Source organism: Microtus oregoni, unplaced genomic scaffold, assembly GCF_018167655.1.
Source record: "Microtus oregoni isolate MIOR12 unplaced genomic scaffold, Mior012 000002F_ref0000024, whole genome shotgun sequence".
Taxonomy (NCBI): domain Eukaryota; kingdom Metazoa; phylum Chordata; class Mammalia; order Rodentia; family Cricetidae; genus Microtus; species Microtus oregoni.
The window spans coordinates 66569063-66625611 of NW_024543061.1; the positions used below are offsets into that span (position 1 = coordinate 66569063).

Sequence of the window (56549 nt, forward strand, 5' to 3'; positions counted from 1 at the left end):
AGAGGCCTGCCATTCCATACCTGGCATGGTAGCTGTTAAATTAGGAAACAATTATAAGGACAATACTCCTACTTTTTTTAAACAAAAATTCATACTGATTTATGGCATACCATGTGCTTCTCTGACTAAGGTTGAGAGTGCACTAATTTATAGGTGTAACATAAGTATTTAGAAGAGTTTGACATGAGCATTTAGCACAACAACAGTAGTAGGCTCCCCACTGCAGCCTCTGAGCTATCTATGGACTTTTGGCCAGGTTTAGCCATATTAGTATAATGGTATCGGTCACAAGTCCTGTGTTGTGTGAGAGGGCCTGCTTTTCGTCCCAGCCGCCCTGCTAGCTTAACCCCTGAAATAATCACACAGAAACTGTATTTATTTAAACACTGCCTGGCCCATTATCTTTAACCTCTTCTTGGCTAACTCTCACATCCTGATTTAACCCATTTCCACCAATCTGTGTATCACCACAGGTCGTGGCTTACCGGGAAAGATTCTAACCAGTGTCAGTCTCAGACAGGAGCTTCATGGTGTCTCTCTCTCTGCCCTTCTTCCCAGCATTCAGTTCTGTCTACTCCACCTACCTAAGTGCTGCCCTATCAAAAGGCCAAGGCAGTTTCTTTATTCAACCAATGAAAGCAACACACAGACAGAAGAACCCTCTACACCAGTCCTGTCCTGCAGAGTCAGCCTCAAATCCAATTAGAAACCAGTTGGTTACCACCATTAACAGCCATGCCATTATTGCACCAGCAGGTGGATCTTTTCTGGCAGGCTCTTATTGTAGCACAGAGTTCAGCATTGGCGAAAGATCTTTGATGTCTTTCCTCCCCCCACCAGCCAGCACTACAAACGCTAACCCATAGGGAGGAAGGTTCCCTGTCAGTTAAAGATGGACTTCTTTATTCCTGCAACCAAAGTGTGTGGTGTCTTCAGCAATAAGATCTTACCATCAAGTTATGGTGGGCAACCAAGCTCAGCATTTCAAATGCATTATCTCATTTAGCTCCTCATCACAACCCCACAATGAAGTTATTGCCCCATTTTACAGAGAAGAACAATAAGACTGCTAGACTTGCCCAACTTTTACAGAAAGGCAATACTAAATTTTCCATATTAAAATTTAGCATATATAAAATAATGGACTGCATAGTGAAATTTTCATATACAACCTTGTATCTTACTCATTTTTGTCCCCCACCTCCTCCATCCCTGCTGGTCTTCTTCCCTGCCCAATTGCAGTGGCTCATATTTATAATTTTAGCACTTAAGAGACTGTGGCAGGAACGCTGCAGCAAGTTCAAGATGAGCCTGGACTACACAGTGAATTCCAGTCCATCCTGAACCAGAGTGAGACTGGACAAGAGAAGGAAAAGGATCTGGTGATATGGTATAGCAGGTAAAGGTACTTGTTGCTAAGCCAGGTGACCTGAGTTTGATCCGAGACCCAAGTGATGGGAGAAGAAAGCCGATTTCTGCAAGTTGTCCTCTGATCTCTACATGCGTGCTGACATACATACACCATGACATGTGTGTACATACACAAACTTAAAACTAGACTCGACTAGAAATAATGTTATGTGTTTATTCCACCTATTCTCTCTTATTCTCTGCCCTCCCTCCCTCCCTCCCTCTCTCCAGCAATCCCATCCTACTCTCAAGTCCTTCCTCCATACCCTTATGTATAAGTCTAGCGTCCATGTGAAGGGAAATGTGATACGGTCTTCCTGAGTCTGCCTTTTACCTAACATAACGATCTCCAGTTTTTTCCTACAAATCACATAACTTCATTATTCTTTATGGCCAAAAGAGAAAAAACAAAAACAAAACCCCTCGATTGTATCGTATTTCCTTTATCCACGTGTCTGTCAACAGGCATCTAGAAGATTGCACAACTTGATGATTGTGAACAGTGCTGTTGTACACACAGATGTGCAGGTATCTCTATGGCATGCTGACGTAGGGTCCTCACTTGTATACACTACAGTGGCACACATCGGACATAGAGTAACTCTATTTTTAGTTTTTTGAAACTCCTTCGGGCCTCTGTTTCCATAGCAGCTGCTCTGATTAACATTCCCACCAAGAGTTTCTCTTAGAATTCATATTTGAACACAATCTCTATAGAGATCACCTTCAAGACAAAGGCTAAACGCTCATACCCGCCCTGCCCCAGAACATAGTCTCCTCTTGAGAATTCCTTCATAGTCACACCACAGGCATCTGTGCATACTGTTCTCTTCAGAGAATGGATGAGTGACTGGCATTCAAATCACATACACACACACCAACACCCCATGCACATGTAAACACACAACACACTTGCACGCCCCCCCCCCCCCCACATTTCCTGAGTAGACCCAAGACTCGACTTAAAAACTTCATATTTTTTTGTTTTTCGAGACTGGGTTTCTCTGTAGCTTTGGAGCTAAAAATTCATTTTCTATAGATTCTTTCCTGATCTGTCCAGAGATAGCCTCTTCCTTATATCCTCTGAGCTCTTTGGGGCATGACAGAACTTGTTTGCTAGTAGGACACAGTATGGGGGATAGCAAGGTTGAAGGACACCTGAGACGGCTCTGAATGAGGACTTCAGAGTCACCACAGGGGTAGAATGGTGAATCGCACAGGTTGCACGACAGTATCAATGATTAATGAAACCGAAGTGGTAATGGGAACTGAGAGTCCTGCAGGCTCAAGTCAGCTCTGAGGGTCAGGTAATGAGTAACTTGAAGTCAGAGACGATAAGCTCTGTAAGCTCACCTCCATGAAGGCACACTTGAAGTCCCCACAGGAAGAATCCCTATCTACAGAGACTCCAGTCCCTTCCCCACAAAAAGAATCTACCTAAGTATGTGTCTCAGATCTTAAGCCATTCACACAGGTCCTGGATGTGTAATCTACACTCAAGAGAGAACCCCAGTGAGCTTGGGATGGTAAAACTGTTTCCTTAATTGATGTGGTTTGAAAAGTGTGCATCCCACTAACGTTCATACAAAAGCTTAGTCCCAGTGCAGCAGAACCCCGGGACTTGGTGACTAGATTTGAAGAGCTCTGACATCATGAGTGATCACTACTGTCACAAAGAGGTTGAGGGAAAAGGGTGTGGCTCAGTGACTGGGCATTGCATTAAAAAAAAAAAAAAAAAAAAGGCTGAACTCCCCGCTCAATCTGAGAATAACAGCCCAACAAATTTACATCAGTTTCAAGTGTATATGTGCTCATTTATACCAAATACTTCTACATAACCATGTATTCCCCGAGATCATAACAATATTTTGACTTGAAGATAGGGCCTTGGTCTAAGAATTCCAGCCCTCCAACATTCCAGAGAATAGTCGTATGTGTTAATATTATACATAGTTATTTGAAGAAAACTAGGCTCAGTCCTGAATGGCTGAGAGTTCTCCTCTGAGTAATCAAGAAGGAAACGTGAAGCAGACTGAACCCTCAGATATTTAATAGAGCGACCTCATTTACTATGTAATGGGTTCTAAGGAACACAGGTGGCCTGGACGAACTAATAGTCGACTGTCTTGGCAGGCTTTGTCTCCTCCATCTCGGAAGACAGCCAGCGGTAAGTGCGATGCCGCCGCAGCACCTCAATGGCCTTGAGTTCCAGTGGGGTAGCCTGAATGCCAAGATCTTCCAGGCCAGGCAGGTCAGGTGTTAACACATCTGAGATATGTATCTGTGAAGAGAGGACCACAGAGCATGTTGAAAACATCACCCCTAAATACTACCCCTAAAACATCGACACCCTCCAGCTGTCCTGAGGCTCGTCAATGGGGAGATACCTTTAGAGAACACATAGTAACCCTCGATTCTGGAACTCACTGAAGCAGAACAAATAGTGAAGATCATCAAAGACCAGAGGCAGGTCTCCCGCATCACTCAGGAACATAGGACAGTGATCCTGGACCAGCAGATCTATGGGCATGTGCACACAGATCTGAACCTAGTATAGCGAGGCAGGAGCTGTCTCTCCACCCAGGGATTCAGATAAGAGCTAAAATAGAAAGAACCCACCCCTATTTTCTTATGCTGGGTCTCTGGGTTCTGGCTCTCTACTTAAGTTTTAACTTATTATTCTGGTTTGGTTTCAGAATTTTTTGACAGCATTTTGGTGTGGGATATTTGTATAGTAAATGAAGATGTACTGCTATGATTAATGTAATAAAAACTTGAATGGCAGGGGAGTACAGCTGGGACTTCTAGACACAGAGAGAGCTCTGGGAAGAAGGAAAGCAGAGTCACCAGCCAGAAGCAGGGGAAGCAAGATGGGCAGCTCGGAGATGAGGTGATGAGCTTCTAAGAATGCAGATTAAAAACATGAGTTAATTTAAGTTATAAGAACTAGTTAGGAACAAGCCTAGGCTAAGGTCAAGCTTTTATAATTAATAATAAGCCTCCGTCTCATTATCTGTGGGCTGGTGGTCCCAATAAGAAAGTACTACTATATTTGGTGCCTCATGTGGGGTACCAGTTATTGTGGCTTCTTTTATTGTTTATCAAAAATAATGTTTGAGAATTAAATATTAGGAAATAACCTGATAGATCCACCTTCTTCTTCACCTTCCCAGACCCAAAAAGCCCATGCATCTCTTCAAGCTCCTCCCTATTCTATCTATGTGTCCCTCTATCTTCCCCTGAGTCCACCAGAAAACTCTATGGTACACTCCAGCCAGCTGAATGTGGACTCTGCCCTTCAAACCAAGGTCCCACTCAATTGATGGTCTCAGAACAACAACACAAATAAATTTCCTGCAACAGTGTCTCGCACTGTAACCCCTAGGAACCTTTTATGTAACCCAAGCTAACCTCAAATTTGTGATGCTTGCCTCAGCCTCCCAAATGTTGGGACTGTAGGTTCTAACACCATGCCTGGGCCCATTAGACTTTTGTCTTTTTTAACTCCAAATATACTCGTTCTGGGTTAAGAAACACTACAAAGTCAGAAGCCAAACTCATCCTGTTTAGGGAAGAATGACCATCAAAAAGCACCAAAGCAGAGCCTTCTGTGCACGGAACCACACCAGGTCCCATCCTGTGACCCCCAATAAACAACACAGAAAGGACCATAGTGTGTTTACTTAATTCTCTAGGGCTGTCTACAAACCAAACCCACTATACTCATACTTTCTCAGGCACCACGGTAAGAGCAAGTATCAGACAACGGGCACAAGCACAGGAAGGCACCATGGAAAGGTCTCTGCTTTCTAGTCAGCCTGTCAGAGGGAGACTAACAGCCACCGGTCTCTGTTCCCTGGCACTATTCTCAACTCTATGCTGTGCTTTAGCTCTTAGGGGACAGTTTGGCTGTGTCCTGTCAATAGAAAGAAAACCCACAGTACTCAGGCTGAGACACTGTCATCTTTCTATTTTATTTGGTATCTTCCCAGCAAGATTTGGGCACGCAGGGAGCAAATAATCAATGAATCAGACAAGCATGGTAGACATGAGAAGGAGCCAGGGCTTTGGAGCACAGTAGACTGCAGGCAGACAAGAGGGGCTGTTGCCTGGGTTACAGTGGGTAGAGGAGAGACAGTTATGCACTCTGCCCTCAGGACATGGCAAACCTCCAGTATTAGAAACAAGTTTAATGAAACGCTAAATGAACAAGCAGGTGTTGGGGTGGCCCGACCTGGCATCTACTGGGGGTTGCTGAGGTTCTAGCCCTTTACCATCTAACACAGAAGCCACTGGTCAAATGTGACTCAAATTTCAGTTTCAATGAACTAAAAAAAAATAGAGTTGAAATCTGGTATCTGCAGCCATGGTAGACATGTATCAAGTGCTCCACATCACACACTGCTGCTGGCAACGTGACAGTACAGACGGGCCACTCTGAGCACTGAGGGAAGTCCCGTGGGGCAAGGCTCATTTAGGTCTAGAAGAGGAATCTAAACTGCACAGGATTCCGAGACGTTTTATATGAACAATATACAAAGGGCCATCACTGAGATGAGAGCCCGAGGACAGAATACAAATTTGCAGCAGCAGGGTATGGTGGAGGCACATGTCTGCCTGGCACTTGGGAGGCTGAGAAAAGATGATCAGCATGAGTTCAAAGTCAGCTTGAGCTGCACCGTGAGCACCAGGCCAGCGAAGGGCACACAGTAAGACCCCGTCTCAAAACAACAAAAACACCTGATAACAGTAAAAAACAAACAAACAACAAAAACCAAAAAAAAAAACCCAGGCCGCAGTTCTAGTTACAATGTATGTCTGCACAGTGTAACAGCAGACTCCAGGACAGGAGAAAAACTGTAGCACGGCCTTTATCAGCAGCAGCTAGCAACTGGGAGGAGCGTAATTTACAAACAGAAATGAGAGCAGGTGAGGCTGTGACCCCGGCAGAACAGACAGCAGTCAGGACGGAGGGAGGCAGGAACGGAGCCTTCAGCACAGCCCACTGAGAGAAGGAGAGCCAGAGAACGCAGCTGCAAAGACATCATCTCAAATAGAAGAAATGAGGTCCTTTAGCAAATGCTGCTCACAGTGGGAGTGAGATGAGGTCTGCAAACTGAGAGGTGGCAGTGTGGTGCTGTGGGTAGCCTGGGAAAGGGCAGTTTTAGGGCAGAGAGGGATAAAATTTAATTCAAAGGAATTAAAGAAAGAATGAGGCAAGAGTATGCTGGGAACAGGTACAGACAGCTCTTCAGAGGTTAAGGTATGAAGGGAAAATCAGATAACATGGTGGCACACCTGTAATCTCAGCACTTAGAGGTAGAAGAAGATGGCCCAAGAATTCAAGGTCACCTTCACCTATTAGTGAGTTTTGAAAACCCAAAGGGCTGTAAGGGAACACAGCGAAGAGCGAAGTGACTGGAGGGCTCCAGGACCGAGTCTGTCTTCAGTGAGAGACACAAGTATGCATGTTTGAATGCTGACAGAAAAGACCTTACAGAAAGAGGACCACACTATCAGAGAGAAGACGGTGGAGCCAGGTGAGAATGAATGCAGGTTGGCCCAAAGCAGAAGGGCTAGCCTTGGCCAGCAGAAATCTCCCCCACCGGAGCCCTGCAACCTTCAAGCAAGTCAGCCAAACTGAACTGACTTCTCCAGCTCTACAGTGCTGTCTGGTGAGAGGTTTGCTATGCCCAGACTTACCCGCTCCACTTTGTCCCTTGTTGTCCAGGGCTCAAACGGACTCATTTCAAAGAATCTGGCGACCCACCTGGAAAGGAGACACACGTGGCCTGGGTGAAAAGTGTCTCTGCACTGGGCTTCAGCTTGTCAGACCCAGGAAAGAGGGGCTGCTGCACACAAGAACTCACCGAGGTTTTGTCTTTGTTGTTTCTAAGAAAATAACTTCTTGGCTCTACTGCTGTGAAGATATATCTAATTCAGCCTTCCTCCCTCCCTTCCTTTCTTGGATTTTTAAAACAGGGTCTCATGTACCCCAGGCAAGCCTCAAAGTCACTATGTGGCTAATGATGACCTCGAACTCCTAATCCTTCTGCCTCTACCTCCCAAGTGCTGGGATTAAAGGCATGTGCCATCACATCTGTCTAAAATCTACAGCGTGTTTGTGTGTGTGTGAGTGTGTGTGTGTGTGTGTGTGTGTGTGTGTGTGTGTGAGAATGTGTACGGGGTGCTAGGAATCAAACTCAGGGCCTCCCATGTGCTAAGCAAGTACTCTATTACTGAGAGCAATGAGCCCCGCCCTCTAGCTCCAGCTTTCTAAAGGCTTGAAAGAATGTTCCCACTGCAAAATAAATCCATGAAAAAGGAAGCCCTAAGACTGCTCAGAATTTCTCAAGCAGTATATAAAGTTCCACTTATAGCCACTCTTCCTAAGAGCAGCTCCCATGCCTGGGTCCACACTAACAGATCTCGTATGGACAATGCAAGGTACTTAGTGGGCCATGCCATCTGTACCTGCCAACCCTGACTTCACCCTCACCTTCATAGGCAACATGAAATGCCTCCCTCCTCCTGGTTTACAGTCCTCCATTGTACCAAAGTTGGTCCCAAATGACTCCGTGTTCCTTTGTGGAGATCTCAGGTTCTTTACATCACTGCCTTCACTAGCATGCCAGTCCACAAATATTAATGGGGGCCCTTCTGTGCACCAGGCAAAGTGCGGAGGCAGACAAGCATAGGGAATAGGAAGAGTTCAGTAACCTCAGACTCTAACCAGATTTGCATTATGCACACCTGCCTCTTCTTGTAATGCACGTGGCAGCCTAGTTTCTTCACCTGCATGTACTATGCATGCATGCATCTCTCCAAACATCAGACATAGCAACTTTAGACCCCAACCTGCATCTAGCTACCCAAATACTCCTCTCTGAATGAATTAAGTTTCTTCTCCCCTAATGACCATCAAACTTGGGACAGTTTCTTTTCAAATACATTTCCAGTGCACTTGGGTGCAAAGACTGGAAACTAAGCCAGTCAGAATGGGTTTTGGTGCATACTCAGTAAAGCGAAATTGTGTCCTCAAGTAAACTTTTAAGGAGAACCAATTTACCATCTTATATCTATGCAAAACTGGGCTTGCATGTGACTAAAATTAGTTGTATTTTGGAAACAGACATACAGAAAAATGATTATATGATCGAATCTGTTAATCAAAACAACTCCACAAGCTACTCTCTTTTGCAACCAAACTTCTCTCGAACCTCATAAAAGGAATCCCAGAACAATTGGTGTCCCCCAGTACCTTCCCCTATAGGCCGGCTGTCAGCATCAACAGCGTACCCCTCTATAATCTGTGCCACAACTTTGCTTTGAATAGTTTTAGTGCTACTTTTGCAAAATGAGCCCTTATCTTCCACCCTTTGCCTGATTCCTTGGGATCTGCTCTAGATACTGGAGAACAAGGGCAGCACTCTCCTCCTCAGACACTCGCGCTTGCTACCCCTTCCTAGGCGAAGCTCTGTTGCACGGTGGAATGCTTGCCTAGCAGGTAAGAGGCTCGGGTCTGAACCATCACCACAAACAAACACGCAAATCCTTTAAAAAGGCCAGATACAGTGGCCTGCACCTGTGATTCAGTGGTACACACGCCAGAGACAGAGGCAGGAGGCCTAGTCTACACAGCAAGTTCTAAGCGAGCATGGTATATGGAGCCAGAAAAACAAACAAAATGACTTTTCCTCTCAACCTCTCTTGACGCCTTAGAAACCCTACATTTGGCAGTTTCTCATCTTCTGCTAGTGTTTAGCGAGGGCAGTCTTCTGGCTTCTGGGGCCTTCTCCTCTGTCCCCCATGTCCACTCTGTCCCTGTCTACTATGTACGGTCACTGTGTCTCCTCTGACCTCGTGTCCATGCTCTGTCCCTGTCTACTATGTACGGTCACTATGTCTCCTCTGACCCCGTGTCCACACTCTGTCCCTGTCTACTATGCACGGTCACTGTGTCTCCTCTGACCCCGTGTCCACACTCTGTCCATGTCTACTGTGTACAGTCACTGTGTCTCCTTTGTCCCCGTGTCCACACTCTGTCCCTGTCTACTATGTATGGTCACTATGTCTCCTCTGACCCCGTGTCCACTCTGTCCCTGTCTACTGTGTACGGTCACTGTGTCTCCTCTGACCCCGTGTCCACTCTGTCCCTGTCTACTGTGTACGGTCACTGTGTCTCCTCTGACCCCGTGTCTACTCTGTCCCTGTCTACTATGTGTAGTCACTATGAGTGTGAAAGAAGTCAAAGAAAAGCCTCCAAAGGAGAATGTCCTCAATAAATGATCACCATCACAGTGTGCTGCGTTTTGTACTATTTAAATTTTTTGTCTTGTTTTGTTTTTTGGTTGGTTGGTTTTTTTTTGGTGCTAGGAATTGAAACAGGGCCTTTCAATAACTCAGCACACCGCACAACCACTAAGCTACACCCTCCAGCCTACAGACCACTGTACAACCACTGAGCTACACACTACAGCTTATAGACCACTGTACAACCACTGAGCTATACACTACAGCCTATAGACCACTGTACAACCACTGAGCTACACCCTACAGCCTACAGACCACGCTACCCAAATGTTCACCGCAGTATCTTAGGTGCCTAGAACACTACCTGAGAAATGTACGGCAATCAGTAAATATTTGACTAAATGAAGAAATGGATGCCATGTTGACTTATAAATCTGTCTCCGGCACATTAGACATGAAAATCTTTCTGCCAAAACTAAAATGTGCTCTGATGGTCCATAGAAAACATGGCCAGCAGAAGAACGGATGTGTGCTGCTATGCTGGGGAATGAGTTCAGGACTTTGCCCTTGCCAGGCAAGTGTTTTGTCACTGAGCTACCAACCCCAGTAGGTTTAAAATTGTAGTCCTCAAAGGGAAGAAGTGAAGAAAGAAAAAGAGGGAGGGAAGGAGGGAGGGAAGGAGGGAGGGAGGGAGGGGAAAAGGCATACAAAGGGACCAGGTCTGAGTCAGGATCCTTCTCCTTATCTACACCAAAGCCTGCCTTAACAAGAACTGGGAACCTTGCCCCCTGGTGGGCAGCTGGAAAGAACAAAGGGAGAACTGACTGTTCCCTCACACCAGCTCCCAAGCAAGAATCTTCTCCAAATCAAAACCCAGGGATTTTATTGCTGTGTTGGCACTGGGGACCAAACCCAGGGCTTCACACTGCCACAATGCTCTGCCTCTGAGACAGATCCCCAGCCCAACCCTAGGGTTTTAAACTGGAGACTCTGAAGAACTACCCATAAAACTCTGCTAAGGTCATCCTTGTTTGTTAAGGTCACCTACAGTTCCTTTCTTGGCCAGAATTACAAGAGATGATCAACACAGTAGAGATGTGTAGACTGGCCTTCTGTTAAAAAGTACTTCCTGGTACCCTGTGAAGGGATTAGGAATAGCACTTGTAGCCAAGCCTCTCATGGGTCGACACAGACAGACAGCACAGTACTTACCTGTAAGCAAATCGTGGCAAGGGGTAGGGGAGGAAGGTCCTGTGGGCCATGTCATAGATGTACTGCACCAGGTGAAAGAGCAGGTACCGATTCGGTCTGAAAACCAAAACACAACTTCACATAATTTGCCCCTATGATTTTCTACAAACAATGAACACTTTGCTTGTGAAAAAGGAAACACACTGTAACAGAGACAAGCACAGAAGAATCACCTGTTAACCTTCCTGCCAAAGACAGTCTATTTCACATTCTTGTACATACGTTTATGATGCCCCTATTATTTATTGTTTTGTTCCCTTTAAAATGGGTCTCACTGTGTAGCCCTGGCTGGCCTCAAACACACAGCAATCCTTTCGCCTCAGCCTGAGTCACCAAGCCTGGCTTACCTGGCATTTCTTTAATATACAAGATTAATTTTATTTCATATGTTTATGGTCATTTATACACCTTTCTTGCCTCTGATAGTTTCTCTCCCTTACAATAACCAAAACCAATTCCATCTTCTGAATTGTCACCCTTTCTACATAGGCAGCCTCCATGTATCTGGGACCAGGCTTTAATAATTAACCTTCACTTACATTTCAACTTCTACCCACCCACTTTCCTAATGCTATCTGCCTCAGAAAGATCATAACTGAGAGCAAAATGAAAATCATTCGCTATAAACCTTATTATTACAACATTTTACAAAAACAAACATAAAAATCCACCATGCAAAACGAAATGCCGGTAGCCGGGCGGTGGTGGTACATTCCTTTAATCCCAGCACTCGGGAGGCAGAGGCAGGCGGATGATCTCTATGAGTTCGAGGCCAACCTGGTCTATAAAAACTAGTTCCAGGACAGGCTCCAAAGCTACAGAGAAACCCTGTCTTGAAAAACAAAAAAGAAAAAAAGAAAAGAAATGCAGGTATCAGCTAGAGGAAGTCTCACACGGAACCCTCGAACAGCCCTTAAATCCCAGAAGGATTGTCAAGGCTCTCTGGTTTGTACATTGCTGGCAACACTAGACCATGGCTAAGCTACCTGTGTGCAAGGTGCCTCCTCAAGAGGCTCCACAGCAACACACTCCATCACGTATGACCAGACAAAGCAAAGACCCCTGGCTCACAATGAAAGGGGCCAGTATTTCACAGTTTGGCATTAAGGATCATTGGCAACAGATATCCTCAGCAAAGTCTGGGTCTGAGACCCTCTCCACTAGGCTTGTCAGCTAGATCCCTACACTGGTTAAGGTAAATACTGCCTTCTCTAGGGGAAAACAAACAAACAAACAAAAACCGAAAGTCACCAGCAGAAGAGCAAACCCCTGAACTGGCTTCACCTCTCATCTCTGCTCAGTGATTCAGATGACACTCTCAGCTCTGCTTGCCAATGAGTTCTCTACGGAACTGATCTTCTCTGGCCTCAACTTGCTCTTCTGAGCAAGCCATCCTGTCTACTGGCTGACATTCTCATGTTCCTGGTCTCTCAGAGCTGTCTGCATCTGGCCATATGCTCAGCCTGTCCTTAAGATGGAGAAATGACTGTCACTTACGCTCTGCACCAGCTCATCTCCAACCCTTTTACTACTCTACCCCTGCAATCAACTGTTAGCTCCTCGCTGGACCATTCTGAACAACTACAATCTAACCCTGGTGGGCCCTCCCCTGACCGCACATTCATCTGCCAGACCCCTCCCCATGTGTATCTGTGTGTGGTCACAATGTGAGTCACAGTGAGCACGTCAGGGTCAGGACAATTTGCAGGAGGCAGTTCCACCATGTTGTTTTGAGCCAAGCTCAGTTCAGGCTTGGTATCAAGTGCCCTTACCCTGTAAACTGTCTGACCAGCCTTACCACCATCTCCTAATCACATTCTCGTTGCTTCTCCTTAGAGCTGTTTGTCTACTGCCTCCACCTCCTATCCTTCCAATGAGATCCCCCACAGTACAACACTGGTCCTGTCTCAATGCTCCAATCAGGTTACAGTTCAGAGGGTGGTCACAAATCACCATGCTGCCACGCCCCCTCTGGAGCATCCAATATAATTGCCATTCCTTCTCCACCAGGTTCTCTCCTTCACTGGATTTTCCTTTTGGGAATTTATTATATGTGGCTTGGCTTATTACTTATGGGTGTCATAACTAGTCTACCAGCTCCATGAAAGCAGAAACTTTGTCTTCATCATTCATTATTTTAGAATGTTTTATATACTATAAATTTCACCCATTTTAAGTTATAATTCAGTTTTTTAATTGAGACAGGGTCTTACCGTATAGCTCAGGCTGCCCTAACTTTTGAGTTTCCTACCTCTGTCTCTAGAGTGCTAGGATCGTAGGCGCACCACGGTGGCCACTTATGTGGCTAGCTGTACAATTTTGTATTTCCACCAGCAGCAATTTGCAAGATTTCCTATTGTTCTACATTGTCACTAGCATTTGATATTATCTCTGCAATATGCTCTCTCAATGTACAGTTTCCCTAGTAACCACAAAAGACATGAAGCATCTTAGTGTGTGCTTGTTCAACATTTGTATTACCTTCTTTACTGAAGTTTCTGTTGCTAATTTAACATGGGGCATGGATATCTGCACACCATGTGCATGCCTGGTGCCATGGAGGCCAGAAGAGGGCGCTGTGAGGTGGGGCTGGGGACAGAGCCCAGGCTCTCTGGAAAAGAGTGCTCTTAACCACTGAACCATCTCTCCAGTCCCAGGCTTTCCATTTTTTAAATAGTATTTATTATTAGAAATACAAAAGTTTCAAATCCTGATGAGTCAAACTTAACTTTTTCCCTTTTATGGATTATACTTTGGATGCTATAGCTAAAAACATTTTGCTTAACTCAAGATCTAGAATATGCTCCACTCGAAATATTTATAATTTAAAGCTTACATTCCTTTTCTTTTCTTCACAGATTATAAAGTAAAAGTCCAAATCCCTATTTCCAGTCTTTTCCTGGGAAGAGACCACCCTCTCTCCACTCAAGAGCCCCAGCACTTTTGTCCCCAGTCAGACAACTGGCCATAAACATGATTTGGAGCTGGGCATAGCGGTGGAGACTCATAATCCCAGGAAGAGGACAGGAGGATTTTTTGAGTATGATACTGGCCTTGATTACATAATGAGTCCTAGAGCAGCCTGGCTACCTAGGTGGCAAGACCCTGTCACAAACAAGCAAAGGCTGTTTCTAGACTGCTGGTTCTGGTGAACTGATCTGCTTATTAATTCAGCACAAACTGCCTTGATAATTACAGTTTTAGAGTAAGTTTTGCAATTGGGAAAATCACAGGTTTAGCCTGTTACCGATTTATATTATCTTTATATTACCATTTAAATTTCGACTTTGTCACTTTCTGCAGAAGCCTGCTGGATTTTGACAAGATTCCATCTATAGAGCAATTTAAGGACAACTGCCATTTTAACAACATTGACACTTCCAATTCAAGAATTTGGAAGGTCTTATCATTTCTTCTTTCCTTTCCTTTCATAGTGTTTTTTAGGTACATGTCTTACCAAATTTACCTAAGTACTGTATTTCTATGCTACTGTGAACATGATTTCCTGTAGTGCACGAACACACATGTGGGTGGATGTACTGTGTACGAGTGTACCTGTAGCACACACGTGGACCAGAGTTCACCTCTGTATGACGTACCTTGTTTCTGTTTCCTGAGGCAGTCTTCCACTGAACCTGGAGCCCTAGGGATCCTCCTGACTTCATCTCCCTGAGGTCACAGGCCTACTTGGCCTTTTTATTTTTTCTTTTCTTTTCTTTTTCTTTTTTTTAACTTTTACACCATGTGCCTGGAGATCAGACTCATGTTCTGCCCTGCTGCTTGCATGGTGAGCACTTAACTGACTGAGCCATTTCCCTTCCTGTGAGTAAGATTTACTAAGTTGTATTTACTGACTGCTTACTCGCTAATATATAAAAATAAATTTTTATATTGATCTATTTTGTGTTTTTACTGGGTTTATCTCATATATGTGTGTATTTGAGTGTGAGTGTGTCCCTGTGTGTTTTATAGTCCTTAACTAAAGATGACAGAATAAAGCAATACAATTAATACTACCAGAAACCTGAAGGAGCTGGGGAGATGGTTCAGCTGGCAAAGTGCTTGCTCCACAAGTTTGAGGACTGAATTTAGATCCCAGCACCCACATAAAAAAAGAAGCTGGACACAAAGGAGCATGCCTGTGACCCCCATACTGGGTAGGTGGAGACAGGCAAGTCCCTTGTAGCTCAATCAGTGAGCTCAGAAATTAAGGGAAAAGGTACATCTTCAGTGCAGACACTTTCCCCTATGACTTTTTGTTTGGTTTTGTTTTTGTGGCAGGGTTGCCTTAAACTCATTCTGTAACTTATGCTGCCCTTAAACTTGTGGTGATCCTCCTGTCTCAGCTCCGCTCCCCCAAGTGCTAAGATTACAGGTGAGAGTCACTATGCCTGGATTCCTTGAATACTTTATCAAAAATATTGACTCTGCAAACAGGAACCCATGGACACCAAGAGTTGACTGCTTCTGTAGTAGTCTAAGGCAGTGGTTCTCAGACGGCCACTACAATTCTGCACATTCAGGCCAAGTTCTAGGTTCCCCAGCTGCTGCGTGTGGGATGTTCCTTCCAATCCTGTGAGTGATCTGCTCAGGAAGTGTGGACACCAGATGTTCCAATCCTGTGAGTGACCAGCTCAGGAAGTGTGGGCACAAGATGTTCTGATCCCGTGAGTGATCTGCTCAAGAAGTGTGAGCACCAGATGTTCTCAGGAAGTACTGTTTTATAAACTACCATCATCTTTTCATAAAGGCCAACTCTAGGCACTTACCCGGCAAAGGCAAAGGTTTTTCCTCTGGCATCTGGATCTTTAACCACATTAACAATCCCTTTGGAAACATCTGAAACCTATACAAATCATAAGACAGATTTAAGCAATTGTTGAGCTAAGATATCAGACCTGGAGAACCAGGTCCGTGATCTTGGTTACCTGGGAAGATGAGGCCGGAAGTATCAAGTTCAAGACCTGGCTGGGCTACACATTGGTTCAAGGCTAGCTTGGGCAACTTGGAACAACATGTCTCAATTTTTTTCAAGTGAGGTGTGAATGCAGCCCAACAGTAGAGTATTTGCCTGACATTCACACTGTCCTGGGTCAACCCCAGGACCACAAACATACATATATAAATGTTTAGGGAGAGATGGAAAGACAGGAAGAAGGACGAAGGGAGAAGGGAACGTAGGGGCTGCAGTCACAGGGACAGGACTGAACAATGACACCAGCTCATCTCAGACACTGTAAGGAACCACCTACCTACTCCAATGTTCAAATAATCATGTTCAAGGCTCATCTGAGTATCGTCCTAATCAGAAGTCCTAAGTCAGCCTAAGGTCTTCCTGACATGGCCAGGCCAAAATCTCACCCACGTGATCTCTCAGCACTGTTCCCCACTCTGTCCTAAGTCACCATAACCTAGAGGTTGAACCACATGGAGCTGCCGATACTCTGCCATTCTGACTTTCAAAATAGGAACTGTATCCAAGTTTAGACCCAGAGACCTGAATCCACACCAGAAATTGTCAGGAAACTGCTGACAACTATATGGAAAAAATTCTTGTCACAGAGGGGTGGGGTATTCTGCTTCTGGCATCTACTGACTAAAGGACAGGGGGGCTGCTCAACATCCCACAGTGAAGAACTGAATAATTGTCTGGCTGGCTCCAAATACCAGCAGTGTCAGTTGGGAAGCTGCTAGTTTTCCTGCCAATAGGACACAAGGGTGGGTCATCTGGAAAGAAGGAATCTTAATCGAGAAAATGCCTCCCTAAAATTGAGTGGTCGGTAGGCAAATCCGTAGCGCATTTTCTTGAAGACTGATGTGGGAGGGCCCAGCCCACTCTGAATGGTGCCACCCTGGGCAGCTGGTCCTAAGGCAAGTCACACACACAAGCCAGCAAGCAGCGCCCCTCCATGAAACCTGCATCAGTCCCTGACTACAGACTCCTGACCCGTCTGAGTCCCTTCCCTGAATTCCCTAAGTGAAGACGTGTAAGAAGTCCCTTTCTTTCCCAACTTACTTTTGGTCATGGTGTTTGTTACAGCAATAGAAACCCAAAGTCAGAAACCCTGGTCCAACCCAGCCCAACCCAGTATGGAACCCAACCTTCTCCTTCACCTCTGAGCCCTTGCGTGTGCAGTTCTCTGTATGTGAAACAGAGCTGCATCAGCTGACTCTGCACCTGTCCACAGCTGGATTTCAAGGCCTCCTCATCCAGTGACATAAATCTCTCCTCCTAGCACTCCTCACATTGAATACTAACTGCTCTATTTCCCTGAGAAGCAAACTGTATGTATCACTGGTTATCCTTTCTGTACTCCCAGAAACCGGGTGTCAGCCCATCATACAAATCATAGGACATGTCTAAGCAGTTGCTGAGCTAACACATCAGACCTGGAGAACCAGGCCTGTAACCTTGGCTACCTGGGAAGATGAAGTCGGAAGTATCAAGTTCAAGGCCTGGCTGGGCTACACTGGGTTCAAGGCTAGCCTGGGACACTCGACACCAACTGTCTCAATTAAGCTTTCTCAGGTGAATGGACAACTGAAGACACTGAGAAGTCGTGCACCTCCTAGATAAACTGAGGAAACCAGTTGCAGCAAGTTGACCAAGTTAAAAAATAAAGTCAGTAGGTAGGAATGAAACCAGCAAATTGAACTGAACCTGAATCGAGCTAACACCCATTGCTAAGCCTTCATGCAGGATACTTACATATACTGGTTGTTTCACTGTCTTAAAACCCAAAGAAATAAGAGGCACGCCACCAAACCAACGAATATCTGGAAGAAGAAACAAGAAACTGTCCTGAGAATACATAATAAAAATAATGTAAAAAATACATCAGACGCCGAGGATTCTGGACTGAATAAACAAACAATTAAGTAGAAAGGGGGCTGGGTTGTGATGGCCCATCCATAAATAAATAAGTAAGAAAATAAATAAATAAATAAATGAGCAAGTGAGTGAATAAAGAGGGGCTGGGTTGTGAAGGTTCATAAATAAATAAGAAGCAAAAGCAAACAAACAAATACGTAAAAAGGTTGTGGTGGTGCATGCCTTTAATTCCAGCACTCAGGAAGCAGAGGCAGCATCTCTAAGTTCCAGGCCAGCCTGGGCTACAGGGGAAGAGTGCTGAACAGTAGCATTGTCTCCCTGGTTCCTGAGTGTAGACATAATGCAACAGCTGCCTCACCATCCTACCGCCATGCCTTCCCCACCATGGTGGACTGCAGTCCCTCAAGGTGTCAGGCAAAATGAGCCCTTCCTCCCCATGGTGCTTCTTGCTGGGTCACAGCCATAGCAATGAGAATGTGGCCAGCACAGCTTCTTCCTGTCCACATGGCTGTCAAGCCCTCGAAGCTTCTAGCCAAGCCTACAGCCAGCTCCAATGCTACCTCAACCTCCTCATACTGTAGCATTTAACCTCTCCACACACAGATCTGCCTAGTCTGTTCAGGCTGTTACAACAAAATACCACAGACTAGATGGCTTAAAAACCCAAACTGTACTTTCTCCCAGCTCTGGAGGCTGGAAAATGCAAAGCCAAGGTGTCAGCAGGTTCCTGGTGAGGCTCTCTTTCTGGGTTGTAGGTGGCCATCTTCTTACTGTGTCCTCACGTGGCCTCTCTCTCACCAGTCACCAACCCACATCAGTTAGTACCTAACCCTTACGACATCATGTAGCCTAATGACCTCCAAATCCCTTTGTCCACATCGAGTTACAGCAGGCATTAAAGCCTCAACATAAAGAACTCACACATGATAAGGTTTATATTTTATATTTTATATAGTGTATCATGATTTAAAAACAAAGTGGAAATCACTGCAGAATTCCAGCTGGCACAACCAAGAGGGAGATATAGAAAAGCTGCATAAACAGATGGGCACAGCCACACAAAGAAACAAGTCCACAAGAGTCAGGGACAAATCCTAAATACATATAAAGGAAAGAAGGCAATTTGAAAAGGCTTCATGATGTACGACTATAATATCGTAGTATTTTGAAAAAGATGCAATAATCAACCAGGCCAGTAAAAAGATAGCGGTGGGCAGGTGTCCAGAATGGGGATAAGGGAGAATTTGTAGAACTCAAAAGATTTGCTCGTATCTTGCCAAGGTCACAGAGTTACTGAGTTTAAAGTTTCTGGCTCTGAAGCCCATGCTCTGGGCCAAGCATGGAGGGAAGTAAATCTGTACCTCCCTAAATCCCCAGCACAACATCTAACCAGACTCTCATTACCCAGAAGCAGAAAGGACCTCGCTGACGAGGAAAATGAAACTCCAAAGCGGAAAGGTAACTGAAGAGGACCAGAACTCGGTCTGGGAGCTCAGAGAGCACTATCAGCTGGTGCTCAGCTCAGCTGTGCTAAGCCACCAGGACTCCTCTCTTCTGGGAAGAAGGATGCATACTTGCAAAGTGATTGAGGAACCTGTCCTCCCTTCCAAAGATGTCAGACGGCCGTATGATGGTGGCTTCAGGAAACGCACTTCTCACTTCTTTCTCTCCTACCGCCTAGACAACCAAAAACAAAAGATGTTCTGAGTTCTTTGGCAGGTGCTAGGGCTTTCCCCTTCCCCACTACCAGAGACTACTTACATTTCCAAGGCCCTATTTTCATTAGGTAACCATATTTTGGAAATAATCATATTATTCAAAAAGCTCAATTAACAGAATGTTATAAAAACACATGAGAGACAAAACAAATACCCCACACCCGGAAATTCTGTAGATGCTCTTCCTATTCTTATGCTAGGGAACCCTACAATGAAGGGAGACTGGATGCTTTTTCAGCCTTCAGTTTCTTTCTCTTGTTTACAGACTCTCTGCTTTGTGTCAAGAAGATTGCAGCCTGCCAGAGAAACAAAATCCAACCCCACCACAAACTCTTCCCTCCCACCTCTCTCTCTTGCCAGGCCAGAAAAAACTAAGCCCACCCTTGCTGGACCACACCAAGCTCCCATTTCACTCACTCTGACTCTGAATTCTGCTTCAACAACTTCAATATCTGATCTGTAACCACTTTTGACGAGATCACAGACGCCCACAGATCTGACACTGCAGTCCTCCTGACTGCTCAGTGACACTCACAATACCTCTTCCCTCCTGGAATGCAGCCTTCCGGGACACTGCTCTCTCTGGCTTCCTGTCTACCACACATGTCCCCCAGTCCTGATACCAAGTATCCCTCCCCCACCATACTGTCAGCGTTTGCATGCCTTGGCCCCGTTCAGAGCTCTCTTCTCAGCCAGCCTGCTTATACCTCACTCTTCTTCTAATGGCAGATTCTGCTGACTCTCAACTCTCATCTCCAGCACAGATCTCTCTTCTGAGCTCCAGGGTCAGAAGCCCTGAGCAACTGGGACATTGCTGAAATGTAAGTCCAAAACCTGCCCCCTGACATTCTCTCAAGGAAAACAGTGCCTCTTAATCTGTGCTGAGTTTGATTGGTGAGAGAGTAGAACAGATACTAATTACACTAGCAAAGTGTCATGCTCTCCTGAGGCTGCTAAGAAGCTGGATCTGGAAGCAGAGCTGACCCCTGCCCCTACCGCAGACACAGCCTGTTGATGCCAAGTACTTTTCAAACACCCCCTTTTGTGTCTGGCTGAACTCTTGGTTCTGTAAGGGAGGTGGGAAAATAGCAGCGGCTATTGTGTCCTTTAGAAAAGCTAGAGGGTAAGCAATTTCCAACAGAGATTACTGCTGTTTCTCTCAAGGTATAACAATGCCCTGCATTGGGAGGGAAGCCGGAGGTCATCCCGGAGAATGCTCTGCTCTGCTGGAATCTCCATCAGGAAGTCCCACGTGAGTTAGCATGGCTTCCCCAGTCATTTCTGCTGGAGACCTGACCATGCCATCTGCTGCTGTTTGTCCTTTTATTTGGAAGCCTCCTTTGAGGGGATGTTCTGCTCCACCTGGGTCTAGAGCACAGATAGAAATTCCAGCTGACCTTCGCAAGAGGGCTTCCCCAGGTGGTTTCTGCTGGACGTCTGTCTGGTGGCCCTAGTTTGGTGTGTTGCTTTGTTTGCTCTCTCTTTGGGCTAATCCAGTTCTCCCAGCTGGACTCTGTGACCATCTGATTTGATGACATTCTGACATCTACCTGTTACTTCCCGCTATTTGTGGATAGCCATTGATTCTTGTATTTCCACTTGCTATACACTTAAAAAAAACTCTTTCATTCAAAACAAAAAGCACAGTTCTCACAGATCATTTTATAGATTACACAAAATAGAGTTGAAAGCCAAATTCCACCCCAAAAGATTCTGCTTTAGTTGGTCAGGGGTACAGACTGGGCATTGGAATTTTGAAAAAAATCTCCCTGCAGCTGGCAGGGATCATTTCCCCTGGTAGACTAGAGTCCTAATGAGGGCTTGGGTCACATCTATTTGATAAGCAACAACATGCGATTTACAGCATATGACTGGTGCTTAAAAAACAATTTTCTCAATAAATATAAGCCTTGGAACACAAACCTGGAGTCACTATTAAGAACTCTGTTGTTCTTGTCAGGATGACACGAGACAAGCCCATTGTGGCAGAAGACAAATGCTTATGGGTAGACCCAGACACTAATAAGCCCGGAAAAAGATGACACTTAGGTTCCAGATGGACTCTGAGCCACGGTGGCCAAGCCCAGACTCTAGGGGAGTTTGCAGGAGGAAGATGAACGATGCAAAGAGCATTTTCTCTGGCACTACCTACTCCCCTCAGTCTCAGCCTTTGCACTGCCCGGGGGCGACTGGCAGAAACTGGACTCCAGAAGGTTCAAGAGGACAGAGGCTCCCGTAATAACAGGAGCGGACCCAGGCCTGTCTCCTTTGGCCGGAATCATACCCTACTTTTCCTGCTGTTTGCTGTGTCTCCCACAACCTCAAGCATCTGGAGGCAGTAATACAATCTATCCATATATGAGACCCTTCAACAGACCATTCAACCAAAAGGTCACAACACATGTAAAGCAGCTGGAGCTGTGGTCCAGGGATAGAGCATTTGCCCAGCAAGGCCAAGGCCCTGGGTTCAGTACTCAACATCAAAAACCAAACAAATGAAAACCACAACACAGGCACACCTGGATCTAGAAGGACAATGAAAGACCCTCTAACATCTCAACACACGGTGGAGAAACACTTCTCTTTTTCATCAGGTTCCAAAGCATTTCCCATGCCTGTGCAGCACCTGCTGAGCTCCCAGCACTCACCTTGCTCCTCAGGTACCTAGAAGAACTCTTCATGCTGGCATTCAGGTGTGAAACATGAATGAATCTCTCAACACCAGCTTCCTTGGACACCTGAGCTATTGTTTGAGGAATCGTCACGAAAACGTCTTCAAAATCAAAGTTTCTGGAAGAAAAGGGGGAGGCAGTTAAGAATTCAAGAAAATTCAGGATTTCAAAGTTTTCTATGCTACTTTGATTTTCGTGACAGTATTTGAATTTGTAACAATTGCCAGGTGGTGGTGGTGCACACCTTTAATCTCAGCACTTGGGAGGTAGAGAGAGAGAGAGTTCGAGGCCAGCCTGGTTTACAAGAGATAGTTCCAGGACAGGCTCCAAAGCTACAGAGAAATCCTGTCTCAAAAATAAAAACAAACAAACAAACAAAAAAAAAAAAAGAAAAAAAGGTAGCAAACTTTTAAACAGTAATGCCTTAACCCTTAACTTTAAGTCAAAAGTGATTTCTCCCAAGGTTTCCAGCCCTTCTTATTGTCAATAAACTTACCTAGAGACTTATTCAAAGTTATAATCAGCACAAGAAGTACTTTATGTTCTCAAGGAGTCTTGGGGCCAATGAAGGCACATCAAGAAAACCTGACTATCCTGGCTAGAGGGAAGCGAGGAAGTGCTGGGGTCTGGAAAGGGACTCACTTCTCATTTGTGAAACTTGGTTTCCCTAAAGAGAAAAAAATTTAGCTATGGCAGGGCCAGACCTCTAATGCTGGCTACTTGGAAAGCTGAGGCAGGGGTTCACAAGTTCAATGCTAGCCTGGGCTATAGAGTGAGCTCAAGACCAACCTGGGCAACTAGGCAACTTAGTGGGATCTCATCTCAAAATGAAGAAGAAAATGAGCTCAGTGGTAAAACACATGCCTGGTGTAAGGAAGGCCGAGTCCAGTCCTTAGTATTGGGAAAGAAGAAGGGAGGGAGGGAGGGAGGGAGAGAGGGAACGATGAATAGAATGAAGGAAAGAAGGAGGGAGGGAGGTTGGGACAGAGGGAGTGAGCTATGCCACAATTCAATACCTAACACTAGCTGAATGATTATCCTGTACAAACCACTATGCTAGTCCCTACCAGAGACATAAAGGAAGTCACCAAAGAATTTAAACTATTTAATGAAACAAGCATACTAAAAAAAAATCTAAGTCAGACACTTACTAAATGCTAAAGGAAAAACGTGTGAACAAAGGGCCATGAAAGAATCAGAGTAAAACAATATTTGGGCCAGTGCGGCAGCACACACCCATAATTCTAGCACATGCAAGGTGGAAGAGGAGAAATACAAGTCTACAGCTAGCCTGGGAATCACAAGACCCTGTCTCAAAAGACAAAATAATACTAATAACAATAAGCCATTATTGATAATCCTCACAAAAACTAAACAATATTCGAATCAGTTAATGACGCAAAGAGGCAATCTAAAAGACTGGAGAACAGTGGAACAAGCAAATCCTACATCCTAATTCTGCCCCAGATTGACAGGTTCGAGCAAAGTCAACACTGATCACTGCCAAATTCCCATCACCAACCACACTGACATGATGCATCATCCCACTAACATCCAAAGGACATATACCAATGAACCTTGTCACCATTACTGACGAGCTGGCTGAAACTGACACTAAGATCCCCAGCACACAGAAGTCCCTGGTAAATGTCACTGAACCCTAAGACTTACGCAAAGAAGACAGGAGGGACCAAGACTTACCTGGTTTCCCAGTCCCGCCCAATGAGATTGATGACCACATTGCTGTGCTGCACCGCTCTCCGGATAGAATCTTTGTCTCTTGCGTCCCATTCCTGCAACAGCAGGAACCAATCAGATTAAAACACACGGGAATACCTCAACACGTACAGCAACTTTCAGAATGGTCATCTACCATTGTACAAATAAGGTTCCATTTCACAGAGACTCCACTGATTTTAACAAATGAAGCTGATGTCTCAAACTCCCTGCTCACCCTCCTCCACTCTTCCTAGACAAGGCAGTAAAAGTATATGTCATTCATGACATCAAACACTGGAAAGAGGCAGCTCATATTTAATGGTGTGTATTTAGTGGGGCACACTTGGGTCATTTGGCCCAAGCTGACATGCAGCTCATTATGTAGCCAATGACTGAGGCCTCAGTCCCAAAATAATCACACAGAAACCATATTCATTAAATCACTGCCTGGCCCATTAGCTCTAGCTTCTTATTGGCTGACTCTTACATATGAATTTAACCCATTTCTATTAATCTGTGTATCGCCACATGGCCGTGGCTTACTGGCTAAAGTTCCATCTGGCTCCGGCAGGGCTACAAGGCTTCTCTCTGACTCCTCCTCCTTTCTTTTATTTAAATAGGAAAGGGGAAGTGATGTGGGATTCCCCTTTGTATGCTGTGAATATGATTGATTAATTAATAAAGAAAACTGGCTTGGTTTGATAGGGTAGTACAGAGCTAGGCAACGAAAACTAACTGAATGCTGGAAGAAAGAAGGGCAGAGTCAGAGAGAAGCCTTGTAGCCCTGCCAGAGCAAGATGGAACTTTAGCTGGTAAGCCACAGCTGCGTGGTGGAACACAGACGAATAGAAATGGATTAAATTAATATTTAAGAGTCAGCCAATAAGAAGCTAGAGCTAATGGGCCAAGCAGTGATTTAATTAATATGGTTTCTGTGTGATTATTTCAGTTCTGAGCACCCGTGACAAACAAGTGGCCTCCTTACTACAAATTAAAGAAGCAAGTATGATTTGGGATGTAAGCAAAACGGGCACCCGCCACTGGAAATAGCCAAAGGGAGCAGCACCAAACTAGGAACTCAGGACAATTTCCTTATTTCTCTTCAATTCTTTCCTTATTTATTTACCTATTTACTTTCACTGTAGTGCTGGAAATCCAACCTAGGGCTTCATGTAGGTAGGACAAGCATTCTACCAACTGAGCTACATCTCCAGCCCCTAACGCTCTTTATAATAGCAGATCTATTTCAAAGACATGAAAAGAAGAATTAAAGAAATGCAGTGTCTAAAACTTCAAGTTTTTGTTGTTAACATTGCTTTACAATAGGGTCTACATAGCCCAGGCTAACCTTGAATGCCTCCTCCCCTCCACTGCTTAGACTATAAATGTGTGCCACCCTGCCTGGCTCTTGTTTGTTTGTTAAGGCGGAGTCTCACTCTATTCCTGAATGGCCTAGTGCTCACTATGCAGTCCAGACTGACCTCAAACTCACAATTATCCTCCTGTCTCAGACTACTACTATGTGCTGGGATTGCAGGAATGAGTCCTCACCTCTGGCACAATTATTTTAATATAGAAATTCTGTTCTTTTTTTCCCCTGACATTACAATTCATAGTCACCATCGACGAGTTTATGAATTGAGCTGAAAATCTACGTGACCTATAAGCAGCTCACCATTCACTGGACAGATAAAGAGCCCATACAACCTAAATCACTCCCAGGATTTAGGAATTGCTAAATCACTCTTTAGCTCTCTGGCAACCCCTGGTCTGAAGAGCCCAAAGACCAAAGGTAAAGGCGATGGGACACTGAGAAAGGGCTGCTTCAGAGCTAAGGTCACACCAACGGAAACAAGCTCTTAAGCTTCTTCCCCATGATTCTGCTTGTAAAACCACCTTAGAGTCAAACCATGAGGCAGATGTCACAAATAAAAGAGTAAACACAAAATCAAGAGAAATTCTTGTTAATATTTTCTTTCTCCCAATAGATCTCAAATCTTCTCAATATGTAATAATAATTAACAAAAAAATATTAGCATATACTGAATATAATTTTTTCATACAGTCTTTGAAATCTATATTTTTATCTTATAGTACATCTCAATTTAGACTAGCCACAATTCATGTGCTCAACAGCCTCACATGGCTAATTGATGGAGGAAGGTCATTGGCTAATAAAGGCACTGCCCTGGCCCATTTTATTGGTTAGAGGATAGGTGGGAGGAGTAAACAGAACAAAATGCTGGGAGGAAGAGGAAGTGAGCTCAGAGACTACACAGCTCTCTCGGGAGCAGACGCCTCAGAGAGAGACGCCATGCCCCGCTCCCGGGATGAAGCTCCGACCCAGGATGGACTAGGCTAGAATCTCCCCGGTAAGCTCACCTTGGGGTGCTACACACAGATGATTAGAAATGGGCTAAATTAATATGTGAGAATTAGCCTAGAAGAGAATGGGCCAAGCAGTGATTAAAAGGATATAGTGTCCGTGTAATTATTTCGGGGCATAGGCTAGCCGAGCAGGCGGCTGGGGTGCTGGGAACGCAGCCCCGCCGCTCTTATTACTTCAGCTAATGTCTACCACACAGAAGCAAACAAGAGCCAACAGACCATGTCAACCATACAACCTAGTTAATAAAGTAAGACCAGAGTACAGCTATATCCATTCACTTACATACTGCCTGTGACTGCTTTGGGACCATAAGAGTGAGCTCAGCAGCTCTGACAGAGATTCTATGATCTGCAAATTGCAAATAATCGTTATCTAGTGCTATACGAAAACAGTTTGCTCATGGTCAGACTAGGGCTTGCATGCTAAAACAGGAGCTGCAGGATCCTAGCAGAATTGAGGATGCTCTAAGTCTGGGGTTAAGCTACTGCTTTATTACACTGCCTCTCACCCCTAACGATGACCTCGGAAATTACATTAATAACTCCAATGCCCAGTACAAAGGCTTACCAGAAAGATAAGCTGGCCCAGGTCACCCATGGGGCGAAGGTGCATGGTGTCATATATGTCACACCGATACGGTATGATCACTTGTGACCCCATTCGTCCTAAAAGATGAAGGGAAACAATCAACATCAACATGACATGGGTATGATACCCACTAGTGACTGAGAAAATATCAAATTCTAATGTGATAGATTAACTTAATGCTTAATAAAAAGTGTATTCTGCCATACCAAAGAGGCCATAACTTCTCAGTGTATTGTATTCCCATAACATCCTATAGAGGAAGCATGGATGTTCTCTCAATGCCAAGGCAGATAAAATTTATATACTTCTAAGACAGAAGTAACTTGTCATATCATTGAAACAAAAACACCTGGCTCACAGTCTCAAGCGGGGAGATCTTAGTTCAGGGCAATGGAGGCCACTGAACTAAAAGAACCTGACTCACCAAGGGCGTTGACAACATATCGACCCAGGAATCCTGTGGCTCCAAACACAGTGGCCACAACTCCACTGACAGATGAACGGCCACCTTGCCCATGAGGTATGAGAGCATGATGAAGCTGGCGATGGGATGGGCCACGAAACACAGACGTAGCAGCTGCAGCGATGGCAGGACCTTCAGGAAAACAACAGAGTCAGTAAACATGGCGCATGTTATCATGAAAAAAACCAATAAATAACAGTTTCTTTCTCTAGAAATTACCAATAAATAACAGTTTCTTTCTCTAGAAATTTATAACTATTTTGGGAATGGTACTTTAGGGATTTAAGTACCAACAACAGTAAACATAAATTATTGTAACATAAAAGCTATAGGAAATATACAAAACTAGAAAGCAAATACCATGTCGTATTGGGTATATAACCTTAAGTCATATTAAAGTGTTTTGAGAAAGGTTTTAAAGAAGAATAGCAAAGACTGGAATCCCATTAGAAACACAGAACATACACAAGCAAGGAGAAGTAAGAATGAGTAAGACTGGAGTGGAGAAACAATGAAAGACGGTCTGGACGTGACTGAAACGCGACGGCAGGAGAGAAGCAAAGCTGATGATGTGGCTGGAGGCAGAAGACTATTGGTATCTCAAAGGGAAAAAGAAAGAAAAAGGCTGGAGCTAGCTCAGTAGGTAAGGGGTTTGCTATGAAGGCACAAATCCCTGACACTCAATGTGTGTGTGTGTGTGTGTGTGTGTGTGTGTGTGTGTAGAGAGAGGGAGAGGGAGAGAGAGAGGGAGAGGGAGAGGGAGAGAGAGAGAAGAAAAACCTGCCAAGCACGGTGACACTCATTTGTGACCCCAGTGACAGGTGATAGAGAGGCTGTCTCAACAGGCGAACCCTTAGAGCTCAGTCAAGTCAACTTAGCCAAATCAATGACTTCAGTGAAGGATTCTGTCTTAGGTAGACAGACAAGGTTGAGAATGATTAAGGAAGACCCCAGACATTGACCTCTGGCCTTCATATGCACACACATTCACAAGTACCCATACATACATATGTCCACATATATACACTCCTATCCAAAATAAATACATATACAGAAAGCAAAAAGAGTGCAGTTTGGATGTAAAAATCACTGAAAAGCAATTTTTGGTAGGGGGTTGGTAAGTATGTAAGTTGGTGCAACTAAGACAGAAGCAGGTATCCACAAGAGGGCGCCACCTCACCCGAAGGCCTTAGGCTGCAGTTATCCACCCTTCAAAGCTTTTCTTAGTTACGGTAAATGAACATCAAAGGAATGCTTGGCAAAGGGGTATAAAACAGAAAGGCATGGTAGTTCACACCTGTAATCTCAGTACATGAGAGGCTGAGGCAGGAGGATCATTGTGGGTTCAAAGACAGTTTGGACTCTATGTAGGGAATTCTAGGGTAACCTAAGAAAAGACTGGGGCACAGGGATGTCAGACTCCCCAGCTGACAGCTGCTGGACTTCTTCTTGCTGCTCCGATTACCCTCATCGAAAAGATTATCAAACAGCCGCCCGCCCTTACTGCAGCAGCAGTGGTCCTGCATATTCCATGATGCCTCGAGAAAACTACACAGCCGAAGCCAACTGCCTTGACCCGAGAGCCTGCCTCAGTCAGGCTACTTGAAAAGCCTGTGCCAGACTTCTATGCTATCACAGCCTAATTCTAGGACCCTGCAACCATTTCCACCTAGACCAGGGCATAAGCACAGAGAGCCTGCTGTGACTGATACTAAAAAGGATAGGCTGGGATTGCTGGGAGCATCTCTGCCTATCTCGCCTGGCTCATTCGGCCAGTCTCCTGAAAGACACACTTCTGTGGTTTCCCCCAGTAGTGTAGCAAAAAGGGTTTAGTAAAAGGCTTCTTCTGGGTAGCTTTTCCTGTCCACTGGCAGAAGTGTGGGCTAAGTTGGTAACACGAAGGTAGAAGCAGTAGAAATGGCAAAGAAGTGGCGATGGAAGAGGCGGTGGCACAGGGACGTCTGACTCCCTAATTGGCAGCTGTTGGACTTTCTCTTGCTGGCCCCAAAGCTCTTTCCAATGATTCTGACATGAAGCGATCTGACAGCCAATGATATTCGATAATGAGTAAATGCACTATGGAAAAATATAACTCAAGTGGACACGCTTTGTGGGGCGGAGGAGTGAAGATGGGGAGGAGCGACGACTGATTGCTTTGCTTCTTCTGGAAGGAAAAAAAAAATGCTTGCTTTGGAACTGAGGACTGAGAACAAATCCAACCACAACAGAAGAGTAAGCAAGCAATGCCGCCACGTCCTAAGCTGTCTTCCACTCTTCTGCGCTCCTCTTTCCACCCGGCTCCCAATTCTTTCTCCACAAACATTTCTCTCTGCGACAGACCCTGGCGCCACAACCTAACACAGTCTCCATCCGGAGAGGCGCGGATCGTGGTTTCCATTGATTACTACCGTGAAGCCAATCGATGTCCTACTGTGTGACCCCCTTTCCCTCCCTGAATTTTCCTTGACCTCAACCTTCCCAACAATCTCCATACTAACTCGAGCTTTAAAGCGTTCAGGTTCTCCTCGTCCCTCCCTGCTACTCCAGCTCCCCATCCCCTTCTCGAGCGCACAATTTCACACATGAACCTAGGGTATGAGGAAGAAAAGTTAGGTTCCCCTCGGGGAATCGGACCCTATGCGGCGGTGCCCGGTGACACTTACGTGACATTGGCAGCGCTAGGACAACCCGGGAGCGGACGGCGGTCGCCATCTTCTCCCACAATGCCCCACGGCTCGAGCTTCCGCCAACTACGGCAATAACGCGGGGCCAAATGGTATTCGCCGACCTCTCTGCGCAGGCGCCGACTGAGAACGGACCTGGCGGCTTGCGATGAGAATGGAGTGAAAGCAGACGAGAGGAGAGAAAAAAGAAAGGAAGGGGAAAACCGAATCCCGGTTCTGGAATGGGCTGTGAAGATCATCTTATATTGCTGTGGAGTCTGCAGTTCAGACTCAACCAGGGATTGACTCCGGGGCATGCAAAATGGCCCGCCTTCAAAGTCCAGCACTTGGTGGGCTATTACCCGAGAGTCAGGCAGCTCTGCCGGCCTGGGGCTGGGATGGAGGAGACGTAGCCCCGCAGTCGCGAAGTTGCAAGAAGGAAAAACTTTTCAAGCAAAGCGAGGGTCTGCGCGGAGTGCACAAGTGGAGAGGAGAAATAGGAACGCAGAGGCGCCCTCTCTCTCCCTGCTGCCGAAGTAAGTGCTCGTGGATGCCTTCAAGAACGAACTTTCTTTGGGGCTCTAGTGCTCACTGTCCCAGGTCATAGAATGCTTGCTTAGTTGTCTGCACCAATCCAAACCTACACATAGGTGACCTCTCCAAGGACTCTGACCTTTCCAGGGTGGTGATCAGTCCCCTCTCATGAGCTTTGGTTGGCTGGTGTTTATGTGTTTATTTGGTTTTGAATTTCGTTTATAGAAGCACACTAACCGGACCTATGAATCTGAAGTTCTTTTTTGGAATTTTGAGACAGGGTCTCCTTATGAAGTCCTGGTTGGCTTCGAACTTGTGATATTCACGGCACTGCTTCAGGCATGAGTCACCACCCCAGGCGACTTACTAGAGATTCATAAATGGTTTGAAACACGAACGTCCTCAAATGTGATATAATATCGCAAGTCATGCTTGACATTCAACAGTTTTTCTATGGGAATAAAACGGTGGTGGCCTTACCCAGAGCAGGTGTTCACTTTTCAAACTGGGCCTCTTTGAAAATCTGTATTGTTCTAGAAAGAGATACCTGGAGCCTGAGGATGTTCTGAGAAAAGTAAAAAGCACTTGCATTTTAAAGTCTTTTTCAGGATATGGTGGTACACACCTATAATCCGAGCTCTCGGGAAACAGAGGCAGGAAGACAGGGAGAGAGAGTTCCAGGCCAACCCAGGGGACCTTGTCTCAAATTTAAAAAAAAATTAAAAGCTTCATTCCAGTCACCCTTGATATACTCGAGTAGAAGACAGCCCACTTGTAAAGTTCCCAGAAAGAAGTTCCAAGGACACTGAACATCCTAGAAATTGATTAATTGATTAGAACCTTAATGATACTGGAGAGGGTGGAATGTTACAGACTCAAAGCCAGATTATCGTGGCCTATCCTTAGCCTTCTAAACAGCCATTTATTTTCCACCTTTGTGTGCCCTGACGTCCTTCTGACTGTCTCCTGCAGTCTTCGGGGATGTATCAGGACCATTAGATTCCACTAATGCAGAGCTAAAAATGTCATCAGAGCTCATCTGAGGTCCCTCTGTATCCGGGGTTCCCTGATTTACTATAACCCACTCTCCTGATGCTTCAGCACATGCATCTGAAAAGTGTTTATTTGTAACTCTTTTTTTTAAAATATTTATTTATTATGTATACAATATTCTATCTATGTGTATGCCTGCAGGCCAGAAGAGGGCACCAGACTTCATTGCAGATGGTTGTGAACCACCATATGGTTGCTGGGAATTGAACTCAGGACCTTTGGAAGAGCAGGCAATGCTCTTAACCACTGAGCCATCTCTCCAGCCCTATTTGTAACTCTTTTTGTTCTGTTACTACAAGAACTTTCATTGTTGGACCATGAAACTTAGGATAACCTGGATTTGGTCACTCATATCTGGCTCCATAATAAACTACCTCTTGCCCCTCCCCCCCCCTTTTTTTTGATTTTCGAGACAGGGTTTCTCCTTAGCTTTTGGTTCCTGTCCTGGAACTAGCTCTTGTAAACCAGGCTGGCCTCGAACTCACAGAGTTCCCGAGTGGGGGGGATTAAAGGCGTGTGCCACCACCGCCCGGCTTCTTGTCCTTTTTTGAGGAGAGCTGTTTTTTATGTGGTCCCAATAACCCTGTGAAACATACCTCGAGCTTATCAGTAAACTGCCTAGTTTGGGGGAATCATTCTAGACTTGGTCATTGATGACCAAGTGCTCAGTGGAGATGGGATCCATTGTTCATGTCTAAGAAGAAGGTGTGCGTGTGCGTCGCTGGGATAGGCAGTTGACTGGCCCTGCGTAGGGACTGCTTGTGAGTAAGGCTGTTAAGATCTGTATGCTCCCTATTGTTGTTTACTTTTTACTTTATTTACAGAGGACGGAAATGAGGGCACCAGATGTGCAAGGCAAAAGTGCCTCAGTCCTTCTTACTTTGTTTTGCGACAGTGTCTCACTAAGTTACCTTAACCTTAAACTCTTTGTAGCCGAGGCTGACCTTGAACTTCAGTTCTCCCGAGTAGTTGAGGTGCTGTGAGTACCCGTCTACACCTCCAGACCCAGCTCACCCTACTGTTTGTAAGAGCTGTCATTGACCAAATCAAATTAGAAAAGAAACCCTTTAACTGCGAAGCTCAGTAATGCTGAGTTGCCCTGCATTTCTTGGCCTCATCCTTCCTTGGCTCAGAACTCACAATTTAATATATTACCATATTTGTTAATATCACATATCACAATTGGTATATTAACATACTTTCCAAGTTCTGATAAATTGACAGCCCCATCCCCATTTTGCAGCTGCCTTCTAATCTCTGTGTGATAATTGGGTCATCTGACATCTCTGAGCCAAGTGCTGCCTCCTGCTCACACTTGGGGTATCAGGGCATCCTCCAGTAGGGAGAGAGCACTGATCTGAATACCCAGAATATTCGCTCCTGTTCCCGTGACCCGCAAAGTGCTGACAGCAGGTGTGCCCGCTCAGACTCTAGGGAGGTACCCAGTGCAGGGTACCTGCGCCCGGAAAGACTCTGCAGAAGCCAGCAAGCCCCAGCCCCCTCTTTTAATGGTGAAAAAGATCAACAACAACAAAAAAGTGATAGTTGACACATTGCTTTACTGAAGGATGCCGATAGCCAGCCAACTTTCCAGTCTGTTAGGGTTGTTTGGTTTCATGTGTTGGGTTTGGGATTTTGTGGAGTTTTTATTGCTGTTTGGTGTGTGTGTGTGTGTGTGTGTGTATGTGTGTGTGTGGTTTTTGTCAGCCATTGGAACTCTTTCCTTGGTTAGATTGTTACCTGAGATCCAGTCAGCAACAACAGTTACAGAGACACAGTCCTACAGTTAGCGCCATGTCACCAGCTTTGACACAAACAATTTCAGGCTAAGCCAGTGTGAAATAGGATCCTCTCCTCGGCTGCCATCTGAATTTGTTGGTGTTACTCAACTGTTTTAAGTGAAATCCATGGGCTGGAGAGATGGCTCAGCGGTTAAGAGCACTGTCTGCACTTCCAAAGGTCCTGAGTTCAATTCCCAGCAACCACATGGTGGCTCACACCCATCTGTAATGAGGTCTGGTGCCCTCTTCTGGCCTGCAGACATACACACAGACAGAATATTGTATACATAATAAATAAATAAATATAAAAAAATAAAATAAATGAAATCCATTGGCATGACTTCCCTTCCCGTACTCCCCCATCTCAGACACTCAAAGAATTGAATTAATAGGAGAAAGCAAGGCCAGTCCTTCTTTTTTTAATATAATTTAATTTTATTTTATGTACATGGGTGTGAAGGTGTCAGATCCCCTGGAACTGGAGTTACAGACAGTTGTTGGCTATCATGTGGGTGCTGGGAATTGAACCTGGGTCCTCTGGAAGAGCAGTTAGTGCTCTTAACCACTGAGCCACCTCTCCAGCCCAAGGCCAGTCCTTCTAACTAAATGTCCAAAGCCATAAAGTGTATTTCCACCCCTCCTCTTTTCCTATTGAGTACTCAGTCTTAGGCAGCCTCACATTGTTGCTATAGAAACAGTGACGTCACCAGTTGCAATTCTGATGTCACCCCCCTAGTCCCAACAAGAAGGAGGTGCATGGAAGGCTGGGGGAGGAAACAAGATCTTCAGCTGAGCAAGAACATCCCAGCATCTTTATTGACTTTAAAAGTATATTCTGGAATCTTCTGTGGTTCGCTGTTCCCAGAGCTACAGAGGTAGGGAAGCCTACGGGGTTGGTAAGAGAGCCCATTTTCTGATCCCCTGTCGTTAGAAAGAAGACGATGGGCAGCTTTTTTATTTCCAGCTCAGCTTCTTGCTTCTGCCCTACCTGTCTTAATTTCATCTTTGAGTACTGTGGAAATAAGTGGACTCCCTCAGCAGCATCCCACACACCCTCCCTCTTCCTCAAGTTCCTGAGTTACTTACGGTTTGACCTGATATCCCAGGCCATCATTTTGGAGGCCCGAGGCATTTACTCCTTGCCCTCCTCCCAGCGTGATGGTGATGTTGAGAGTAGGGTATATTACCTGCCTGCCGGCTTTTCCAGCTCTCCTGTCTGCCTAACTCCCATGCTCTTTTCTCTCTAAAATCATGCTGGTATAGCTGAGTTAGATTCCTATCCACTTGAAGCCTCACAATTTTTAGAATCGAAGCTTTGGTTAGGCGGCAGAGCACTGGGAATGGGTTTAAGCCCATGGAATAGCATCTGTATGATGGTGCTCTGGGCAAGAAGACACTATAAGGGACAGTAAAGCTAGAGGCTTGCCTCACGAAGGCTTGGTGAGTGCTGAGATGCATAGTCCTGAACTCCATGGTGAGAAAATACCGAGAACTCCAGTGTCCATGTCAACAAGATTTGTTGGGTTTCTACAGTGTCCCAGACAGAACAGACAGAGGAGGAAGATGGGGTGGAGATGAAGGCATTCACCCATATTAAAATGAACACTAAACTTTGCTTGAAAGAGCTTCAGAATATGACCAGATAGATATGAAGCAGCCCCATATGAACCTCATTTATATTGCCTAGAATTTAATCTTTTCAAAAGTTTAGAAATGTTGAGGAATTAGGGAATGGGGTGGGGTGGTGTCTGGTAGAGTTGGGCCTGGGGTGGAGCAGGCCTAAGCAGACCTGCCTCACTGTTGGCATTCGTGGTCTGCACTCTCACTTTGAGGTAATAATCACTTTGACACCCTCCCCCAGCTTTTGGTCTTATTTCTGATTTTTTTTTCTCATAACTGTATCTCAGGCTTCTGAACAACAAAAGGCAAGAAAGTTATGTGCCTATGTATATAATGCCATCGTCCAGACAACATAGGGAGATTTAGCTGACTACAACAAGCTTTATGTGTGCAGACAAACACACAGAAAATAGACTAAAAATATTAGAATATATGTAAGGCAAGAGTTTGCAAGGTATACTAAACTAGTGAAACCTGCTCTGTGAAAAGAGTACTGAACATTTGGGATGTTCATTTCTTTGCATTATTGGTATAGGAAGATCTGACCATGATGTAACTTTCTGTGGCAAACTTATTGCCAAAGCGCTGGAGTTTTAAAAATCAGAATATATGGCTTATCATCATAATTCATTTGAGCAAGCCATTTCTTTTTGTTCCCAGGTTTTCCCAATTTTAAGAAAGAAAAATGAGCTGCCTGGAATTACAAATGGGCAGGACTTGTATATTCACTCTTTCAACAGAGAATTGCTAAGCACCAACTTTAAAGGTACTAGCTATTAGGAGGGATTTGCTTTGTTCAGGAAGCCACTTAATAAAGCAGGTAGGGTACCTGTGGACAGTTGCCATATTAGGTAGGATGAGACTGTGAAATGAATTATTTCAGAGACTTTGAAGGAGAAACAGTAATATTCAGCTAGGGACTTAAGAAATAGGATAACTGGCTTGGGCTCAAGTAGGGATGGGGTTTAGAGGAACGTTTTGGAGGCATGTGTGCAGTTAATGCTGGGTAGATATTCCAAGAGTAAAATGCACGAATGTCCTTTATTAATGTCTCAGAAGAGCTAGACAAAGGAAGTTAGTTGAACTGGAGACATGGCTTATGAACTCTTTATGAGGACAGATATTTCCCTCTAAAAATGCTTACAAAATGTTTTCTGATCTCCCCATCCCACCTGCTTGTCTTCAAGCTTGCTAGTGAAGTGTGTGAGATTAACCGGTTGTTTTCATCATTAAGCCATTCAAGAGCAGAGACTAACAATAGCCACTGAAGAAATCATCGACCTAAAGTAGAATGATTTTTTATCTGAGAACTCTCAGAACACACCAACAGTAGTATATGGATCCCTCCCAGAAGTCTCCACCTTACTCTGGGCTTCCCCCCTCCCCTTCTATGTATACATGAAAATAAGAAGTCAGAGTCATCATTTGGTAATAAGAACAGTGCGGTCCATATGTAAGTTTGGTCATTTTTCTCTGTGTCTTTCTTTACAGAATCCTTATCTATTACATGGCAGGAGGGGCGGGTAGACTTAGGGATAGTGAAGATACCAACAAAGCTCATCCGGAGTCTTCCTTGTATCTCAGAACCCATCCTCAGTAAGAGTAAGTGACCACATCATTTTCTTTCTTCTTTATGCTTACCTTGTATCTGATTAATTGTTGTGTGTAGGCAGCCTGACTAAGACAAAGAGTCTGTTGATTTAGGTCTTCTCTACCAGAGTCACCCCACTTGGATGAAATGTAAACGCGATGAAAAGACCATTGTTTGTGGATATTATACTGTCAACATTCTAGGTCAAGCTGCGACTAAATTTTGCCTTTCTTGGCCCAGTAACAGTACTGATAATTATTTTTTTCCATGCCCATGACACAAAGCATAAGAATATGTATATAGAAGTGTGACTCAGGAATACAGCACTTGCAAAAAAAGGGGGGGGAGCAAATCTCTGTTACCTGGAGGAGTACAGAAATGATTTTCCTAGCTCAATAATCAGAGACAGGAGAGTGTGAAAATAAGAGTCTTTATGAGAACAGAAAATTGCTCTTCAGGGGTTTTATATTTTGATTTTCCTTTAATAATTATCCATAATATCCAAAACAAAAGCAATATGCTCATATATATATAAGCATCATTACTTTTAATTTTTTTCTTTGGACATTTTTACTTACTGTGTGTGTGCTGGCGAGGCAGGTGCACACATGCCGTGGAGCTTGTGTGACAGCCAGAGATAGCTTGTGGGGGTCGGTTTTCCTTACGGCATGTGAGCTTCAGGGGTCCAATTCAGGTCATGGGAGTTGGCAGCAGACACCTCTACCTGTAGGAGCCCTCCCAGCCGTCCTTGCTTCTCATTCGTTTTTCAGCTTTTATTGCGCGCGTGTTTGGTGTACCTTTGGTCTCTGTTTGTCTTCATTTTGAGCAAGGGCATGCACCTCAGCCAGCATCCTTTGAAACAAGTATTTCCGATGAATCAGATGAACGCACACTCCTAGAACTCACCCTGGCTTTCGATGAGCTTCCAGTGATCATGATCCCAGTTTTGAGCAGGAGGTTGAACTGTGCTGTAGCGGATTTAAATGGTGTTTTGCTGAAACCTGAATGTAAAGCTAGATGTCTGTTTCAGGAGATGTCAGGATACTGGGGGAAGGGAGAGGTGTAGTGTCTTATTTCATCTTACCATTGAGTGCTATAGATGGGAACTGAGTTTGGAATTAGCTAGGGGATGTTCAGCGTGGAACCTAGAAGAGGAAGCTGGACATAGGAAAAGAAAGTGAGGGCAAAGAGACCCTTCTTGCCACTTTAGGTTGACAACAGGATACCTAAGTCACTGTGGTTCTTGGCTACAATTTCAAAGACAATTTCAAGGTTTTGAAGACTAGATGAGGGTAAAGACAGAGGCCGAAAGAGGTTTGGGATGAACAATTCTGAGGCAGTGAAAGCAGCAAGTGTAAGAAAACAGCTGACGGCTGGTGGTAGAGGAAAGAATTTGCAGGTGGTGAGGGCGGGTGACTTACATAGAGGATGCCAGGCAAAATGAATCTCAGCTCTCTAGCACAGAGTGATGCCACCTCTGAAGTGAGAAGACCAGACAGCTGGTCATGCTACCACTGAGAGGACCGGGCAGCTGGTAATGCCACGGAGAAGCCCGGGCAGCTGGTAATGCCACGGAGAAGCCCGGGCAGCTGGTAATGCCACGGAGAAGCCCGGGCAGCTGGTAATGCCACGGAGAAGCCCGGGCAGCTGGTGGCGCCGCCACTGAGATGAGAGGACAGAGCAAAGTGTAAAGAGGCCGTGAAAGGATACATTAGCCAAGTCACCATTGCATCCTGGACCCTGAACCAGGGAATCTGAGAACCTCCCAACATCTTTAGCTTATTGGAGAGGGAATGATCTCAGGGAAGATTACTAGTGTGAGTCAGGGCTCTAGAAATGGATGAGAAGCAAAGTTTCTGTTGTTAAAATTAGTTCATGTAGACAGAACAGGCAAAAGAAAAGTAAAGCAATCCATTTTGTCACATTTAGTTTAGAGTGTGTACTGAAAATCGGGCGGGAAGGGGATGGTAGGGAACAAAGCAGGACAGCCGACAGGTCCGTTCCTGTACCGTACAGTCAGCATGAACGGCACGGTCCAGGTGCCAGCTCATCTCTAGAGATACACGTTTGAGGAGTTGGGTGGCAGGTGGGAGCGGAGGCTGAAGAAGACTGCTTGAGTGGGCTGAAGCATGCCTTTTTCACAGGTCTCTGTGGAAAGCGTGGCTCCTGCTTCTCCCATCTCTGCCGTTTCTTTATTTCTCCTGTTCATGTAACCTTTGGATAACTTCTCTTTTTTTTTTTCTTTTTTCTTTTTTTAAATACTACCAGATGGCGGATAGGGTTGACTGGTTACAAAGCCAAAATGGCGTATGCAAAGTTGATGTCTATTCACCTGGAGACTTCCAACACCAGGACTGGAAAATGGTAAGGGCTCCTTCTTCAGCAGCACTGGTTAGGAGCGTCTGGACTGTGCTCGAGGAGCACCATTCTTCCTCCACTGTGAAGATGGCTAAAATGAGCTCCTGCAGAGCAAACGTTTCCCATTTTACCTCAACAGAGTGTGCAGCTTATGATACCTGATGCTTTCGTTTTTAGTTCTGTATTCCTGGGGGCGTGACATGTGCATGTGGGGCCGGAGGCCAGAGGCAGGTCTGTGAGAAACTGAGCGCTGGGACCACACTCTGGCTCTCTGTAAGAGCAGTATGTGCTCCTGACTGCTGAGCCTGAGTTTGATGTTTAGTGGGAAAATATGTTATGGTAAATAAAAAGTATGTGTTACAATGACAACATTTTAAGTTTTAAACAACCAGAGTAGAAGAGTCTCTGGACTGGTGAATGACTCACCGGGTAAAGGTGCTTGCCGTCAGCCTGGTGATTTGAACTAGATCCCTCGAACACACTCAGGGGAAGGAGAGAACCAACTTGGGATAAATTGCCCTCTGACCTCCACATAAATATTGTGGAATAAACCTTGTTCCCAGTCAGTCAGTTGGTCAATGTAAGAAACATAATAAATGTTTCCAAGGCACATCAGAAATAATTTTCTGAAATTTGGGGTGTCTCTAAATTATGAGAAATTTAAAGTCCCCTTTCAGCCACTGCACCTGGACGTCCAGCAAGCACTTATTATTTATTAAATCCTTGGCCTACAGGGAGGGAAGCGGTGTCTGTGTCCATAAGGGTCCAATAAGAAGATAGTAATAAATAATAAACTAGGCTGTGCTGTAATGTTTAGAAACTGTTTCCTGGGGAAAGGCAGTACACTGTTGAGAGATGCAAGGGAAAGACCTCAGGCGTCTAGAAGTAAGCATAGAGAGTAGCCATTAGGCCGAAACTCTTAAAAACCCTCAGTCAAGGCTGCTTGGACCTAGACGGGCAGAGCACCGCTCTTTTCTCCCTCTTGTGGCCTCTACTGACAAAGGCCACTGCCTAAAGAGAGAGATGCTTAAAGGAGTCAGGTCCCAGAGTCACAGAGCAAAATGAGCTGGGACTAAATGGCCATGTATTGACCTGTACAGACAATAGGTGCTAGCAGAAGAAACGTCCAAACTAATTGTATTGAAGTCTCTGATTTTGAAGATCTTGGACCAGTGATATGGCTCAGAGGGTACAGATGCTTGCCACCAAGCCAGATGACCTCAGTTCATATACTAGAACCCACATGCTGGAAGGGTAAATGACGAGAATTGACCCCTACAGTTTGTCCTCCTCCATACTCAAACACACACCGCGTACACACACGCATGCGCGCACAAACACACACACACACACTCTGTAGTACAACATTAAAGATGAGATAATCCAATACATTCATTATTGTAACCTTACTCCGAATACTAACATTTGCTTAGCACATATTTGCATGTAAAGTTAAGTGACCCATCTTCTGTTTATACAAATAGATTTTTTTATTAATAAGAGCCAAAAGCCCTGAGAAATCTTTACAAGATACACAGACACTCATATCAAATTGCTGAAGACCCCAAACTGCCTCCGTTGGAAGTTTATCCTCCTCTGCCCTTTTATGTAGAGAAACAGAATACAAATCAGATTGAGTTAAATGAAACAAACAAAACTCTAACCCCTTTCACTGAGCAAGAAGTACCCTAGGAGATCCAAACATAAAAATGAATTCTGCCATGGTGAACCTTACCACTCATGGGAAAACATAATTATAATGTAAAGCTTAAATATAATTTAAGACATAAGTATAATTGGATATCAGTCTGGCATTTGGAGTTACGTAAAGAACCACTGCACATTAATTAAGAAAACAGTTCATGATCATTGCTGGGTGATTTTCTGTACAATAGTTGTTACAGTTTAAATAATGAGTCACTGCCAGCAGGGCATAGTGACCTACCTGGTGACTCCAGCACTCGGGGGTGGAGATGGGGGAAAACATGGATTACATATCCTTAATGAGCTAGATACAGAGACAAAAAGCAGGGCTGGGGAGCTACCATTAGCTTAAACAGCTGCTGAAACATCAAAGGCATTTTCTAGTGCCCTCCTCATGGGCGTGAAACGTTTTTGGCTTCAGAAAGGGGAAAGAGTAGTTTGGCATTCTCCTTCCACACAGCTCGGGATACTGTTGTGTAGTGGGGTGGGGGTGCAGGAGCAGCACCCTGGCAGGAGAGGGTAGGAGTACTTAGTCTCTGCGGCACTCGGGTCATTTCCTGTCTCCATCAGTTTGTGTCACCTAGGGATCTGTGAAAGAGTGTCCCAAGAAGCAGAGCCAGCTGGCGTAGAGAGTAGAAAAATACTTTTTATTTAGACACAGATGGTAGACAAAACACAAGATTTTTTTCTGCAAGTCTCTTCCATTCCACTTGGATAAAAAGCAGTAACAACCTCCAAGTTAGAATTCTGCTGATGCCATCAAAAGGCTGGCTGCGTCTGTGTTGGCCTGACCACCTCATGACACTGGCTTTGCTGCGAGTTCTTTTTTTTTTTTTAAGATTTATTTATTATGTATACAACATTCTGTCTCCATGTATGCCCACATGCCAGAGGAGGGCACCAGATCTCATTACAGATGGTTGTGAGACACCATGTGGTTGCTGGGAATTGAACTCAGGACCTCTGGAAGAGCAGCCAGTGCTCTTAACCACTGAGCCATCTCTCCAGCCCTTGCTGGGAGTTCTGAAGAAGCCCAGAATGGGCTTGAAAAGGCCTCTATTATTTGCCATCCTGAGATGAAGTGGTCTGAGCACACTTAGGTCTGATACCTCTTGTGGGCCCTGCAGGCACGCATGTGCATGCACATACACACACATACATACATGCTTGCCCACAAAAAATAATTTTAAAAACTTTTTTAAATTACTGCTATAGAAACAAATAGCAACCAGTAAATTTTTTTTTTTTTTTGATTTTTCGAGACAGGGTTTCTCCATAGCTTTTGGTTCCTGTCCTGGAACTAGCTCTTGTAGACCAGGCGGCCTCGAACTCACAGAGATCCGCCTGCCTCTGCCTCCCGAGTGCTGGGATTAAAGGCGTGCGCCACCACCGCCCGGCCAACCAGTAAATTTTTAAGTGCTTTATGTTGTTTCATTTCATGTCATGATATATGCATATGGGTGTTTTGTCTGTACACCTAGCGTGTGCCTGCTGCCTGTAGAGGCCAGAAGAGGGATCCTCTAGAATCAAAGTCACAGACAGTTGTGACCATCAAGGGTACTGGGAATCCAACCCAGGTTCTCTGTAAGCAGCTAGTGCTCTGAACACCGAGCCATCCCCCAGCCCAGTAGCTGGTAACTTTGACTTTCATAGTAAACTATTATGACATATTAGCAACTTTATAGCAACACACTATTCTTTTAAAAATGGACCATATTTGAAGTCATTCCTAGACTGACAGAATTCTTTACATTTAATAGGAAAGAAAGCATAAATATGTACATGGTACTATGTTCAGGTTTAAAGTTTTGCCACATATAGATTACAGTGAGTTGATATTTAAGTGTGTGTGTGTGTGTGTGTGTGTGTGTGTGTGTGTGTGCACGTGCATGCACACGCATGCATGCAGGTCAAGATTTTGCTGTATCAAATAATTAGATACCCTTTTCCCATTTTTCTGAACCTACTTATAGTAAAAGACATGAATTTCAAAACAACAGATAGCTGGGTGAGGGTGGCACAGGAGGGAGAGAGGGCAAGGTCTCTCTTTGAGGATAGTCAGGTCTACACAGAGAAACTGTCTCAAAGCATAAAAGATAAAAACAACAGAACAGATAGATCTGAGAAGGCAGTCCTGAGCATCCATAGCAGCTCAGTTCATGTAGGAACTCCCCATAATCATCATGATTACGCAGTAGAAACAGTGTAATGTGGTAGCTAATGGCTGCTTAGAATTCTAGCTTCATCACAGATTAAAGTTATAATTTCGAACAGCTCACTAACTTAATCTCTCAGTTCTTTTTAATTCTCTCCCTTGTAAAATGAAGAAAGCAAGAGAATTAGCACGTGGGTGTATTGTGAAAGTAGTTTAAATGGGATGGTAGCCTTAAAATCCTCAGTGTCTGATAGTATCATGACTGCTCAGTAAACTTGGGATCCTTTTATTGTGATGCTGGAGCCAGCTCAGGAGGCTGGCTTTGTCGGCTGTCCTGAACACCCCATATCTTTGCTGTGCTACAACTGGGTGAAACCATGTCTGCTTTTCAGGATGCATCAACGGATCCTGTCCGAGTGCTCAGCTGGCTCCGCAAAGACCTGGAGAAAAGTACAGCAGGGTTCCAGGACTCAAGGTTCAAGCCTGGAGAGTCATCGTTTGGGGAGGAAGTGGCTATCCCAGGAGACCAACGCAAAGGTTTCTGTGTCGACTACTACAATACCACCAACAGGGGCAGTCCGGGGAGATTGCATTTTGAGATGACACACAAGGAGAACCCTCCTCCGGGCCCCATTGCCCACGCTGGTAATGGGAGTTCCATAGATGAAGTTTCCTTCTATGCCAACCGCCTCACAAACCTAGTGATAGCCATGGCCCGAAAGGAGATCAATGAGAAGATCCATGGCTCTGAAAATAAATGTGTCCATCAGTCGTTCTTTATGGGGGATGAGCCCACACCCCACAAGAGCTTGAGTACAGTAGCCTCCGAGCTGGTGAATGAGACCGTCTCTGCGTGTTCCAAGACCATCGCTGGTGACAAAGCTCCGGGCTCTGGAGACAGAGCCTTGGGGTCAGTGCAGAGCCCTGGTATAAGATACAAAAGCACTTTGAAGATCAAGGAAAGCACCAAGGATGGCAAGTGCCCAGACGACAAGCCTGGTTCTAAGAAGTCTTTCTTCTATAAGGAAGTGTTTGAATCTCGGAATGCAGGGGATGCCAAGGACGGTGGAAGGTCCTTACCTGGAGAGAGAAAGCTGTTCAGGGGCCAGGACAGGCCTGACGACTATACAAACTCTGTCAGTCAGGGGATCATGACCTATGCCAACAGTGTGGTGTCCGACATGATGGTCTCCATCATGAAGACCCTGAGGATCCAGGTGAAAGACACCACCATTGCCACTATTCTGCTGAAGAAGGTACTGATCAAGCACGCCAAAGAGGTGGTCTCCGATCTCATCGACTCGTTCATGAAGAACCTCCACAATGTCACAGGGAGCCTCATGACTGACACAGACTTCGTCTCAGCTGTGAAACGAAGTTTTTTCTCTCATGGAAGCCAAAAGGCCACAGATATCATGGATGCCATGCTGGGTAAGCTGTACAATGTAATGATTGCCAAGAAATTCCCTGAGAACATAAGGAAAGCCAGGGACAAGTCTGAGAGCTACTCCCTTATCTCCATGAAATCGCGGCCTGGTGATCCTAGGCAACCCAACATGAACTTTGAGATGAAATCGGAAGCAAAGCTGAGAGAGAGTCTGTTTTCTGCGTGCATGCCAGAGAAAGAGAAGAGCTGTGCTGAAACTCTGGGCGAGCACATCATCAAGGAGGGGCTGACCATGTGGCACAAGACTCATCAGAAAGACTGTAAGCCCCCCGGCATCGATTTTACTGTGAAACCGTGTCACCCTCAGCCAGAGGTTTCTGTTGAGGTTCCAAATCCTTGTGACTTAAGCCCTCCTCCACAGCAACCAGAGCCTTTTGAAAAATTTATGTGTGAATCAGATTCCTGGGCCAAAGACTTGATTGTGTCGGCCCTACTTCTGATTCAGTACCACCTGGCCCAGGGAGGAAGAATGGACCCTCAGAGCTTCCTGGAAGCTGCTGCCACCACCAACTTCCCCGCCAACAAGCCGCAGGCAGTGCACGACGAGTCCAGACTTAAGTCTCCTCATAAGACATGTGACCAAGAACAGACAGAGAAGAAGGATCTGATGAGTGTCATCTTCAATTTTATCCGGAACTTACTCAGTGAGACCATATTCAAGAGTAAACGTAATAGCGAATCCAAGGCACAGGGCGTTAAGGAAGAAGAGATCAATCAGTGTGAAAGGCCTGTGACCCCTCCTGCCCCGAAATTCTGTGAGGAAGAGGAGGAGGAGGAGACTGATGGTGCCTTATCTGGGCTCACCAAGATGGTCGCCAACCAGCTAGATGGCCGTATGAACGGGCAGATGGTGGAACACCTGATGGACTCTGTGATGAAGTTATGCCTCATTATTGCCAAGTCCTGTGACTCTCCCTTGTCAGAGCTGGGAGATGAGAAGTGTGGGGATGCCAGCAGGCCAAATTCTACCTTCCCAGACAACCTGTATGAATGCTTGCCAGTCAAGGGCACGGGAACAGCTGAAGCCCTCCTGCAGAATGCCTATCTAGCCATCCATAACGAACTGAGAGGTTTGTCAGGACAGCCACCCGAGGGATGTGAAATACCCAAGGTGATCGTCAGCAACCACAACCTGGCTGACACCGTTCAGAACAAGCAGCTGCAAGCTGTCCTGCAGTGGGTAGCTGCCTCTGAGCTCAACGTTCCCATTTTGTACTTTGCTGGCGATGATGAAGGGATCCAGGAGAAGGTAAGAAAGCAAAGCCAGAAGGCTTTTCCGTGTGTTAGCTTGGGTTCTGCAGTAGGTGTGGTTTTCTGAATGGGAACACAGCTGTAGGAAGGGGAGAAACGGACAAGGTGAAGATGCCCCTCAGCAGAGCTAAGTAAGAGTAAAGCGAGATTGAGCTCATGACCAATCAGAAACACACTGAGAGAGGCCGGAAGGAAAATCAGTGTTTTCTGTTTTCTGAATTTATTGGTGCCAGGAGCACAAATGGAGATCCTCCAGGAGACTTGGTGTGGTGGATGCAGCAGTCCATCGGCCTCACCGTCTCTGAGGAGGATGGAAACACCATTGTTCCACATAGCAAGGGTCCAGTGCTGTGTAATCTCACAGCAGTGTTGGCTCTTAGATCCAAACATATTTATGAGATATAAATATGCTAAAGTTTTTAGGTGAGATAGAGAGATTTTATATTCCCTGAGGCCCAACAGAAAAGAGATGGTTTCCAAGGAGATTATCTTCTGTGCATACTGGAGGAGAGGTACCACTGTGGGAAGCTTGGCAGGTACTGGTGACAAGGATAAGAAGATTGAATTGCAGAAAATGGCATGGGAGCCTTTAATGTGATTGTATGGTAACAAAAAGCCTTTCCTCTCAGAGTTATGCAAGAGGTTTGTTCTCAGCACCGTTACCAGTAAGGTGTATGAGGAATGGTTATTGTGAACGTATCCAGACATGCTGTTGCTCTAGAACACAGGGAAAGTTAGGCTATAGGATTTATAGACTGAGCCCTCATCACTTTCCAGTTCCCAGTGTAGTGTTTTGTTTTCTTTTTTTTTTTTTTAATACAAGTGGTACAGTGAAGTTGTACAGTGTGGTATTGAGAGTTGGAGAGTCTCATAGACTTAGAATCTCTTGCTTATAAACTGTGGGTGAGTTGTTGTATGCCAGTAGTCTCTACCCTTTCCAGATGGTTACGTGAGCACACAGACCATGAAGGCATTCTTCAAATCATCGTAGATATTAATCATTTTTCCTTTTTTGAAAGTGAGCCCCCTCATGAGGGCTATTAGTTAGGCCTTTGGGGCCAAGGTAGAAGAGAGTAATTGAGGAAGGCTCGGTTACTGCTCCCCGGCCGAGCCTCACATTCTCCACTTAGAACCTAACTATTCTCTTCAGCAAACCATCTTCCTCTGGATGATCCAGGACGTGGTCACTGAAGGCAGCCCAGCTGGACAGGTGCAGAACAAGATCTCAGTGCACAAGCAGCAGACCAGGAAAAGTTTCCATTGCTGTGAGTGAGGCAGGATGTAGGGTATCACACATTGTAATGTTTCCTCCTAGGCTTCTAGGAGGGTTAGCTGATGTTTCATTTGTCTATTTCCAGTCAACTTTGTTACTTTTAATTAGTGTGACCTTTATCTGGTGGGCTTTTAGGACTTCTAATGGTTGCCTCCAAATATCTTAGCGACTTCTTCAACCAAAAGCACTCTGGCTGTCTAAGCTCCGAGACGGGGCCACCCTGATGCTACATCGGATTTTTTCAAAACCCTGCAGCCCTCCCATCTGACCTAGGCACTGAGTCAACATCAGAACTTCAAAGTCTTGATGCTTTGCCACAGATAACAAGAAAAGCATTTAGACATCTGTCATGCCCATGCCAGGGGCTTCTGAGAACCCACTTTATCTGATTAAAGGATCGTTCTGATTGGCTGTCCCAGTTAAAGGGCTAAGAGCCAAAACCCCTTGTAGATGCTTTCATCATCAATCCAAATTTAGGAATACAGATTTGACAAAAATGCAGCCATCCCCTAAGGGTCTGTTTGTCTTTGGTGGGATGGGGTTAACGACTGATGTGATTGGAGACAGCGGGATTGTTCATCCCTCCAGGGCCAGCATGCATCCAACATAGAGTATTCCTACTGATCACCTGGACTTTGTTGTGGAGACATGGTAGCCTCCAGACTAGGACATTTAAGACCCTGATATTTTGATCTAAGTGTTCCCCAATAGGGCTCTATATCAAAATATTTACATATTGTAGGGTAGCTCTTTCTGGAAAAACTAGGTCCCTAAGATCTTTTTCCAGTGTCCTAGGAGAAAGGTGGGAGGAGTTGTTGCTGAACCTCTGATAGCATGCTCTCTGAGTGTGCTGCTGGAGAATTCTAGTGACTGCGTCCTCCCATTCTAAAGCAACAGGTATCGGAGTCAGGGTGCAAAAGAAAGAAAAAGAGAAAAGCGACTTTCAAGTCCAAAAAAACTGTATTACTCTGCATATGCCATTCAGTAGCTTGAGGGACTTGAGATAGAAGATGGGGATTAGCCACCAGGTGATACAGCAGGATCGCACCTTGTGGAATCCCTACTCGACTTGACTACTAGGAGGAGTGGGGTGTTGCAGAGAGCCCAGCAAGAGAGCTGTTACATTTTAGAAAAGTTTTAATGATAGGTCATAATCATAGTTTAGTGTCTGCTCTTGTAGATCCTAGTTTTTCATTCATAACTTCCTCCCAGCTTTAACTGGATTTTATTGGGTAAGCAATCCCAAACAACTGAGTCAGCCTTTTTTAGAATTCCCCAGGTGTTGTGAATTAGGTCGGTCCATTAAATATCCAGGCCAGCTCAAGAATAACAATTAGATTTTAATGGTTATAAGGGGAAATCCCATGCTACAAGAGTGGGAGGTCCGACTTCCGATCTGCCTGGAGGGTGCTGCTCAGAGAGAGTGCGCACCTGGGTTTTCCCAGCTTTTCTTTCTGGGCTCCAGGTAGCCACACCCACACCTTAACTAGATGTGATTGGTTGACAGTTTCCCCATCATCTCCCCCTTTTGTCTAAACAAGATCGATCCAAACCCAATACAACTATATACAATAGGAACAGATACCAAATATAAAATTACAAACAGTAAACAATATTAAGCAAGGAACGCATAACCAAAGTTTTATTAAACACTCTATTTTAAGGAGTCTAACTATTGTATTGAAATTAAACTTAGCTAAATCATGAGGAAGGTAACTACAATTATCTAATCTTCAACTCCATCAAAGATCTGAGAAGGGAAACAATATTACTTGAGTGAACAGGAAGTGCAATTGAGAAACTTCCAAAATGTGCAACCAGAGACAAGTGGCTACCTGGGCAATCACCCAAAGTCTCTTTTGCAGTGTTGAAGCAACCAACTTTGGCTAAGGCCTAACGTAACTGACAGACCATTTTTAAAGGCAAGAAACTTTTCAAAACTATCTTACCCTGTCTTGGCAGGATACAACAATCCTGTTTTATCCATTTACGGATACTCTGTATCTCTGTCAGTGGTTGAGGTATAGGCATTTCATGCTGATACAGATCACTGAACCTAGTAAGACTGGGATGCCCACGGACCCAGTTGCCTTCAGCACTATAGAATTTATTTTTAATAGGTCATGTGGATGCAAGATCAGACCCAAAATTTAAAAAGGATGAACACTGAAAGTAAAGGATGTCTCCTCATCAGATCACTTCTGTGTTGCTCTCCCTGCAGAAAAAGCAACTTATGTGTTTCTAATGTCTTCTTCTAGAAATACATATGTGCATACATGTAGAGCTAATGTATATTTGTCTTTTAGCACAAGTGGTTACATGCATATATAAGTGACAATATACATGCAGCACATATACATGGGATAATTTGCATGCATACATATTATATATTTTACATGCACAGATAAATATGATAAAATGCCCATGCACGCATATGATATAACTTACATAGATGCATATATATATGAAGGTACACATTCTCCAGCATAAGAGTTCTCATACTTTTGTCTGTATTTTGCTCTCCTATTTGTTGAGACAGAGTCTTACTACACAGCTCAAGAGGGCCTTATTCTCACTATGTAGCCCAGACTGGTCTCACACTGGAGAGCCTCCTACCTCAGCATCCTGAGTGCTGGGATGACAGGCTTACAGGTGGATTACACCCACCATGCAGTGCCATTAGGTTATGTATTGGTGTTTCGAGTTTGTTTGATTTCACCATAAGGGATTTAGTCTAAGATAGTTTTTCCTTTTCTTATTTCCTAGATTTTTGCTTTGGGTTTTCTTTTAGTGCTTTAAAATATTTACAACTCTGGTCTTTCTATATACTTTCATGTGTAAAGTGGAAGGTAGGGAGGCAGATTTCTGTTGTCATTGATTGTCCATGTTCCCCTCCCCCACCCCTCCACACTGGCTTCCACTTGATTCTTTCTGAACTTTCTATTCTGTGCCATTGAATTGTCCATCTATCCATGCTTAGGCCAGTGGTGGACTCTATTTATTGAAGTCTTTTGAATTTTAAAATATGTCCTAAGGCTGAAGACTCCTTAATTGTCTGTCAGTGTTTTAGGTAGCATACTTATAACCCAGCATTTGAGAGACTGAGGCAGGAGGATGAGCGTCATAGTGAGCTGGAGACTATACTGGGCTATATTTTAAGACACTGAATTAAAATTAATAATGATAATAACAATTGTAGTGAGGAGGGGCCGCTTGTTCATCCTGGCCACCCAGAACCAAAATAACCACATAGAAACTATATTATTTAAAACAGTTTGGCCTATTAGCTCTAACTTCTTATTGGCTAACTCATACATCTTAACTCATTTTTAGTAATCTGTGTATCTCCACGTGGCTGTGGCTTACTGGCAAGATTCCAACTGGCCTCTGTCTCTGGCAAGGGGCTACATGGTTTTTCTCTTGACTCTGCCCTTCTTTCTCCCAGCGTTTAGTCCAGTCCTCCTCCCCGCCTAACTCTGCACATAGAAAGTCACATGAACTTTTCTCTTTGTGTTCTTGTGTATGCTGATGTGGGCTCTTGGCTCTTGTGTCTGTGTGTTTTTATGTGTGTTGACTGTAGATGAAAGTTTCTGTCCCACCTGGTCCCACAGCTGTTCAGTCCCAAAAAAACACACAGAGGCTTATATTAATTATAAACTGTTTGGCCTGTTGGCTCAGGCTTATTACTAACTAGCTCTTAAAACTTAAATTAACCCATAATTCTTACCTATGTTTAACCATATTGCTTGGTACCTTTTCTCAGTAAAAACATTTTCATCTTGCTTCCTCTGCTTCCGGCTGACGACTGCCTCTCTGCCTTTCCTCTTCCCAGAATTCTCCTAGTCTAGTCACCCAACCTTTACTTCCTGCCTGGCTACTGGCAATTAGCATTTTATTAAACCAGTATGAGTGACAAATCTTTACTGTGTACAAGTGATGTGGACCCTTTGCTCTTGTATCTGTGTGTTTTTATGGGTGCTGCTGTGGGCTCTTTGCTCTTTGTGTGGTTTTGTTTTCTTGGTGCGGCAGTTGCGGGGAATAAATCCACAACCCTATACATGCTGAGCAGGTACTCTACCACTGAGCTACAGCGCCACCTATGGGTGGTTTACTTTGAGTTAACTTTTGCATACCTGTCAGGAAGAAAACTAAATTTATTCTTTCATGGGAAGAAATGTGGGTGTTTCTGACTTACTGTTGGTCAGCCTGTGGGTATCTGATCCCTATGAATTTTCTGGTACCTTCATGATCAGAGGTCAGCTGATCATGGTGCTAGAGTCAATTGTGTGTTACATTTTTTTCCTATAGTTTTACTTGCAACTTCCTCATCAGATATGAAGTGTGGATTTTGTGTATAGCATACATTTGGGTCAGTCCTTGACTAACATTCCTTCTTGGTTTTCTTTTTCTGCCTCCTTTTGGTTTATTTGAACATTTTCCTATGTTCCATTTTAATTTCTCTACTGTGGTGATATTTTAAGAGGTGTCTTGGTTGGGTATTACTCTGTGGCTCAGGCATCTGTGTTAACTCCTCAGGAGTTAAAGAACAGTCACCCATTTGCACCGAGAGCTACTTGCTTGGCTTCCAGTTGCCTTCAGCTAGTGTGGTCCTTCACAGAACTTCCTTCAGTAATTCTAGAACACGTTTGCTGGTAATGAGTTCTCTTAGTCACTTTAATATCTATTCTACACCGGAGATTAAACCCTGGGCATGGCCCACACTAGGCAAATACTATACGAATATGTTTTTATTTGAATATCATTCCTGAGGTATATTGTGCTGGATGAAGAGTTCTGGTTTGTCTTTTCTCTTCTGTTTACGTGGTCTTTTTTTTTCTTTTTTTCTCATGTGTATGTGTGTGAGTTTACACATGGGGGTACATGTGTATAATGTGTGTGAGTTTACACACGGGGGTGCATGTATATGGGTACATGTGTATAATGTGTGTGAGTTTACACACGGGGTGCATGTATATGGGTACCTGTGTATAATGTGTGTGAGTTTACACACGGGGGTGCATGTATGTGGGTACAGTACCTGTGTATGTGTGTGAGTTTACACGCGGGGGTGCATGTATATGGGTACCTGTGTATAATGTGTATGAGTTTACACACGGGGGTGCATGTATATGGGTACAGTACATGTGTATAATGTTTGTGGAAACCTGAGGTTGATATTGGGATTCTTTCTTGATTCCTCTTCTACTTAATTCTTGGAGGTAGGGTTTCTGAATCAAATCCAGAGCTTGCTGAGACACTGTTATAACTAGCTGATTTGATCCTGTTCTCAAACATCTTACCACTGTCTGCTGAGGCTGGAATTGCAGGCAGGCCATCACACCCATGTGGCATTTATGTGGGTCCTGGGGACCCAAACTCTGGTCCTCTTGCTTACATGGTAAATGTTTTAAATCTCTGAGTCATCTCATCAACATCACCCCTTCTGACTGATTAAAAACAATGAAGTGACATTTGAATTGCAATTCCCTATAAGTGGTGCTGTAGCTTCCTCTGGCTGCTCTTAGGATTGTTTTCTGCACTAGGAATGTTGCTCAGTGTGGTGGTGTTTGCCTAATATATGTCAGGCCCTCAGTTCAATCACCAGTTCAAAAATATATTTTTAAATATCTTTATAAGTAATTTTTTAATTTAAAATGTATGTCTATGTATGTGAGTGTATGCCTGTGGAGGCTAGACTAGGGCATTGGATACCCCGGAACTGCCTGATGTGGGTGCTGGGAACAGAATGCAGGTTCTCTAGAAGAGCAGCCACGTTTACAGGCCCAAACTTGCTTTTTAAGGACTGAGCACAGTGATGCCCGTAATCCCAGCACTCGGCTACAGATAAGACCCTTGTCTTGTGAAAACAAAGTTTTGAATACTCTGTGATAGATCTTGGGGTGGATTTTGTTTTGTTTGAATAAGCTGGGCTTCTTGGTGTGAGGTAAGCTGAGGAAGCTTTTGGCTGTGGTCCTGCAGATGCTCTTCCATACCACACCCCTCTCCTCTCCTCTGGGATTCTCAGGGTGGGGATGCTAGCCCTCTTGAGTCGTGTTCACTGCCTGAGCTCTGCTTATCATGTCTTTAGTCTCGAATAATTTCTTCATTCCATTGTCTTCCTTCTGTGGTCTCCTCCATTTGATACCTCTTATTTTATGGGTTTAATGTAATTTTAGTCCTAACATTTCCACTTGATTCTCCTTTTTACATCTTATTTCTTTGCTGAAATTTTGCCCTGCCCCTGAACTGGGACAAACCCATGTCACGCACATGCAAGGTCACTGCCCACCCAGTGTATTTCACCTGAGATGGAAGCTGAGGTCCTCAGGCTGCCTTTCCACTCACTCCCTGGCCCACACTGGCCTTGAACTTGCAAAAGTCCTGACAGGCCTATGCCAACTAGACTGGTGACAGGCCTGTGCTACCAGGCTGGCTTGTTTTAGTCTTTGGTTTTCTGAAGTGTGTTGCCCTGACTAAACCGGAACTCGCTTTATAGAGCATGCTGCCTCAAACTTACAGAGATCCTCCTGCCTCCATCTTTTGAGTCCTGAATTTTAAGCAAGTATTGTCACATCCAGCACCTCCCTCTGTTTCATCACTGTGGAGGCCATGTGACAGACCAGCATAAGCATTCATCTCCCTCTGGCTTTGTCATTGTGGAGTCCATGTGACTGAGCACAGGATTCTGCTGCCATGACTTCCTTACTATGGAGGATTGCATTCCACAGTGACGAAGGAGGAGGAGATGAATGTGTGCACTCAGCTAGCTTTCTTTATGTGCTAAAACTGTAGCCTGTGAAATGGTGCCGCCCACGTTCAGGGTGGGTCTTCACACCTCAGTTACCCTAGTTTAGAAAACCCCTCATCTCACCCGAAAGTTTGGTTTCAAAGTGATTGTAGATCTTGTCTAGTTAGCAATCAATATAAGCCATCCGAAATGGAGACTTTTATAGTACGGTGAGCCTAAACCATTAGAACTATTGGGGAACAAGAGCAGTGTTGACAAACGCTCGCTTTGAAGCACCATTTTCAAGGAGAAAGTGGAAGATTTGTCTCCATGAGAGATCACATTCCATATCACGAACGGGGGATGTTAACACTTGTGTGTGTTGTGGGTGATGAGACCAGCAGCTGTAGCTAAAGTCTTCTTGGGCTGGGGCTAAGAGCTAAGCATGCACGAGGCCCTGGCTACAGTCCGTGAACCGTAACAATTAAAATCCATTGGTTTGGAGCAAGGTGGCTCATGCCTAAAATCCTAGCACTTGGAAGGGGAGGCAGGAGGATCAACAGTTCAAGGCCAGCCTTAGCTGCATGGCCCTGAGAGTTTGTTCTCAACCCGAGTCCCTCCTACTCCAGTTTCCCCATCAGTGGCTTCTTGGTTGCAGCCAAGCAGGTTCCTTCCAGCCTGTTTTGGGGTCTTCTACTCCTCCATCACCTTTCTCTCTGCTCTCCACAGCTGCTTCAGCTCTCGGCCGCCGCTGTGGAGAAAGGCCTCAGCGTCGGGGAGGTTCTGCAGTCGGTGTTGAGGTATGAGAAGGAGCGACAGCTAGATGAGGCGGTGGGAAACGTCACGCGACTGCAGCTGCTGGACTGGCTGATGGCAAACCTGTGATTGGGGCCTACCCGGTGTTCCAGCAGTGGGCCATGTCCTCACTCCCTCAGCTTCCCTCCCTAAAGTTCCCTTCACGCCACCCACACCACATGCACCATCTAACGCTACTCACTGGATTTTGCAGATTTTCTTGTCCATGCGAGCAAGGACATAAATTAAAAGATTACAATTAAAGGGCTGCACAAGTTTGGCTTCCTTTTATTTGAAAAGTAAAGCTGCACCCTCTCTGAGAAAGCCACCAGAGGTAGGAGGGCAGGGACAGATGGGAGAGCAGCCCAGTGGCCCACTCAGTTCCCTCGCTGTCCTAGCTGTGAGCTGATTAAACTACTCCCTTAAAATTGACCACAATTGGGCTTATTTTATTTTGTTTCCATCCTTCAGAACCACGACAACCAAAAAACAGTTTCTTGCAGTCTGTGAAAATCATTCACATTGTGGTTTGTGGGTATGGCCCCATGTCCAATCTACACAATTGTGGGACCACTGCCCACCTCCGACTGTATCCACAGTTCAAGACAGAAGTGAAACAGCTCCAGCAGCTGTGGCTGTGGTAGACATAGCCAGTGGAAAACACTGGTCTACAGCTGAGTTCTCAGTGGTGGATGGTAGTGCAGGCCAGCAATGCTCGCATTTGGGCAGTGGAGGCCGTAGGTTTGGTAGTTTAAGGTGACCCTCTGCCTCATATCTGGTTCCGATCTAAACTACATGCCTGTCTTTATTTGGGGCAAGACATGCCTACCCACAGCCCAGGTGTGAAGATCAGAGGAGATCAGTTCTCTTCTTCTACCATGAGAGGTCTGGAAGGTAAGGAAGAAACTCAAGCTATTCATTAGGTCTGGCTGCAATCGCTTACCCATTGAGCCATCTTGCTAGCCCAGATTTTTTTTTTTTATTATTGCTTTATTTTAGAGGATACTGTTGCAGGGGGCTACTTGTTTGTCCCAACTGCCCAGAACCGAAGTAACCACATGGAAACTATATTCATTAAATCACTGCTTGGCCCATTAGCTCTAACTTCTTATTGGCTAACTCTTACATCTTAATTGAACCCATCTCCATTAATCTGTGTATTACCACAAGGGTGTGGTCTACCAGCAAAGTTTCATCACTTCTCCAGTGGCTGATTCATGGTGTCTCTCTGACTCCACCCTCTTTCTCCCAGCATACAGCCTAGCTTTCCCCACCTAGTTCTGTTCTTCCCTGCCATAGGCTCAAAGCAGTTCTTTATTAACCAATAAAAGCAACACATAGAAGGACCTCCTATACCAGGATACAGCCAGTATTTCTTGTTGGGAGGTGGGGGGGTCTAAACCAGAATTGGCTGAGTTCCAGCCAATCAAAACACCTCCAAAGCCAGCTTTTCACTTGGGTGCTAAGGACCACATTCAAGCCCTCCTGGTTATGCAGCAACCACTCTACCTGCTAAGCTGTGCCCCTAACCCAAGACTGCACTTTGAAGAGAATGTGGGTAATCCCTTAACCTCCAGGCTGAGCCTGTAATCAGAACAAGCTAGCTACAGAAGGGGGAAAGTGAAGGGAGGCAAGAGGGAATCTGAGCTATTCCCCAACTGTACAAACCAATAAACTGATACGAGGCCATGGACTTAAGTCATTTGGTAAATATCCGCCACATAAACATAAGGACCTGAGTTCAATAGCCAGGACCAGCGGGACAAGGCCAGACATGGACCTTGTGGTAAAGATGACTGTGTGGTAAAGAGTGCTTGCTCATTCTTCAAGAGGACCAGAGTTTGGTTCCCAGCACCCACATCAGACAGCTCACAACCACCTGCAACTCCAGCCTCAGGGGATCTGATGCCCTCTACTAGACTTCTTGAGCACCTGCCCACACACCACAGGATTACACACACACAGAGACACACACACAATAAAAATAAATCTTAAAATGGGTGGCATGGTGGAGTACACTTGTAATCCCATCACTGGGGAAGTACAGACAGACCCCTACTCAGTGATCAACCTACTTGGTCCAACCTACTTGGCAGGTTTCAGGCCAGTGAGAGATCATCTTGGGAAATCATGTGGACAGCAAGAAGAACAACACCCAAGGTTATTCTCTAGCCCCCATGTGCACCGGCACACACGCATATACAAGCACATTCACATAATGCAAAATGAGAGAATCCTGGGTGACACAGATTGAGAGTCACAGACAAGAATAGCTACGATTTTATTTAGGGTTCCGTGAATG

The 56549-nt window shown here is 44.9% G+C and overlaps 2 protein-coding genes across 2 annotated transcripts; one reads left to right on the forward strand and one right to left on the reverse strand.

Annotated features, from left to right (window-relative positions):
- Positions 1 to 3443: 3443 nt before the first annotated feature.
- On the reverse strand, positions 3444 to 30036 carry Ndufa9 (NADH:ubiquinone oxidoreductase subunit A9). Its single transcript, XM_041644558.1, has 11 exons — positions 29959 to 30036; positions 27257 to 27427; positions 26812 to 26909; positions 23838 to 23929; positions 22113 to 22254; positions 19321 to 19423; positions 17624 to 17691; positions 15684 to 15760; positions 10876 to 10971; positions 7114 to 7180; positions 3444 to 3691 (listed from the first exon to the last, which is right to left on the reverse strand). The coding sequence occupies exons 1-11, from the start codon at positions 30005 to 30007 to the stop codon at positions 3521 to 3523; spliced, it is 1134 nt and encodes a 377-aa protein (XP_041500492.1). The 5' UTR covers positions 30008 to 30036; the 3' UTR covers positions 3444 to 3520.
- Positions 30037 to 30119: 83 nt separating this feature from the next.
- On the forward strand, positions 30120 to 54622 carry Akap3 (A-kinase anchoring protein 3). The gene is made up of 5 exons (XM_041638217.1): positions 30120 to 30494; positions 36438 to 36548; positions 38806 to 38901; positions 43147 to 45450; positions 54182 to 54622. Exons 3-5 carry the CDS (start codon positions 38806 to 38808, stop codon positions 54335 to 54337), a joined length of 2556 nt encoding a protein of 851 aa, XP_041494151.1. The 5' UTR covers positions 30120 to 30494; positions 36438 to 36548; the 3' UTR covers positions 54338 to 54622.
- The last annotated feature ends 1927 nt before the right edge of the window (positions 54623 to 56549 follow it).

What these genes read in the sequence shown, in the direction of transcription:
- Ndufa9 (XM_041644558.1), bottom strand. Translation starts at nt 30,007, where the DNA reads ATGGCGACCGCCGTCCGCTCCCGGGTTGTCCTAGCGCTGCCAATGTCA. An exon ending in ATATGTTGTCAACGCCCTTG is followed by an intron (nt 26,910 to 27,256) that starts GTGAGTCAGGTT and finishes TTCATCTTTTAG; the next exon opens with GACGAATGGGGTCACAAGTG. An exon ending in GTTCCTCAATCACTTTGCAA is followed by an intron (nt 17,692 to 19,320) that starts GTATGCATCCTT and finishes TTCTTCTTCCAG; the next exon opens with ATATTCGTTGGTTTGGTGGC.
- Akap3 (XM_041638217.1), top strand. Translation starts at nt 38,806, where the DNA reads ATGGCGGATAGGGTTGACTGGTTACAAAGCCAAAATGGCGTATGCAAA. An exon ending in AACACCAGGACTGGAAAATG is followed by an intron (nt 38,902 to 43,146) that starts GTAAGGGCTCCT and finishes TCTGCTTTTCAG; the next exon opens with GATGCATCAACGGATCCTGT. An exon ending in ATGAAGGGATCCAGGAGAAG is followed by an intron (nt 45,451 to 54,181) that starts GTAAGAAAGCAA and finishes TGCTCTCCACAG; the next exon opens with CTGCTTCAGCTCTCGGCCGC.